The sequence below is a fragment of the Gymnoscopelus microlampas genome (assembly GCF_963454915.1).
Source record: "Gymnoscopelus microlampas genome assembly, chromosome: 16".
Taxonomy (NCBI): domain Eukaryota; kingdom Metazoa; phylum Chordata; class Actinopteri; order Myctophiformes; family Myctophidae; genus Gymnoscopelus; species Gymnoscopelus microlampas.
The window spans coordinates 7,176,133-7,242,172 of record NC_139953.1 but is presented as its reverse complement, the minus strand read 5'-3'; the positions used below and the strand labels follow the sequence as shown (position 1 = coordinate 7,242,172).

The following is a 66,040-nucleotide window of genomic DNA, read 5'->3' as shown; positions in this document are numbered from 1 at the left end:
TGTGATACTTGTATAAATTGGGTTCCCCAAGAATACACAAGTTCGAACAATGAGAGATGAGACATGAATTCCCCCAAACACATTTAGATGTATTAATAAAACACAGAAAAGGTTAACTATCAGGATTTGAGTGACCATTGTACTATTGCTTGTGTCAGGAATACTAAGCTGCCCAAAACCAACGGCCTGACTGTTATCAGGCGCTGCTTTAAACACTTTTCGGAACAAGCCTTCCTTCACGATTTGGCTGCCATTGACTGGTTTCGCATGTCCTTAATCCCATCAATGGATGAGGCCTTTCGGCTCTTTCACGAACAGTTTCTCCATTTGATGAACAAACATGCACCTCTCAAAAAAATCAGAATTAAGAACCGAGCAAATCCCTGGTTTTCAAGGAATCTGGCTGATCTGATACATGAAAGAAATAGGCAATGGTCACTTGCAAGAAAGTCAAAATTGGCTCACGATTGGCTTCTATTTCGTGTCTTGAGAAATAAATGTACGGTCCTCACCAGGAAGTTGAGATCGGAACATTATTTATCTCTCACTAGTGACACCTCCAGTAATCATTGTCAATTCTGGAGAGTAGTTAAAACCCTTCAACAGAAAGGAGTAGCAGGCCCACCGCCTAAAATTCGGGTTGGTGATTCCTTCACTTCGGACAAAAAATGTATGTCTAATACTTTTAACATGCATTTTAAAAGGGCGGGACACATCTTTGATGAGAAAAACGCCAAAGCTCCTCAGAATGAAGCCCAGGAAAATGCTGGCTCATCTGTTGTTTCGGATTTTAGTTTTGATTTCTCTCCCATCCTGGTTTCGGATGTTGTGCATGCCCTGTCCACCCTAGACCCTAAAAAGTCTGCTGGCCCAGATGGCCTTGACCCTTTCTTCTTAAAATTATCATCGGCTGTCATTGCTCAACCTGTTACTGATTTGTTCAACATCTCTCTATCCACCCAAAGTTTACCAGAAGCGTGGAAACAAGCAAATGTTTCCCCTCTTCTCAAGGCTGGTGACCCTTGTGACGTAAACAATTATAGACCTATCTCTAACCTCTCTGCCTTGGCTAAGATCCTAGAAGGTCAAGTATCAAAACAGGTAAAAGGGTTTCTTGATTCACACTCTATCTTAAATCCCATGCAGTCAGGTTTTAGAGCAAAACATAGTACTGTAACGGCGTGCCTTAATGTTATTGACGACATCAGGGCAGCCTTGGGTAAAAAAGCTTTTTGTGCTGCCTTATTCATTGACTTGAGCAAGGCCTTTGACACCGTTGATCCTCATGTACTGCTCAAGGTCCTTTCTAATGCTGGTTTCTGTCACAATGTGCTAGGCTGGTTCAAAAACTACTTAATTGGCCGCACACAGTGTGTTAAATTTGGTGACACTGTTTCAGATTCCATCACCCTTGAGAAGGGAGTCCCTCAAGGTTCCATTCTTGGTCCATTGCTTTTTCTGTTATATGTCAATCATATTTGCAGTCAATCTAAGCATTGTAAGTATCACATGTATGCTGATGACACAGTTCTGTATTCCTGTGCCCCTTCTCCTGACGTGGCAGTGTCAAACTTGGCTTCAGATTTTGTCTCTCTGCAGCATGAATTGGTAAACAGCAAATTGCTACTAAATGGCCAAAAAACAAAGGCCATGCTATTTGCTCCAAATAGCACCGTCTATAGCCCCCCAAACATCACCACTCTCGATGGAGTAACCATCGAATGGGTGGCGCTATATAAATACCTTGGGATTTGGTTGGATAGCAAGCTAAACTTCAATCATCATATTGAAGCCTTGGCAAAGAAGTTGAAGTTCACACTGAGCTTCTTCTATCGAATGAAGTCCTGTTTTTCTTCTGCCTCAAGGAAAAGGCTGGTCACTAGCCTTTTTATGTCGCAACTTGATTATGGAGATGTTGTGTACCGATTCGCCTGTTCCTCAACATTGGGCAGACTTGATCCCCTGTTTCATGCTGCACTGAGGTTTATTACCAGCTCTACCTACAGGACACACCATTGTATTCTGTACTCTTTAGTAGGATGGTCATCCTTAGCATCTCGCAGGTTGCTACATTGGTACACTTTTATCTACAAAGCCATTCTTGGTAATCTCCCTAGTTATATTGGTTCAAAATTTAATTTAGTCCAAAATTCGCTTAACCTCAGATCAAATGCTTGGATGCGCTACGTCATACCAGACACCAAATCTGAGGCAGGGAAAAAGAGCCTTGCATTTTTTGGGCCCTGGTCATGGAATGACCTACAGACCAGACTAAAATTGGCTTCTTTGATCCCCCTAGTGAGTTTTAAGAGGATTGCCATGGGCACATTCTCCAGCCACTGCTCCTGCTTTGACGAGTAGCAAATGCTGTGATCTTAGTTTTGTATTAGTTTAATAGTTTTAAGATGTATTGTTGTTATTAGCCTTTTAATAATTAGTCTGTATTTGGTGCTTTTGGTAGTAGATTTTCGGTATTATGGATGACATGTTTGTCTTTGTTATGTCTTGTTATGTTGTTACTGGCAGAGCTGTGTAACATTTATTTGCCTCTTCTCTTGGCCAGTGCGCACTCGTAAAAGAGACATTGGTCTCAATGTGATTTTACTGGTTAAATAAAGGTTAAAAAAAAAAAAAAAAAAGGTACTGTGCCAGGGACGCAGAGAGCTTTTTGCAACCGAAGCATTTTGGAAATAAATTGGACCCCTTCTTTTCTTCCTTCACAGGTGTTACCAATGATATTAATGAAGGCTCTGTTCCATTCTACACCAGTGGGTCTCAAAGTGTGGTCCAGGGACCCTCATGGTTCCTTGAGGGAGTTCCAAATGGCCCCTTAAAAATGTATAACTCTGAGAGTGTACAAATGGAACCAAATGGTTCCATGTGTACACTCTCAGAGTTATGGGGGTCCTTGAAATGAAAAGGTTTGAGAACCACCACTGTGCTAGGCTAAATGGAACAGAGCCTTAATTAGTATCATTGGTAACACCTGTGAAGGAAGTAAGGAAGACGCCCAATTTATTTCCAATATGGCTGCTGTGCATGGAGCCTATTAGCATGAGACCCAAGTCACAAGACCGACAGCCAGCAACACCAAGCAGCCTACAATGGAAATGTGAGTACTTTGTACATTTTTGGATGTGCTACCTTTTGACCCTTTTGGGATCTTTTTCTTATTTACCAAGCAGCCTATGTTGGTAGACTGCATGGCATTTAAATACTCACACTGTGATAGGCTCTATTCACAGCAGCCATATTTTCACTTCCTTAACAGGTGTTACCAATGATACTAATTGGGCTCTGTTCCATTTAGTGTAGCACAGTGGTTTCCACGACCCCCATAACTCTGAACCAAATGAACCCTTACGGGTCCATTTGGTTCCATTTGTACACTCTCAGAGTTACACACCAGTAAGGGGTCATTTGGAAGCCCATGAGGGTCCCTGGACACCAACTGTAGACCCACTGGTGTTAGTCCATGAGCCAGAGCCCCAAAATTGACAAATGATTACCGAAAGAGTGGGCAAAACCAAACCTATATAAAATTGTTCATAGGGTCAGTATGGGTAAATAAATATATGATAACCTCTCCACAGGAGCAGCTTTTTCATGGTTATCACACATTTTGTGATTTTCCCCATACGTACATGACGGGTGAAAAATGACAACATTTAAAAAAGAGTTATCATAATGAAACTTCCTGAGTTGATTACTTACATGAAGACAATGATTTTTCGTATTACAAGTTTTCTGAGATTGTATATTTAAATATGCAAATTAGGCATTAGGAAAATATGCCCACATTTGCATAACTTTCCAGAATCAACATTGGAACATTGGACAAAGCCAGAGTCAACATACTTATTTCATTTTGTTAAGATGTCGGAGTCAAAGGTTTTTAACGAGGGAATATTCAATATCTGGCTCAATTTTGGGGCTCTGGCTCATGGACTAAATGCATAATTTGCATATTTAAATATACAGTTTCAGAAAACTTGTAATACGAAAAATCATTGTCTTCATTTAAGTAATCAACTCAGGAAGTTTCATTATGATAACTTTTTTTTAAATGTTGTCATTTTTTCACCTGTCATGTACGTATGGGGAAAATCACAAAATGTGTGATAACCATGAAAAAGCTGCTCCTGTGGAGAGGTTATCATATATTTATTTACTCATACTGACCCTATGAACAATTTTATATAGGTTTGGTTTTGCCCACTCTTTCGGTAATGAAATCTTGTCTGGCTCATGGACTATGTAGCAGAGTGTTTCCAGTGGGCCAACATGCACAGTATCAGCACCCTGACTCTGTTTGACCAGAATGGAACAGAGCCTTCATTAGTATCATTGGAAACACCTGTGAATGTCTTCGCAATGTGGCTGCTGTGAATAGCAACCCGATCGCCAGAGGAAACGTTCTCATTGAACGTTTTTCAACGTTTCTCAAAATCCGTGCATAGACTACTGGAAAACCACAAATTCCGTGCATAGCCGCCTCGCATCTCCCCAATTGTGACTAAACCATTTCGGAGGCGCGCAGTCTCAAGGGAATTGTCGCCGTGTGAAGGACCACCGAGCGAGCTAAAGCGAGCGAGTTGCCGTCCTGAACATTGCGACATTCCCTTGAGCCTACTCAGCGCCGTTTGAGTTACGTACCGATAGGCACAGAATCGTAAATTTTGTTGTGGGGACTGCTCTACTTCCTGTTTTTTCCGGGTTGCGACTGGTTACGCCCACCGTGGGACTCCCCGTACATATGCACGGAATTTGGGGGTTTCTAGGCGACTATGCACGGAATGACGTGCACAAATCCGTGCAATGTATACTAATTCTCTGGCGATCAGGCTGGTGAAGAGACTACTGACAATGACAAAGTGACAGTGCAGCCGGTAACCGCCTTCCATTCCGATATCTCACTACTCCGACTAGTGGCTTCCGCGTGCGGTTAGGGTTAGAGTTAGGTGGCCCCTGAGGAGGCTCAACTCTGACTTTACACTTATATACAGTACATCATGAAAACAAAACACACACGTGCGCACGCACGCACACACACACACACACACACACACACACACACACACACACACACACACACACATTTATTGAATCTATTTTTGTCATTAAATCACCAGTTCTCCAGCACGGACTCCTTCTTTCTTTAAGTATAGAAGAAAGGATGAGGATTACACTAAAAAAGGAAGAGGAAGGCGGTTATACTGTATCATTTTAGATTTGAGCTATAATATAGCAACATAGGTTTTTCACAAAAGTCTTAGGATTTAGAACAGTGGTTCTCATAAATAGCAGATCTACAAGCTCACAGCGTGTCACTTCGTGCCACACTGTGAGCTTGTACATCTGCATTTTTTGGGGAAAAATCTTGAAAGTGTTTGAAAATATTTCAATATTTTTTGCATGTTTTAACATAAAGTCCCTGGCACAAAACCTTTTCAGATGTGGGGGGGCCCGCGGCCAAATACATATCATTTTGAGGGTCCTTGGCATGAAAAAGTTTGAGAACTACTGATTTAGAAGGCATTGGTAAATTCAGCGTCAGGTCTTAATGGGTTAAGTCCAGAACAAGCAGCTTTGTAAAGGTTTGTAAAGTGGTTGTGTGTGTGTGTGTGTGTGTGTGTGTGTGTGTGTGTGTGTGTGTGTGTGTGTGTGTGTGTGTGTGTGTGTGTGTGTGTGTGTGTGTGTGTGTGTGTGTGTGTGTGAGTGCACCCTGAATGTATTTAGCTGATGCACTTGATCGAATATCTACTTGTTATTACTGCTCAAGCCGTAATGTGTCAATGTAATATAGACATTTAAAAAAAATCTCTCTATATAGGCTATTATATTATTACAAAATGTTGTATTTTACGCCATAATGTAATTCTAATTTTGTAAACCAAATACTTGCAAATGGCAATACAGCAACATACACACACGCGCACGCACAGACACAGACACGCACAGACACAGACACGCACGCACGCACGCACGCACGCACGCACGCACACACACACACACACACACACACACACACACACACACACACACACACACACACACACACACACACACACGCACACACAGTATCTATCATTTTGGTCTATGAAGAAGACTACATGGAGTGTTTCCCCCTACGACATTTAACTCAACTCTACAGCAAAGACGCCATCTGCTGGCTGTTGGAGAGCACTGACTACGACAGCAAAGTGAGATACTTTAGGATTGTGCACAGAGACTTTAGATCCTACTTATAAATCTGTCAAACAGATGATATTCTTACATGTCCATGCATATCTTATTTATTCATGAAGACATACATGGGTTCCTATATCACAGACATTCTAACAGTTACAGATCTCTTTTAAGTCCAGGCTCAAAGTTCACATTTTAGAATTTGTGCCTGTGTGTGTCTTCTTGTTTATGTTATTTTAGTTACCTGGTACTTGGAGCTTGTTTTAAATGTGCTTCATGAATATATTGTGGACGAATTTTGAGTCATCGAATGCAACTGTTAGTTCTCTGGACTGGTGTCGGAATAGTTCATTTTGATGTCTGTTCTAGGGTCGTTGTTAGCATGCTTGTGTGGTGGTATAAGGTGTTAGTTAAAATATCATAGAGGAGTGTGTGAAAAATTACAAATTTCACTTGACTTGACTACTATGAAAACACAACCAAAGTATGGATTAATTAGGAAATACAAATGCTTTGTTTTATTGTAGCACAAAACGGTATCAGACAGCAATTGATCAGCACTACATTCAATACAAAAAACTGCAGTAATAAATTAAAACAAAACTGAAAACAGTTCATTATATAAAAAAATACCACTGATCGATAAATTATAAACAAGGAAGCAAAGCTTGGTGTTCATCTCAAACAGGGACGGATTAATCCCTATACGGGCCCCTGGGCCGCCAATTTGGGTCCCCCTTATTTTTTGGGCAAAAACGTATTTTGGGGGGCGGGTAGTGAAAGTTACAGGTATGGTGTGTATGATATGAAATCCTTAATCATATTCTATCTATCATATATGGAAGGGCCCCAGGAGCCCTTGTCAGGGCCTCAAACCCAGCGAGAATCACTGCTGTAAATACAGAGGAGGGGCCCACATATTTGATATTTGATTAACCTATACATTTCATTTTAGTAAGTTGGCGATGGCCGCGCGGCCCAGTTCCCCGCGAAGGGCCCCTGCATGAGAGCCAAGGGCCCCGACGGCCCAATGGCTAATTCAGCCCTGATCTCAAAGCATTGTCACAAAACCAACTGCTGGTCTGGAACTTGTTTTTGTAACCAGGTATTAGACAGCCAAGAGTAACCCAGAACCCTGTAACTGTTATCTAGACTCCACAGTGGTGATGGCATTCTGGACCCAGTTCTGAGTTGGGTCGACACAAAACTTGCCACCATTCTTCATTGTGAACCTAGAACAGACAGAGAGAGAGAGAGAGAGAGAGAGAGAGAGAGAGAATATTTTCATCATTAAGATGTTTCATTTGATTTTGAATTCATTGTAGTCACTATGGTGACTTCTGCTTTCCAGTGCTGTCTGCTATGAGAGATTAGAGATGATTACAGGCCTGGACATCCCATTCTCCCCCAGTTTGTTTATTCTGGGGGACCCTGCCACTTTAAGGAATGTATTTTCTCCTTTAGCTGAATGGACCGGAGAAAAGTAATATAGTACCAATCATAAAAAAATAAATAAAAAAACACTTAATACGGTCTGTGCACCAGTAGACTGAAAGAACGAGCTGAATCCATGGTCTTGAAGGGCGGAGCAAAACCCAGCCGCCCGGATTTGTGCGGGGCTTCCTATTGCTTCACCAATCTATGTCCCCAACGCGTCGCGATGCGACGCGTTGGCTCGGTCGCGATCGGCTATTTTCAAATAGCCTATGTATAAAATAGGGCTAAAGTGGTTAATGTATGTTTTATAATGAAATATTTCATATCTGCAAAGTAACTACTAAAGTTTTTTAATCATTCTGGAAGAGTGAAGGTTCCCCCTTTTCTTTAACCAAAGTTGGTCAGCGTTGCATCTATTTATCCCTCCCTCTCTCTATACATCCCCCTCTCCCTTTCACCCCTTTTCTCTCTCTCTCCCTCTCTCTCTATCTCTCTCGCTCTCTCTCTCTCTTTTAATTAGAAAATTCCAATCTTCTGACAAAACACCCATTTTTCGTTTTTGTTAAACCTTTTCTTTCAGCCCCTGATTCTTAGTAATCACGCTGTCCCAAATTCCTGTAAATTTCCATTTGATGGATCATGATATAGTCATTGGAATGCCTTCTGAGGGTATAGCATTACATTTTGGCGCGAGAACCAATGAAGTTGTATGCTGCCCTCAGAAGCCATTCCAATGAGTATAAGTCACATCTGCCTTTTTTACAGTTTAGAGCCTCTGCTGCAACATGCGTTGTGAGGTGCAGCCCTCCTCTTTTGCTTTGTTTTCCTTCAAAACGTACTGTCATCTACATCAGTGGTTTTCAACCCTTTTCATGCTAAGGACCCCTAAATTGATATGTATTTGGCCGCGGACCCCCATCTGAAAATGTTTTGTGCCAGGGACCCCCAGAAGCAGAGATTTGAGTAAAACATGGTCGCTTTAAAAAATATATATATTCAAACATGTGCACACATTTTCAAGATTTTTCAAAAATAGCATACAAGCTCACAGCGCGGCACTCGGTGCCGCGCTTGTAGATCTGCTATTTTTGAATAGCCAAAGCTAGTGGCTAAAATGATTATGACGCTATGTTAACTAATTTCACTGGGGACCCCCTGGTACCCCCTCAAGGACCACTGGTGGTCCCCGGACCACTGGTTGAAAACCACTGATCTACATTAAAGAGATAGTTCACCCAAAAAATTACTTATTTTCCATCAATTACACACCCCATGGAGGCTTGAATTCATGGGGATTTTTTTATTTTTTGTCGCATTCCTAAGCCAATAATTTGATGACCGGCGGAGTCTCCGGCAGTAACTAAGTACATGTACTCAATTACTGTACTTATAGGTAAATTGTTGAGGTATTTTTTACTTTCTTCAGTATTATACTTTTTTTTTAATACTTTTACTTGTTCTACCCCACAACATCTCAGAGGAAAATATTGTGCTTTTACTCCACTAAAATTAGAAATACAGTTTGTGATGCTCTTAGAGAGCACACTATAGGTACTTACACACGGCAAGCAGCCAACGCGCCTATGTAAAAGGCTCTATGCACAGCAGCCATTTTGGAGAGAAATTGGGCCTCTTCTTACTTCCTTCACAGGTGTTACCAATGATACTAATGAAGGCTCTGTTCCATTCTGGTCAGGCCTGGGTGCTGATATCTGCATGTTGGCTCACTAGAAACACTCCATTTTGATTCCCAAATGGCCCCTTATGGTGGGTGTTTAACTCTATGGTGGGTGTTTAACTCCATTTGGTTCCATTTGTATACTCTCAGAGTTATGGGGGTCCTTGAAAATAAGACAACCACTATGCCACACTAAATGGAACAGAGCCTTCATTAGTGTCATTGGTAACACCTGTGAAGGAAGGGGCCCAATTTCTGTCCAATATGGCTGCTGTGCATAGAGCCTATTCACTTTCAATGAGAGGCGGGCGATTATTTAGGATGCGCGGAGAAGTTGAGGGGCGGTGAGGCAGGCGCGGGCCCCGTGAAATTCTCGCGCGCGTGCTCGTTTGTGCACGCGCGCGCGCGGTCTGCAAGAGCTGGATTGTGATGAGCTTTTCTTTTCACCACACCGCGCAGGAGGAAAAAAACTACAATGATCGCGACGCGATCACCGCTGTGCCGTGTGTTACGACCTTTAGTGTGCCTTCCACTTGACCCCGGTATGATCAAGGTGTTGTCAAATTGGCCCGTAAGCCTAAGGAAGGACATTAGCAGGCCAGGATGGCAGTCTGAATCGGGTCTCATGCTGGTTAGCTGCGTTTTCCACTGCATGCATGTTTAGAATGTGCGTTACAGCAGCCTGTCAGCGTCCTGCTCAGGCATCAACAGAACATTGAACCCATTCGTCCCATTTGTGGGGAAATCACTGGCCGAACCGCCAAAGCCACACACACACACACACACACACACACACACACACACACACACACACACACACACACACACACACACACACCTCTGCTCCTCTGCTCTGAATGTCTATGTTAACTGCACAGCACATGTAGCATGTGTAAAAGGTTTACGCAGTGATGTAAAGTAACTAAGTACTTGTACTCAATTACTGTACTTAGGTAAAATGTTGGGGTATTTTTACTTTCTTCAGTATTATCATTTTTTTGGATACTTTTACTTGTTCTACCCCACAACATCTCAGGAAAATATTGTACTTTTACTCAACTAAAATTATATGAAAACTTTAGTTACTCGATTTTCTTTGTAGATTTGTATTATTATTACAAAATGCACTAACCACTCACAATGCGTCGCGATGCATTGTGAGCTTGCAGATCGGCTATTATCAAAATATGTTTTATACATTTGAACTTGTGAAATGGGACATGCTGCACGCAGATGTTTGAATGCTGCCCTCAGAAGGCATTCCAATGACTATAGCCTAAGTCACATCTGCAGAATGCACATTGAGTACTTTTATATTTGGTACTTAAAAGTATATTTTAATGCCGATACTTTTGTACTTTTACCAAAGTACATTTTGAATACAAATTATACTTGTAACAGAGTATACTGTAGCTACATTGCAGTATTGATACTTTTACTTAAGTGAAACATGTGAGTACTTCTTCCATCACTGGGCTTATGTGTAGGTACACTAGTAAATATAGCATAATACTCACACAACACCAAGCATAGAGCACCGATTGTGTGTGCGCTGGAACGTCACCACGTTGTTCTTAGGCAGGCGCTTGGTGCGATACTTGAAGCAGCACTCGGCAGCATCTGGGCAGAATAAGAGAGAAGAATAAGAAAGAGACACAGAGAGAATGTTATGATAATAGTTTAGGCTTGATGTGCTTAACCTGTTATCTATTTGTACTTATTCCACTCCAATCTGCATATCGCTGATTTTTATACGACAAGAAAAACAAATAAGTTTGGTTTTCCAACAGCCTTACTCTGTTCATTACTCTTCAGTTCATTGATGAACTATAGCCTCACATTAAAGCGTTTTCACTTTTTGGAAGAGTGAAGGTTCCCCCTTTTGTTTTTTAAACCAAAGACCACCTTAACTACACTGTTATTTATCTTTCATTGACTTTTAGTGAAAGACACAAGCTACAGCCCTCCTCTTTTGCTTTGTTTTCCTTCAGTACTTACTGTCTTCTTGTGCCAGGACATCCAGAGTTGAGAACAGCAGCATGCAGACCACTAGAATAACTAGTATCTTCTTCATCCCCATCATCATTGTGTTTGATTATGGTTGTAGTCTGTCAGTGTTGCATCTATTTATCCCTCCCTCTCTCTATAGGCTACCTCCCCCTCTCCCTTTCACTCTTTTCCCCTTTCTCTCGCTCTCTCTCCTTCTTTAGAAAATTCCAATCTTCTGACAAAACACCCATTTATTCTTTTTGTTTTGTCGTTTGGCGTTTATAATATACACACGTAGGCTTAACCCTTACCAAACCTTTTCTTTCAGCCCCTGATTCTTGTAAATCACGCTATCCAAAATTCCTGTAAATTTCCATTTGATGGATCATGAAGCTGAAAGACATGCGTTGCGTTTTTGTCATTGTCCACTTTTGCAGGTTAAAGCCTCTGCTGCAACATGTTGCGATGCCATGCGTTGTGAGGTTGTAGATTGTGTGTGTGTGTGTGCGTGCGTGCGTGCGTGCGTGCGTGCGTGCGTGCATGATGCAAGTAAAATAGGCCAGATTGTGCAACTATAATCAATGTGGTTTTCATTACACAACATAATCAAAAGGTATTCAAATTATTCTTCATTCTCAAAGAAGCATAGTACTGTAGGTCAGACAGCATTACAGGCAGATAAATACGCGATGAAACACGATGTCGTCCTGCACACATTATTGAGTCATTTCAAAATAAAATAAAAAACAGCAAACTAAGTTAACAACTCAAATAATGTTCAAAATGTGCAACCAAAAGCCCACGTCCTCCTCCATCGATTATCTAGTACAGCAGACAACCGGGCTTGCACTTGACAATGTCTATAATTGACTCTAATCGGAAATACAGTTTGTGATGCTCTTAGAGAGCACACTATGTGTGCCTTCCACTTGACCCCAGTATGATCAAGGTGTTGTCAAATTGGCCCGTAAGCCTAAGGAAGGACATTAGCAGGCCAGGATGGCAGTCTGAATCGGGTCTTATGCTCTGCCTCTGGCTGCCCCCCAGCGGCGGACTGGCCATTTTGCGTACCGGGAAAATGCCCAGTGGGCCGCTGGGCCAGTGGGCCATATTTTCGCTCCCGTTTTAGGATTATTACGGTAATTTCCGGGTCGCGCGGCCCAATTATTAGTTACGTTAATGTTTGAGCTGGGATGCTTTCCAGCAAGGGCCTCAGTGCGGCTGCAGAGTTCATGTGCAGGGCTGGGCTGAAACAGTGAAACAAAAGCCCCCCCCCCCGTTGACAAAACGGTCCGGGGGCTGGTGGGCCGGTTCGGACCAAAATGCCAGGGCTGAATTTTGGTCCCAGTCCGGCCCCCCCTCCCTTGCAAAGTGGCTTTAAAGAAAGGAAATAGTGTACCTGCAATGCGTAGGCCTACTGTCCAGAAGTCAACCTTCAGTACGCATTGCAGCTACACATTATCATTTTGATAAATGTTATTTGTTGAATTCTAGTCCAATATAAAAAAAAAAAGTTTATTAAAGAGCTGGAGAGACAGGGAGTCCCCTTCTGAACAAACATGCTATAGCAATTATTAGGCTTTAACCTTTCAAACAAAAACATATCCATCTCTACTGTTACCCCACTGTGTCCCCAGCGTATATGGACCTCAATCATGCAGACAGGGGGAAAGGGGGGTGCATGCAGTGAAAGCACTCTTTTGGTAAAAAAAGATATAAGGTGGGTTTTCATACCGAAATACTTATAGTATACAGTTATAAAACAAAAGACGTTTTTGTCTCCATTATAGCCTACATATTATGTGTAGTATGTGCATTGTTGTGTGCCATATTGTTCCATTGTGTAAATGGCTTTTTCAATCTACGTTCAAATTGTGCAATTTTCAGGTCATAACACAGCTCAATAATTTTGAAATACTGAATAACAGACCACCATTGAAAAACATTTAACAAAATTGGTTAATTCAAATGAAATGGATAAGTGAGACACTGCAGTCTGCTTTCTAATTTATATTGTGAAAGGATACAGATATATAATTCAAGACATATGATTATAAGATCAAATTGTGTACACCTTTATTGAAAGGGAAATTCAACAAAGTTCAAATATGGAGACAAGAGGTTTCTGCCAGACAGCAACGATATCCCCCCTGGAGAAAAATGACCATGCAGCCAACACTGGTGTGGTTACGTTAAAGGTAGGGTAAGTGATTTACTTTGGTTAAAATAAGTGTTAAATAGTTCTATATTCTGATAGTACTCATTGCTATCAGTAAAAGGAGTCTCCCATGTCTCACCAGCTCTTTATTAAACAGAAAATGCATTTTCAGTGCTCTCTCCTGATTGGCTTAAATGCTGTCACCTACTTGAAAATGTACTATATTGTGTTTACTAAAGAGCTGGAGAGACCCCTGTGACCAAACAAACGCTCTGTAGCAATGATTACTATCAGAATATTGCACTTTAACCTTTTCACTAAAAACATATATACACCAAAAAAATCACACCCAGTGTGAAGTGGGCGGTGTGTGGTCATCACAACATGACTCACTTAAAAAAAAGTATAAATGACTTTTTTTTAAGTCCATACTGCTATTCACATTTCAGCTAAAGCAATTTTTGGATTCTTCTTTACGTCTCCCACAAAGCTTCGTCTCTTCCATTGTTGGATTATATAGGCCACTGTATTTTTAGAAATCTTAAATTCAGCTGAAATTTCTCTGGAACCTTGACCAGATCTTTGCTTTGTCACAATTCTGTGTTTAAGCTCTTGTGATATACACTTGGGTCTCACAAGGCCAGTTCTAGGAAGACTTGCCATTGTCTTTGTTTCGGTTGTTACTTTCCTCATTTTAACCATAGTGATTTTGCGATTCTTTTTCACTGATCTCATGAAATACACAACATCTCAGTTAAATATACTACTCTCACATCAAAATGGTTTTAGATTAGCCAATCACAGGATGTGAAATTGGAGCACTATGTGTTGTGACACCCAAGTAGGTGGTGTGTGGTCATCACGACATGACTCACTTTAAAAAAAGGATAATTACTTTTTTTAAAGTCCTTACTGCTATTTATAGGGCTGCACATGTGTCATGTACACTTAAAGGGTTTTTTTTCCGCTGGTATGATTCCTCATAAGTCCAAGTCATTTCCTGGTATAATAATCCACAGGTGTGTTCAGGAAGAGCCCTGCAGCCAGCTGGGCAGTACCGCCTATTGTCAGGCTGCTGGAAAGGGGCTCATGCTTCATTCAGCATTCTGACAGCAGCCGGGTTAAAACTATTCCAGAACCTGGTGGTGGAACTCTTGATACTGCGATAGGTCCCCTTGCCCGGTCGCGGTCGTTGTAGGGTTCTGAACAGTCTGTGACTAGGGTGGTACTTGTCCTTGATGATGCGCTTGGCTTTGACCACGCACCGCTTCTTGTACAGATCCTGAAGCGCTGGGAGGTCGCTTCCCATTATCCGCTCTGCCGATCGCACTACTCGCTGTAGGTTGATCTTCTCTCGGGCAGTGCAGTTCCCGTACCAGGCCGTGATGCAGCCTGTTAGGACGCCTTCAACCGAACTGTTGTAGTACAGCTTGAGGATGCGCTGTCCTACTCCAAGCTTATTCAGGCGGCGGAGCCAGTACAGTCTCTGCTGAGCCTTTTTCTTCACGTGTGTGGTGTGCGTCTCCCACTTAAGGTCCTCCTCGATGTGTACTCCGAGGAACTTGAACTCGCTGACCCTTTCCACTGCAGCACCGTCGATGAGGATGGGCGCATGGTCTCTCCGCGGCCTCCTGAAGTCCACGATCAGTTCTTTGGTCTTGTCGACGTTGAGAGCGAGGTTGTTCTCCCGGCACCAGAGCGCCAGTGAGTTGATCTCGTCTCTGTAGTCAGACTCGTCGTTGTTTACGATTCGGCCTATCACTGTCGTGTCGTCCGCGTACTTTATGATGGTGTTGGAGACATGTGTGGCTATGCAGTCATACGTGTACAGGGAGTAGAGGAGAGGGCTCAGCACGCATCCCTGGGGTGCTCCGGTGTTGAGGGTCAGGGGGTCAGATGTGATGCTTCCCATTCTCACCACCTGATGTCGGTTGGACAGGAAGTCCTGTATCCAGTCGCACATGCTTGGGTGTAGCCCTAGGTCTCTGAGCTTTTTGTCAAGTATTGCTGGGACAATGGTGTTGAATGCTGAGCTGTAGTCCACGAACAGCATACGTACATATTTGTCCTTCAGCAGCTTGTTGTCCATGTGCGAGAGGACGGTGTGGAGAGCCATGGCAATAGCGTCGTCGGTGGATCTGTTTTTGCGGTATGCATACTGCCACGGATCCAGCGAGGCAGGTAGCGTGGAGCTGATGTATTCCCTCACCAGTTTCTCGAAGCACTTGCTGACGATCGGGGTGAGAGCGACAGGTCTCCAGTCATTCAGGCATGTCACTCTGGCCTTTTTGGGAATGGGCACAATGGTTGACATTTTGAACCCTGCAGGGACCACAGCCTGGGAGAGGGAGAGGTTAAAGATGTCAGCGAAGACACCCGCCAGCTGGTCTGCACATGCCTTAAGGACCCGGCCTGGGATTCCATCAGGTCCGGCTGCCTTGTGGATGTTGACCCGTGCAAAGGCTGTACGCACTTCTCTCTCCGAGATGATTAGAGGGTTCTCCTCTGCTGGTGTTGCTGATGCCCCCGCTTGGCTGCCGCGGTTGGAGCTGATCTCAAACCGGCCATAGAAAGTGTTCAGTTCGTTGGGGAGGGAGGCAGGCGGGTTCACCTCGCTTCTGGTTCTTGTTTTGCAGTCTGTCAAGGTGTGTACCGCCTGCCACGTGCTCCTGATGTTGCCATTGCTGAGTTGGTCTTGCATCTTTTCAGTGTAGGCCTTTTTCGCTTTCCTGATGGCGCTGTTTAGGGCCGCGCGCGTCGTGTTACGCGTTTCCACGTCGCCAGATTTGAAACCAGCATCCCGTGCGTGCATGTGTACACGTACTTCGCTGTTCATCCATGGTTTCTGATTGGGATAGATCCGAACTGTCTTTTTTGGGACTATGTCGTCTATGCACTTACTGATAAAGCCAGTGACTGAGTCTGAGAGTTCGTTGATGTTATTCCCAGCGGCGTTCTTAAACATCCCCCAGTCAGTCTGGTAGAAACAGGATTGTAGCATAGCGTCTGTGTCCTCGGACCAGATTCGGATTTCCTTCTCAACGACCGGCTCCCTTTTTAGCCTCTGTTTGTAGGCAGGTAGCAGCTGGATGGCGTGGTGGTCAGAGCTTCCTAGCGGTGGGCGGCGGAGGGCTTTGTATCCATCCTTGAAGGGCGTGTAGCAGTGGTCAAGAATATTGTCACCTCGGGTACTGCAGGTGACGTGCTGGTGGAAAAAATGGAACAAAACAAAACTATACTTTTCAATGTTTTTGTTAAGGGCTTAAAAAAAATGTTCCCTATACATTCTGTAACCATTGGTTCTCGAAGTGGGGTCCAGGGACCACCATGGGTCTTGAGGGCGTTCCAGGGGGTCCCCAGCTAAATGATAGGATGGGTCTGTAAGTAAAAGTGTATAGACATGGAACCAAATGGACCTGTGAAACGTGTATGTTGTACGTGTTTCAGAGTTAAATTAACAATGATTTGAATTAAAGATAAAGATGAATTTGGGTCCCAAAGATAGAAATGCCATTGGACTGGGGTCCAATGGCCTATAAAAAAAGTTTTTTTTTTTTGCCATTTTCCCCCCTAAACCTGAAGCCATTTGTAATCGTGTATATTAATGTTATTTAGTGTTCAAAACAAAATAAGGTGACCTCAGTAATAATACTGATAATAGTACTACTGAATAATTCCAAGGATTAATTGCTCCTCAGTTGTTGTTTTTTTTAGCTTTGTTGTTTTTATTATTCTTATTCTGTTGCTATTTTATTTATTCCTTGCATTGTTAATTCTAATTTAGAGTTGATGTATTTGCTTATTTAAAACAAAATCTATATAATGAAGTGTCTTGTTATTATTATCAATATCATTATTATTATTATTATTATTATTATTATTATTATTATTATTATCAAGTAGTATAATCAGGGGTGCACATAACTTTTTAGGTCTGGTACGCAGAAGAGCACCTGGACATGTGACTTGGTGCGCATGGCGCCCGTCCCGTTTTGTCAACGGGGGGGGGGGGGGGGGGGGGGGGGGTTCAGCCCGGACAGTTTTGTCAACGGGGGGGGGGGGGGGGGGGGGGGTTCAGCACGGTGCCCACCGGACAGTTTTGTCAACGGGGGGGGGGGGCGAGAAAAAAAGGACGCCCTGCTTCTAAATTCCGCCGATTTTCGCCGTTTTTTTTTCTCACGCTGTTAGATAAAGCCCCCAAGGTTGGTGCCCTGTGCTGCTGCGCTGATTTTATCCGCCAGATTGGGACGTTCACGGCATATTTTGCACCATTACGGTGCGTTCATCATCGGTGACGAGTGCCATAACAGCCGCTGCTGGCTGCGTGCATGCAGCGAGGCAATGCGAGGCGATGCGAGTCATATCTCTACCCCTGTGCCTAATGGCTGTACATGGGGCCGACGGGTGCTTTAGAGTGATTGTGTGAGTGTGGCTTCAGGAAGGAAATTCCTAGCCTCGATCTCCAGGCTTTTATTTTTTAGTTTTGCTAAAAAATAAAAGCTTGGAAATTCCTGTCCCAGCTGTTGGTGCGCAAAAGCGCCTCGCGTCGCCTGATGTGGTGCGCATTTTTTATTTTGGGTGCGCATGCGCACCTGCGCACCAGTTATGTGCACCCCTGAGTATAATTCATTATTAGCACTAAACATGCTTTATTTAGGCCTTACAGGGACTCAATATACTCCAGTTCAGTAGGTGGCGGTATACACCGGATATACGCAACGGATGCTTACATCAAATGACTGACCAGAGTGTTGCCATATTTTGCGAGAGAAATAAGCAGCCAGGTCTATGAAAACAAGCCCAAAACTGTGTATTGGCTATAGTCATGTGGCGACTAATAGGCCACATGGCCTATATACATATACATATATATATATATATATATATATATATATATATATATATATATATATATATATATATATATATTGAAAATAGCCGATTTACAAGCTCACAAAGCGTCTTCAAACAAACCCAAAGTCGCTTATAATAAGCAGACATGGCAACACTGTCCATTCCGTGAGCAACGATAGGACATCCGGTTGCTACCAAGCCAGCACCCTGACCCTTCTCTCGACGGAGGGAAAAATCACAGCTGATATATCGATCATTTTCCTCCGGGGAAATGTAATTTAAAGGTTAGTATATTAACCTACTATTATTTTGTATCTGTGTGGATGTATGCCTGCTGTGTGTAGTCTAAATATGTCGTTTTAGAAATGTTTGACATGTTTGTTTACATGTTAGCGTGCTAGCTTGGCTAGCCTACTGTAGCTAACTGACTAGACTTTTCTTGGTTGCTACCCACATTACTTTTAATCACGTCACAGAGTTATGATACTAACTGTTGATCGATGGATTGGTAGGCAAATCTGTGTTATGGATACTTGTACTTATTTTATTTATATAGATCGCCGAGCTCATGTTAGCTGAAGGCTAGAATAAGGCTGAAAATAGCCAATCTACAATCTTATGCCACAGCCGAAATCTTAAATGTATTTTTCCCTCTCTTTTCTTTCTCTCTATACAGCATAACCTCCAGGTTAGCATCATGGAACCCAGCTGTACCATTTTTGACAACAGGAGTTCTCCTCAGGTATGAAGGCAACGTTTATATATTTTCATTGTGTAGTTCTGATGTTGCTGAGCCTTTACATAAAATAAAACAACAAACATGACTTTATTAAACACTGGTTAGCAGCTAAATGCAGGCCCCAGAAAATATTAAGACCCTGCATTGATATTAGTATGTTACTGTTTGTAGTTTTTTCCTGACTAGTTTTCCCCCTAACAAAGAAAATAAATTCACCATGGGACAATGGCGCTTGGATCGTCAACACATTTCTATAGCTACAGTAATGCTAAAACTGGGCCGTTCACGCCTTATCTGCATGACACACAGACTCGATGCAACTCGATGCAAAACATCTCGGATAGAATTGCCACTAAATTAGGGCTTAAATGCATAACTGGGTGTCTGACATTAAAATGACAACATCACAGTCATGCTTAGAATATTACTTTTATTGACTGTCTAATATATCTCCCTTCTCTCTCTCAGGTGGCGTTCTGGGTTGCTGCTGTGCTTATAATTGTAACTGTCCAACCCTCCCTGTGGAGTATGAGAACACTTTGTGTGTCCAAATTCTCTCTACCAGGTATTAACTAGTCTAATCCATCTGTTTTGTACCAATCTACAAGCAGTTGTGCGATGGAGCATGATACTTTGATTGTGTCTAACCCTTCTCCTTTTCTTTTTAATTTTCTTTCTTTCTCAGATGTTTCTGCTTGTCATTTCCTGCGTCACAGCAGTGGGGATGAAGAGATCGAGGAGCGTCTGTGATGACCAAGCTTATAAAACCATGGTAGGTTTAACATGAGTCTAGAAGTAATGTACAGCATAACAGTATAAAGTAGAGCCTGACTAAAAAAAAAACGGTTCGATTACTTACACACTCTCCCTGTGTCTGTATGTTCCAGACGCAGCGCTGTTTGACCTGGTGAGGGCAGTGACCACATTCAAGAACCTCTTGGACCTCACGTTTTGCAAGGTAAGGGTGTGACTACACAAAATAGCCAATCTACAAGCTCACAGCACGTCACATTTATTTTACCACAAATCCCTGAACCCTCTTGTAATCTCTGTCATGATAGTTGAACATTATGTGAAAATTACAAGTTACATTGTAGGCCTGGTGTTGGTGTGGAAATTTAGTGAGGCATTAGAAGAGGGGAACTGATCAATGTATCAAGGGTTTCTACACACTGAGTTAAATTAACATACATTTCACTATATAAATTGGGGTCTCAGAGATAGACATGCCATTAACAGGGTCTGTAGACCTAATGCATGTTAAATTGGGGGTCCTTATTAAAGTACCAACTCCACCGTTGTCTAATTTATTTCCTTTCTCTCCCTCTCAGTTGGCGTTCGTTGGGTGGCTCACGTGACGCGTTCCACATGAAGGAACTCCATTGGCTTTGGAAGAAGAGGACTAGAAGAGGCGGGCGACAGACACCAGCACACGGAACCCAAAATTGAATTAAATGAACAGTGGCCCATTTTGTATTCATTCCAGTAGCTTTGATATGGCTCTGAGTGTGTGGCATGTTAACTAGAAACACATACACCAGGACAAACTACAGCGGTAACACACGGAACCAAATGGACCCTTACAGGTCTGCAACTCTGAGTGTACAAATGGACCATAGATCTCCTATTTTTTAATATTCTTATGCATTTTTTACTTGACATTCTGCTCAATGGGTATGTTTACTTGTTTTGTTACTTTAAGTAGGCTATTGATTACCAGTCTGACTTCACACATATTATTACAGCATTGATACTTTTATGTGGAATACTTTTCTCACTGTCTGCCATTTTAAAGTGATACATTTGTATTTTAGGATTATTATTTCTGTGCCTTCCTTTTCTAATAAATACCATAACAATGGAGTTAATGTCTGTGCTGCATTATTTCATGTAGGCCATGTATTTTCTGCATTATGTCATGTTCTTAGACAGATACTTAGAGATACAGGGGAACTGTGTGATGGGGACCTTATTCTGTATTGGGGGGCACCACCCCCCAGATCCCTAGGAGGGGGGTCACCTTGTGAGCCCCCCCCCCCCCCCCCCACACAATGTGACCCCCAAAATAAGGGAGGGATGCCCACCTACGTCACAGCCAATCATAGGTGGCTTATTGCACATGCTCAGTAGCATTGCTCGAGATAGGGAGGAGGGAGGGGGGGATCTCCCCCCTCCCAAATTGTGGAAATCCAGGTTAGGGCTGAAGGTGTGATTTTCTGGCAGCAACCCCAGCAGGGGGTCACGCATACTTAATTTGGTACCATACAGGAGTTTACCGACTCACAAAACTTTGAGTTTTCCGAGTGGAAAACTCTTGTAAATTCTTGTAAATTCTCTGAATTTACATCTCATATTCATCGGTTTTCATAGCCGGAAACCTTGTTTTTTTTGCATTGTGTGTGCACTGGCAGTGTGTGGCGTGCTGGCCATGGTGTTACACACTGTCCATGAAGAAGGTGCTCAGGAGATGTTTGGTCTAAATGTAGTGTCCAAAAGTTTGGCAACACCACATTCTTGACGTGCACCCTCCTTGAATTATTGAACCCGCACATGTCCTGTTTTTGTACGTCTTTGTACGTTTGTGAAATGTTGAACTTGCTAAGAGGACATGTTAAAATGAAGAGTTTCGGGGCAGCCTTCGGCTGACTGATTGTTAGATTACTTGTTAAGCAGTTTGATTTGATTCCTCCACAATACCACTCTGTTGTGATTTTTGCCTATAGACCAGCGCCAGTTTCTTGTACAAAGCCAACTTTTGATATAGTTTAGATTTAGAGTAGTTAGAATAGAGTTCTCTTGTAATTTTAATTTGGTGTAGATAAGGTTGGTAAGAGGTTTAAAAGTACGTATAGGTTTAGCTTGGTTTATTTGGTTATTGCTTTGCGCCGGGGCTTATTTTCTGTGTATGTCTAAGGTTAAATTTGTGTCTTGAAACGTGTCTATTTGTAAATTCATTGTATGTAAAACTTCAGTTCAAACCTAAAAAGAAACCAAAAGGTCATTCAATAAAACCACATTTCACTTGCCAACCTTATGTCACGGTCCTTCATTCCCTAGACCAAAGGATCGTAACACCAGCACGTACTAGTTTGTTCAGTTGACTGTGTATTGATGGGGTCCGCGTCAATATGCCGACGGCCCATTGTTCCGACGGTCCATTATGCCGACGGTTCATTGTACCGACGGTTCATTGTTCCGAAGGTTCATTGTTCCGATGCGCGGGACACCCGCAGCCTGGACAGACTGGTCATGATTTCAAACGAGTGGGTGCAGGCAGAGCGTGCACCCTCTCTCTCTCTCTCTCTCTCTCTCTCTCTCTCTCTCTCTCTCTCTCTCTCTCTCTCTCTCTCTCTCTCTCTCTCTCTCTCTCCCTTTCTCCCTCTCTCTCTCTCTCTCTCTCTCTCTCTCTCTCTCTCTCTCTCTATATATATATATATATATATCTATATCTATATCTATATCTATATATGTGTGTTGAAAATAGCAGATTGTGTCGTGACCAGGTTAGTGATGCGCGGGACGCCTGCAGCCCGCGGACGGACTGGTCGTGATTTCAAACGCAATTATCGTGGGTGCAGGCAGAGCGGAGAAAAACAAGAAACACACGTCTCTCTCTCTCTCTCTCTCTCTCTCTCTCTCTCTCTCTCTCTCTCTCTCTCTCTCTCTCTCTCTCTGTGTCGTGAGCTTGTAGATAATGCTATTTTCAAATGGCCAAAATGTATAAAGGACTGAAGTGATTAATGTATGTTTTGTAATAATAATCAAAACAAAGTAACTAGTAACTAAAGTTTTCAAATAATTGAAGTGGAGTAAAAGTATAATAGGCTATATGCCTCTGAGATGTAATGGAGTAGAAGTAATGTTCTCTCATGTAGCTTACTACACAAGTATAAAGGACAGGAAACAACAACATAAGAATTGTCTATCCTGCGCTAAACCGAAAGGATGGTTTGCTCCCGTCAGTGCGTTACATTACATGAACCACTTTCATTCAAAAAATAATCAAAGACGCACACACACACACACACACACACACACACACACACACACACACACACACACACACACACACACAGAGGGGGGAGAGGGAGAGAGAGAGTCAACCAGAGTCTCTCTTTGTTTACTCATAATCGCAGAGATTGCATTGATCAGTCATATTTATTTTTCAGCGTCACATAAGCATAATGAACAAAGAGGTTGTGGTCAAGACACGCTTCCCCTTCTCACTGTCATCCACTCTATCAACCAATTGGCTCTATGCACAGCAGCCATATTGGAAAGAAATTGGGCCTCTTCTTACTTCCTTCACAGGTGTTACCAATGATACTAATGAAGGCTCTGTTCCATTCTGGTCAGGGTGCTGATATTGTGCATGTTGGCTCACTAGAAACGCTCCATTTTGGTTCCCAAATGGCCCCTTATGGTGGGTGTGTAACTCTGAGAGTGTACAAATGGAACGGGTCCATTTGGTTCCATTTGTACACTCTCAGAGTTATGGGGGTCCTTGAAAATAAGACAACCACTATGCCACACTAAATGGAACAGAGCCTTAATTAGTATCATTGGTAACACCTGTGAAGGAAGTAAGGAAGGGGCCCAATTCATTCCCAATATGGCTGCTGTGCATAGAGCCTATTAACAGTCAGCTGGCTGGTGTCATGATCGTTAGCCCCCCGCTGGGAAAATAAATACGTTGATGGCCCAGTAATTCGTGGACTTCAAAGACATTTAAGTTGTCTTTTGTATGAATGGAAGGTTTGTCGAGGGTGAGTAGAGAGAGAGAGAGAGAGAGAGAGAGAGAGAGAGAGAGAGAGAGAGAGAGAGAGAGAGAGCACCGCCCGCACCCACGATAGTTGCGTTTGAAATCATGACCCGTCCGCACGCAGGCTGCGGATCGGCCCTCTATTTTCGGTGAAGAGGTTTGGTGTAGAGTAGAAACAAACAAACAAACAAACAAACAATATAGGCTATTTTCTATAGCATATATATCCTCTCTCTCTCTCTCTCTCTCTCTCTCTCTCTCTCTCTCTCTCTCTCTCTCTCTCTCTCTCTCTCTCTCTCTCAGCCAACAGCAAAGCCGACACTTTCGACAGTGAACCGTTGTAATATTTAAAGTCACCTCAACACCCTTAGGGGGTCCTCGGCGGAGTTTCTGATCTACAAGCTCACGTGAGCTTGTAGATCGGCAATTGTTTTGCAAAGAGTTATAGGTGTGTAGAGGGAAAAAAGAGCAGCAACAGTGTATCTGAATGTTATACAATATAATAGAGGGGGTCCCTGCTTCATCATGAAAACGTTGAAGACCCCTGCCCCACAAGGGGAAGTGGTGATGATGATTTTCCTTTCTAAATGATAGAATTTAGCTTGTTGGTGTGTGTGTGTGTGTGTGTGTGTGTGTGTGTGTGTGTGTGTGTGTGTGTGTGTGTGTGTGTGTGTGTGTGTGTGTGTGTGTGTGTGTGTGTGCGTGCGTGCGTGCGTGTGTGTGCGTGTGCGTGTGCGTCTTTGATTATTTTTTGAAGGAAAGTGGTTCATGTAATGTAACGCAGACTGACGGGAGCAAACCGTTGACCATCCATTCGGTTTAGCGCAGGATAGACAATTCTTATGTTGTTGTTTCCTGTCCTTTATACTTGTGTAGTAAGCTACATGAGAGAACATTACTTCTACTCCATTACATCTCAGAGGCATATAGCCTATTATACTTTTACTCCACTTCAATTATTTGAAAACTTTAGTTACTAGTTACTTTGTTTTGATTATTATTACAAAACATACATTAATCACTTCAGTCCTTTATACATTTTGGCCATTTGAAAATAGCATATCTACAAGCTCACGACACAGAGAGAGAGAGAGAGAGAGAGAGAGAGAGAGAGAGAGAGAGAGAGAGAGAGAGAGACTGAGGGAGAGACTGAGGGAGAGGGAGAGGGGGAGAGAGGGGGAGAGAGAGAAACGTGTGTTTCTTGTTTTTCTCCGCTCTGCCTGCACCCACGATAATTGCGTTTGAAATCATGACCAGTCCGTCCGCGGGCTGCAGGTGTCCCGCGCATCGGAACAATGAACCTTCGGACCAATGGACCTTATGGGCCATCGGAACAATGAACCGTCGGTACAATGAACCGTCGGCATAATGGACCGTCGGCATTATGGGTGGACCCCGTATTGATGTTGGGCCTTTTTTCACCACCTTTGTTTGCGATTTTATCCAAACTCCTTAGCTTTCTGTGCCTCAGATTGACAATTGACACGCCACGCCTGCTCTGCCAGGCTGCAGTGCTTTGTTGTTTTGCCAAAACAAACTATTCAACTCATTCAGAATGTTTGTTCACACTATAACGTTCTGCTGCTTAGACCTTAGTGGAAATTCTTATTTTGGATTCGGGGCAACAATGTCAACGACATTGCGGCTGCGGGCCTGTGCCAAATATGTTTATGCATGTACTGTACTTGTCCATTGTCTGACATTAACTTTAGAAAACTGCATTTTCTGCTTGCATAGCGAAACTCTGTGTGTGTGCTATCTCCCAGTTCCCGGCCGATGCATTGAGACAGTAGATGCTCAGACTGTTATCTGTAGGGAAGATGTGCATTCCACAGGTGGAGTTTGTAGAATTGTGAGTTTCAGGTGCTACAACCTTTGAATTAACATCATGACATTTCATAGAACAAGGAAGATTTAAGGAAATACTCTACCTTTTTTTCTAGCATTTTCTCATTCTTTACAAATGCACCCTTCTCCCACTCTTCAACCTGTCATGACACTCTTTCTCTTTCCATATGACACATCTACAGTAGGCTATGACATTGCATGCCATGTCCATTATTACCAGCAGTAACAGTAAGTAACAGTTTTGTGTGTGTGTGTGTGTGTGTGTGTGTGTGTGTGTGTGTGTGTGTGTGTGTGTGTGTGTGTGTGTGTGTGTGTGTGTGCAGGGGCGGACTGGCCATTTGGCGTACCGTGCAAATGCCCGCTGGGCCCCCCCCCCAAAAAAAGGATTAGGATTATTACGGTCATTTCCGGGTCGCGCGTCCCAATTATTAGTTACGTTAATGTTTGGGCTGGGATGCTTTCCAGCAGGGGCCTCAGTGCGGCTGATGAGTTCATGTGCAGGGCTGGGCTGAAACAGTGAAACGCCATTCCACAGGTGGCTGTACTCAACCCGTGGGATCCAAGGTCATGATTCAGCTCGCAAATCAGCACAGGGATGGGGCCATCTGCCCGCCCTGATGAAGAACTATGGTGGACCAACAGCGACTTATATTGACAACTTTTTATAGTCTCCGCCAGGCCGAAAGACGCCAGGCCGAAAGGCATGGCGAGAGAGTATGTTTTGCCGTCCGTCCGTTCGTGTGTCCGTGTGTCCGTCCGTCCGTCTGTTAACAGCTAATCTCCACCACCGTTGGCCCAGTCGCTGTGAAACTGCACACACACACTCCCTGGATGCCACAGCAGAACCTCTGCCCCACATTTTTCAGATCAGCATGTCATAGCGCCACCATGAGGCCGACTTTAGCAAAACACATTTTTGGATATTACTCCTACAGATTTTGTCCAAACAACACACACCTCAGTACTAAGTATCTCTATAGTCATGTGATCAACACGGATCTGTCCGATTTTCCATATTCCATCCTGATTGGCTAAGATTGGGTTCCAAAGTTTGCAGGATTGGTTTGTTTTGAACAAAATGCCTCAAATCAGCAGCATGCGATTTCCGTGAAATTATCCACGTAGATTCCCACTTGGCCCTGGAAGAAATGCCACTTGAAAACGTTCACATCAGCCTCATGGTGGCGCTATAACCGATTCACGTTTTTACCTATAACTGCACCGATCTGCGTGAAACTTTGCACGCACACTCCCAGGCCAAGGAAAAACCTTTGCCCTGCATTTTTCACATCTGCCTGTTAGTTTTGTAAAACAAATGTTTTCCTCTTACTCCTTCAGATTCTGTCCAAAAAACACGCAAATCGGTACACAGTGTCTCTATAGTCATGTGATCAAGATGGATTTGTCCGATATTTCATATTCCACCCTACTTGCCTAACATTGGCTTTCAAAGTTTGCAGAATAGGTCTGTTTTGAAAAAAATCCTCAAATCATGAACGCAGTGTGCGATTTCCGTGAAATTGTGTACGCACATTCCCACTAGGCCGAGGAAGAAATGCCCCCCTTTTCACATTGGCCCGTTATAGCGCCACCAGCAGGTCTAATTTAGCAAACCACATTTTTGGAACAAAATCATGAATGCAGTGTCCGATTGCTGTGAAAGGCCTAAGAAGAAATGGCACCCTTTTCACATTGGCCTATTACAGCGCCACCAGGAGGCCATAATAACCTACCTGACCTGGCAGAGGCTTGTGCTCCGCGGAGCACTTTTTCTAGTTATAACATATATAGGACATATATATATATATAGGCTCCAGGGAGAGGTAGCGGGGCTCAGACCTGATGAACTGAACTCGAAGCAACTTGTTGTTGTTAAGGCCAGTTAATGGGAGCCCAGAGATCTCTGTTAAGTACATTTCTATATTCAATCTGTAATTATTTTAACTTACTGCTTACTTAATAAATACACTTAATTTTAACAGTCTTGTCTGCTCTTAATTTCACCAATTCAACGGACGCGCGTCTCTGCGCGTCTGTTGAATTGGTGAAATCCCTGTGCTGATTTGCGAGCTGAATCATGACCTTGAATCCCACGGGTTGAGTCCAGCCACCAGTGGAATGCACATCTAATTTTAAGAATATCACACTAACAGAGCTATAATTATTTCATAGGGTAATGTCTTTTCTTTGGGTGTATATATGAACAGCAATGAAACAACAGTATTTAGGACACACATAGACCCCTTAACAGACGACGTCATACTGGCTGCGTGCAGCCAGTATGCGCGCAACGAAACCCATTATATCAGGTCTCGTTAGGACGCGTCTCACTAGCCAACACACACAAGAGGGGGTTGGGGTGTGCTGAAACCAGTGCACCCCGAAACAGGTTGGGAATTGATTGCGTGAAACAATCACCTGTGCGTCCAGGCTCAATGTTAGTAAACAAATAATTGGTCTATATGCTCGTAGTCTAATACCAACTACTAATAGGCCCCTGCAGGCTCTGGAATATGTTGCCCCCTCCCCATTAGAGCTGCCCAGTTGATTGGGAACCTTACTAAAAACTCACTACTTCTCTATTGTTTTAGTTGTATTTAGGTCTCCTGTTCTGTCTTAACTCTGCATTGTTTTGTTTTTTCTTTGTTGTCCTGTGCTGTGTCAATACTTATTATTTGTTGATGCATCTGAATTACCTTGTTTTAACCATGTTCAGGCACTTTAGTCGGCTTTGGGCTGTTGTAAATGTGCTATACAAATAAAGTTTGATTTGAAAGACAGATTGGCTTTCTGAGTTCTGCTTTTGGGTCCAAAGCACTACTCTTAATAACTGAGTCAAAAGTGACATCTGGTGGAAATGCATGGGCATTGGCACATGTAGTGCTTTAAACATGTATTTGACAGCTCATACAATTTGTAATACTGAATAACAGACCACCATTGAGAAACATTTAACACAATTGGTTAATTCAAATGAAATGGATTTTAGGGTGCGTTCGGAAATACAGCACTGAGCACAATGGCCAATACAAACTAATAGGCGAGTCACAAGTGCGCTCCGGTACGCAATTTCCAAACACACCCTAAAGTTTGACACTGCAGTCTGCTTTTTAATTTATATTGTGAAAGGATACAAATATATAATTCAAGACATATACTTATAAGATACAATTGTGTACACCTTTATTGACCCCCTGAAGAAAAAATGCACCATGCAGCCTCCACTGGTGTGGTTAAGTTAAGGATCACGGGGGGTTTAGTGAGCAGTTAGAATGAGATTGTGTGACCTCACACAGACTTGGAGTTTGTAGAATTGTGAGTTTCAGGTGCTACAACCTTTGAATTAACATCATGACATTTCATAGAACAAGGAAAATTTAAGGAAATACTCTGCCTTTTTTTCTTGCTTTTTCTCTGTTCTATGTGTAGCCGGCTGGAGTTTGAGGCTTAGGGGCCACCGTAGAGACGGTGGCACGCTCCATTCCCGTATGCGTTAGCCGGTTAGAGTGAGCCTCAGGGGCCACCATAGAGGCGGCCGTGCGTTACACTTCCGCATTAACAATCTAGTGTTTTATTATTTAAATGCTCAGCCCGCAGCCAAACGTTAAGCTGCTCTGTGGTTTCGGCTGCGGGTTTTGCGACCCGGGTCTTTTGTTGTTCTTGCTTTGTCCTTGCCTGGGTGAGTAGCATGTTGCATGTCCGTTTTAATGTGTTGTACTGTGTTTTTATGTTTTAAAGCAGCATTTTAATCTTTGTTTGTTACCACCCAGGTTATGGTGTTTGGGTCCAGACGTGACTATCACAGTGACGAGAGCCAGGGGGATAATGCGCAGGAATAATTACATTTAAGCAGTGATGAGCTGTGGATTTTTGAACTAAGGGTACTGTATTTTATGACGTCACGTGCGCGCGCACGTGCGCAGGCATGTGCACATAGCCACTTACTAATACTGTATTCAACATGTGATTATTAATGTATTTATATTTCTTATTATTTTGTTGCATTGTTAATTTGTTTCAATTAATCAATTATTTTATTTTCCTTTTAGTTTTATATAAAAGCCCTTTACATAGACTCACCCACACATAAGCAGTTAAAATAATCAGACAACTTGTCTTTGTCTTGTCTCAGAGAACTGGGTGGGTGCTCTGCTAAGCAATCCCCTTCACACTCTGCAGTGCACATTCAATTCAAGTCCATGGCTTTTCTCCAGTAGCCCAATGTTATGCAAAGCAGCCAGGTAGACGCTATTGAGAATGTCTCGCCACTGACGGCGCGAACCTTCAGAGGCTATTGTTTAAACTTTAAGGTGTTAACGACCGCCGCTGACGGTGAGTGCATGTGGAGCACGCGCGAGCCCCCAGCCCCCACAGTCTCAGAACTTAGGGTACGCCGTACCCGCCCGTACCCCCTAGAGCTCAACCCTGCATTTAAGGTATACAAACTGTTAATTTAAGTTATGTTTATTTGATTGTTTGATTTGGTTATATACTAAATGTTGTTGTTTCCACCCCCCTGTAGATCTCACCACTGCTGTTTTGTTTACCTTGAGTTATTGTTTTGTTTTGTTTTGAGTTAGAGTTTGTTTTCATTTGTTTTATTGAGCTATTTCTTTCTTGCTTTTCTGTTGTACTAATATATGTTTTTGTTTGTCTCTCCCCCAAACACGGTGCTGAGCGTGCTGCTGTCCGGGGCCAACGGGAGCCAGGGGGGTATTAGCCGACCAGCCTCAAGGGTTCACCTAAGAGCACCATAGCCCACGACCTTAAGGTTTGATTTGTTGTGAATGCGAACACCTCGTTGCACGGTGTCGCGTTGTTTTTTTACTCTTGTTTGCCGTGTGTTTAACTTTTGCTGAGTGTGCATGTTTAGCCTTAGCCTTGTGTAGTCTTGGTGACGGTTAGCTTAGCTGCTTTTAGCTTAGTTCCCCTTATATATGGTCGACTTTTGCCTGCCTGCCCCCCCGATTGAACCCGGATGTAGCACCTTTGTTCCATGTTGTGAGTAATTGATTGCTTGGGATTTACAACATATTATTATATAGTATGGCTTTTTATGATTGATTGTATTCTCACTGAGTTACCTTGCCTTTTAGTAATAAAAGAATTGTACTTGAACTGAAATGTTTATGTGCTAAAGTTAATAAAAACCTCCTTTGTGTTTGGGGGAACCAAAGCTCTTGTCTCATGCCTCATTAACGAACACTTGCATAGTTGGGGAGCCTGATTTAAAGGTTTTATTTCATTATTATAATTTCCCTGATATAACATCTTCAGGGTGGCGTAGTCATACAAATCCTTAATTCCTTAGTCGACACTCCGTTACATTCGTCTCATTCTTTACAAATGCACCCTTCTCCCTCTCTTCAACCTGTCATGACACTCTTTCTCTTTCCATATGATACTGTGACAAATGCACATTATATTTATTATATTTATCTGCTTGATCTATGGGTGTTATTTTATACGTGTGATATATAACATCTGCCTGACTTATGCACGTTATTATATCTGATTGATATGTGACATGCTGGACACTGTGAGATATATGTGGACATTTCCTATTCATGTGAGGGGTAATGGGTCTGATCAGTGGGTGATTGAATGATTTGTGCCACCCGACGTTACTAATAGAGGGTGTGACACGGGGGGAGGGGGAATCAAACAAACAAACCGTGTACCAGTGAGGACGGGTGGAGAGCGGAGATCTTCGAGGCGCCAGTTACACCGTTTAGTAAACAAAGTATAAACGCAAACTGCGGCCAACAACAAAGAACATTCGAGCCCATTGGACCTGCCGTTGTTGCCGTGCCGTGGGACTCGAGCGTCGCGGTTCTGGGATCGAGACGCCGGTCGGGATTGGAGTTGTGAGGAGCAGAGGCCGGTGAGACCAAACCGAACGTCATATTTCTTTGTGGATTACAAATTATAGGGGTACCCTGAAACCTAGTTATTGTTTGCACCGCGGTGCGCGGAAGATACTTTTCGTTTGGATTAAGGAACACGGAAGCGCGGCCAGAAGAGGACCGTCACGGGGGCTATTTATTATTTAATTAAGTAGCGTTGGTGCCGTAGTCTTCTGAATACTGTGTGTGCGTGTCTGTTTATTGGTTATATTTGAACTGTGATCCGCGGAGTTACAAAAGACAGTGGGTTTATTTGGGTTGGGGAAAGAGTACATGAAATAATTGTTGATTGTTGATTTGTCTGTTTATTTATTTTGTTTGTTAGGGACAGAGGTAGGGACAGTAGTTAAAACCAAGAGGTGTATTGTTATTATTTGCCTTTGATTCGAGAATTATTATTTTTGTGGCTTAGAGTAAATAAAGTACTCAAGTAAAAGCCTGCCGATCCTGTTGTAATTCCCTTTAGTTAATAATTTCCCCTTCACAGTAAAAAGGCGATTGTTACAATACAGCTACAGGCTATGACATTGCATGTCATGTCCATTATTACCAGCTGTCTACAACAAGTAAAGTGTCCACTCACAGTTTTACTCTCACATTACCATGATGATCAACCCAAAAAGATGTGCTCTATCATACTGATGTTATGGGTTGGCTGTTGTTTTCCTAGCTCCATTAAGAACCTCTCACTCTGCTATACAGCTCCGAGATGAGTTTCTATGTGTCATTCAGAATCGGTGGAACGTCCGCCAAGGCTCCGCTGTTTACCCTTTTGTATACATCGTATCCCAAAACTAATGGTAGATTCCAAACCTCACGGATGTTTAAGGTTCGGTCCGGGTCATAATATTTTAGGTCCGAAGCGAAACTACCCGTTTAAATCGCTTATTTAGTCAGCCTGTGGCAATGTTTCCCATTCAACCCAGAAAACCCCCCTACGTCCACTGCCAGTACTGCTCCCGGTTTGGCTACAATGGGAAACATCAGTGCCATCTATTAGAGAGTTACGCCAACTCCGTTCACTTCTTCGGGCCAGGTCTTCTACATACACATACATTGGCGAATAGTGACAAATCCCTGAACCGGAAGTTCATGGAATGCATTGAAGTCGACGGCTCCTTGTCACTATTTCCAGCTACATGAACCACGTGACCGACGCTGTTTCTGACCCCTCATTGGCGCAACTCTCTAATAGAAGGCTCTGGGAAACATGCTCGAGTAATTACCTGCACACCTGTGGTTCATCTCCTCATCAAGCCCAGCAGTTAAAAGGCCTGATTCTTCACTCCAGCCCGTACTAGTTTGTTCAGTTGACTGTGTATTGATGTTGGGCCAGATCCATGCCCAGTGACATGTCATGCCTGCCCTGCCAGAATGCAGTGCTTTGTTTTCTTTTGCCAAAACAAACTATTCAACTCATTCAGAACGTGTGCTCACACTACAACGTTCTGCTGCTTAGACCTTAGTGGAAATTCTTATTTTGGATTCAGGTCACCAATGTCAAAGACAGATTGGCTTTCTGAGTTCTACTTTTGTTCAAAAAACAACTACTCTTAATTGAGTCAAAAGTGACATCTGGTGGAACTGCATGAGTATTGGGCGGGCACATGTAGTGCTCTAAACATGTATTTGACTGCTCAATTGCTGAAATTGATTTCTGATACAATAAACAAGATTTGTACATCCAAAATAATTCATACTTTGGCTGTGTTTGCGTTAAGCCTATAAGAAAGAAATATTGTTTATAGCCATTGCTTCGTGGTAGAGAGGCTGTCTGGTAATCAGAAGGTCAACAGTTTGCCTCCCAGGGTCTGGGGATCTTAGTATAATTTGTATGTTCTATTTGAACCAAACATAGAAAAAAACAGACCCCCAGGCCTACCAGTATAGTGTCACTGGTGCAAGATGGGTGAAGCTGATATTGAATTTCTCCCGCAGGATTAATACAGATCTACCTTACTGTATATACAGTATATGGATTATATAATATATAATCCATATACTTTGGTTGTGTTTACATTATAAATGCAAATCACAATTCACAAATCTATAGAAAACAAAACAAAACAAAAAAAAGTTATTCAGGTGTTAGGCATCAGGCCACTTCCTATACAGATGTTTTCTGGGATACTAAGACCAGTATAGTGAATGAAAAGAAAGAGAGAATGACTGTGTTTTCCCTTTCAATGTGAAATTCTCTGTTTGCAGAATTTTATATACCACGGTGTAGTTCCAAGACTATTGTGGCGATGCAAACATGTAATACCTCATTTTATAGCTCTGATTCTGTTCTTTCATATTATTATATAAAAATAATAATGATAATTACTCGGTTGGGTTCTGTCACATACAATCTTTTAATAACATTGATTAAATTAGGCAGATCCAAGAGAGAGAGAGAGAGAGATAGAGATAGATAGATTAAATTACATTTATCATAAAAGATACATATCGTCGGTGTCCAGCCGGGACCAGCTAACTCCATTTTCAGTTTTTTTTTTTTTTCATAAATCGACGCTATTGAACATCCTTCACATCTGTGTAAAAAATCTAAACATTTGAACTAATGAAAAGTATTAAAAAGCGCCTCAGACGAAAACTCCCAACTCCATTGGATCCTCCAACTGTCCGTCAAAAACAAACAACTCCCCCCTCTCCTCTACACAGTGCTACAGCACAGCATTAGCAGTGCGCGGTGCGCAGTGAACGAAGAGGAACAACACGTAAACAGACTCCCCGTAGTCTGTTAAAACTATGCAGTGTACCTGTTTATCAAACAGCACTGACGCTAATGTTATGAAAACAAGTAATTATATTTCTAAAATCTATGAAGTGTTTAATGAGGAGAGCATTGTGATAAGAAGAAAGACATTCATAGCATTTCTGTCGCGCTAGTGTTCTACTACCTCTTAGCAGAAGTTATTGTAATATTTAAAGTCCTGTTTATTGTTGTAGGCCTATATAATAAGTGTCATGAAGCATCAGGGCATTAATTCACACGTTGTTGTGATGCATTGTGAGCTTGGAGATCCATTGTTAGCTTTTGGGAATCTGTACCCTTTTGAAATCTCTCTCATCAGCGAGTGGAGCTACTGTTGTTTGGACACCTAACTCCATTTCAGCTTGATTTCTGCTCGTCTGAAACTTCTAACTCCACTCGCGCTGGGTAAAGTGTTGATTTACCCGCGATTTGGGTAAAGTGTTGATAATATAATGACACATGCAAGTATCTCACAATATATACAGTCACTATACCAACTTTGACGAGGTAGTATTGCTTTGTTTTAAAAATATAAGGTTTTCTTCATTTTCTGAAAAACGTATATTTTGTTTTTTCGTTTCCTGAACAATGAGCGTTTTGGAGTTAGTTTCGGGCTGGACAGCAGAGATATATAGTTTGAAAGTTAGACTAAAAACACAGTGTGTGGTATTCATTTATTTTGTTTATAATTTTGGTGTCAGCATGTTGGCATTGGAAAAACTGTGTTCTTTAAATTGCGTCTGAATAATCCCGCAAGGGATGGGCTGTGAAAGGCAGCCAGACACGAAAATAAAATCATTCATTCATTCATTCATACACGCAGTAATGTAATATAGACGTCTTTTAACACATTCACTGCCAGACTTTTTTCAGATTTTTTGCAGTTTTATGCCAAGAGATTTTTCATTGAAGAAAAAAAAAAGTACGCAGGAGCCGAAATACAGATTTTTTAAGTTTTAAGTTAACAAGGAAGTGGATAGGAGTCTAAATCTTCGAAAAAACATATCTCCTTGGTCTTTGGGTCAAAATATATATATATTTATTTATTCATTTTTTGCTAAAATCGAGTTAATTCGATCTAGGCAAGCAAGTGATGGATTCTAAAATCGAGTTAACTCGATATACTGTAGGCAATCAACGTGTTAAGTAAGACTATCCTACAACAATGGAAATTACTCTTACTGAGCTCAGGACCCAATCAATACAATCACAGAAAACCTTCATGATATTACCTCAATAAAAGTTAACCTCTGAAAATGTCACCATAAAGCAGAAGCCTCCATTCCATACCTGTTGACGTCGGGACATAGTTTAGCTAACTATGCTGTCTAATTTCAAAATAAAATTCAGACGGCTGCAAAAAACACAGATAATTTTCCAGGATATGTATTTTCGAGCTGCGCTTTCACTGGTGCGCGCAGCAGCTGCACTCTCAGCTGCCCTCTGACAAAAACAAACCCACAAGAAGTCAAGAAACACACACATCACACTAAAAAGTACTTGTAATTTTATTAAACGTAACTCCAAATATTAGGTAGCTATTATACCCTGTATTATACCCTGTGTGTGTGTGTGTGTGTGTGTGTGTGTGTGTGTGTGTGTGTGTGTGTGTGTGTGTGTGTGTGTGTGTGTGTGTGTGCGTGTGCGTGTGGGCACACTCGAAGCAGGGAGGAAAACATAACTTCCATAGTTTTTAGGTGCTATGCATCGTCGAGAGAAAAAAATGATATATACTGTATATATATATATATATATATATATATATATATATATATATATATATATATATATATATATATACATGCCATGCAGTGTAACAAAAACAACAAAACCTTGATCATCGTAAAAAGGATTGAAACCAAGATGGACAAGTTAATACTTACTGTCTCGTTGTGCCAGGACATCCAGAGTTGAGAACAGCAGCATGCAGACCACCAGAATAAATGGTATCTTCATCCCCATGGTCCTCATTATGATTGTAGTCTTTCAGTCTACACCGTCAAGTTGTATATATCTGTTTCACTACTAGTCTCTCTCTCTCTCTCTCTCTCTCTCTCTCATCTACATGTTGCAGGGGCGTGCTGCAGCATGTAGGGAAAACATACAGGGAAAAGATTCAGGAGGGGATTTCAGGAAAAGATTCAGGAGGGAGGCCAACCAGCTGATTAGCAACAGAACAGCTATTAGTCCAGGGGCCAGCACTGATATTCAACACAAATTGGTACCATCTAAGGTGACCGTAAAGTTTTTGTATTTTTGTCTTCCTACATGTCTCTAGTTTATATTTTGGTATGATAACCCTTCCAATCTTGTAGCTTAATGGCAGTTATCACTACCTACCGGCTAATGTATCCGGTAGGAGACACAAAGTAGAATCTTTGTGTCTCCTACCCCGGGCATCAAATTATTGCGACAAAAAACAAATATATCCATGTATTCAAGGCTTCATGGGGTGTGCAATTGATAGAAAATAAATATTTTTTTGGGTGAACTCCTCCTTTAAGTTTTTCAGGGGGACTCTCTACCCATTCAGCTATGACCACCCCAGACCGAAGGAGGGTCAACTTTTACAAGCTTATGGAAAGCAGTCTTTTTGCAAACACCAAAAATCTGAGAAGTTATCAATTGCACACCCCATGAAGCCTTGAATACATGGATATATTTTGTTTTTTGTCGCAATAATTTGATGCCGGGGGTAGGAGACACAAAGATTCTACTTTGTGTCTCCTACCGGATACATTAGCCGGTAGGTAGTGATAACTGCCATTAAGCTACAAGATTGGAAGGGTTATCATACCAAAATATAAACTAGAGACATGTAGGAAGACAAAAATACAAAAACTTTACGGTCACCTTAGGTGGTACCAAAATATGTCTTGGCCCCTGGACTATATAGCTTCTTTCTTTTTTACACGTAAAAAAAAAAAAAAAAAAAAAAACAGTGCTAAAACATAGCACTGGCCTACTTTGTAGGGAGAACATCAGTGCCCTTTTTGCTTGGGTCGGTCCCACCCAAAAAAATATCAAAGTGCCGCACTGGACTACTCATTGAACAGAAGAAGACAAGTACACAATCTGTGTACAATAGTGACACCATGCAAGATCCCCCACAATGGACAGTGAGTTCAAGTTCAGTTCTGAGTATCTGCTGTGGGTCCTCCGCCTCCCCTTCTCGCTGGAGCGTGCTTGAGGTGGTCTGCGGCATGCTGCTTTATGAGGTCCTCTGTGGCTTCAGGATCGAATTTCATGACTGCATCTGCATAGTATAGAAAAAGACAATAAAACATGTGCAAAGGCAACATATGCTGTCCTAGTCCCCATCTGACAAATATACAGATCCACGTGTCAGGAAGGCCATGACCATAGAGATGGACTCCTCCCATCCTTCCCATTATCTCGTTGAACTCCTGCCATCCGGTAGGGGTTCAAGAGCTTAGGGGGAAGCACCAGCAGGTCGTCCAACAGAACCCTGAATGCTTGCCATATAATGCCCCCAAAACTAAGACGGCTAGCACTTTGAATAGTGCTGTATCTATATTGCACTTTGAATGCATCAGCACTTATTTTTTTGACCAATGGTGCATACTGTCTGCTCTCTACTTTTTAATGTTTTTTAACGGCCCTTGCCTCTTTTAATGTGTCTATCATTTTTAAATTTGAAGCACCATGAGGGAGAACAGGATTTTGCTATTTTGCCTAGTGTGTATCATGGAAGTGACAATACAACTGAGTCCCAATATTGAAAAATGTGTTGCTTGTATACATCCACTACTAGTTTAATACAGAGCCATCTCCCTTCTACACCTAACCACCACAGTTATTTAAAATGTATATAACTGTAGACAGTTGGCATTGTATGTTTTAATATCAACAGGGAAGGACATGTTTTACCCAATTTAATTTACAGATTGGCGGGTGCCACTTTTCTGGTCAACATGAAATATGGGCTTACCTTGTATTGCTCTAAAAGTCGTAGTCTTCTCCAAGGCCGTCTTCTCTTTTTTTCCTTTCATGTTGAACAGTGCCATCAGGCTGTTACTGAAGCCTGCAGAAAATGACATTTATGTTAATAATGTAGTAGGAAAGTTGCAGCACCTGTTGGAATAAGTCCATGAAAACATTCACTGACATACCCCAGAGGAACATAAATAGTGTGCGAGTGTATCGCGAGTTATGCTGTCCATTACTTCCAGACTCTTGTAAAGCCTACCAGGGTATTAAAAGCTTGGACATCACTGAGGAGTTGCTCCTCTCTCTGGAAGTCCTCCATGTTCTCCATTCTCTCAACATGACTGGCCGCTGAAGGGGCAGGTTGAGCTCTGCCAATGCGTCTCACCTCATTGCGGATGTCTATTAATATGGTTAGGACTTTCCTCTGGTATACTAGGGGGAAAAAATGTTTATATTAACACAAATAAATGTTATCATCTTACATTATAGACACCACCCTACAATGATACAGAACACTGCTATTATTAAAGAGCAGTTTGTCTCCTGATAGGAGAGGAGACAAGGACAGAGAACAGTATAAACGAACGAAAGGAGAGATAGGGCAGAAGAGAGAAGGGTTGCAAATAAAAAGTGTCCCCCAGTTTTCTTGGCCAGTGTCCTGTCTTCATTGAAATAGATCAGAACTAATTACCTGGTGTTGGCAACGGGAATGTCCATGTGGGCCTCTCAGTCACTGCATCAGCGCCTGTAATGAGAAAAAAAGTATGTTTTAGATATTACAAAGTGATATCTTTGCATTAAAACTTTCCAAGACAGATGACTATAAATTAGATGAGAAGTAATAAATCTGTCATATTGTAACAATTAGGGGTGCACCGATACTACTTGTCGAATTATAAAGGTTTTGATTACTTGGGGCCTTTGGACAACTCACCATGCCTGACGGTGTCCCTGGATCTGTCATGTCTGGACCTGACCGTGTCCCTCGACCCATCACTGCGGCGGGACCTGTCATCATGTCATGGCCAGACGTTAAAATATTGAACTCCATATTGACGTCTAAAAGGGGTCATATTTAGACGCCTAATATTGGATCTGTTTTGCACGTCGCACAGACGTCTAGAAATGGTCTTGGACGGACGGACTGTAGATCGGCTATACAAACTATTTTAAAATGTTTTTTAAGAAAGAAAGAGAGAGGGGGCAGACGAGAGCAGAATCAAAGAGAAACAAAGACAGCCAGATGAGGAAATAAGTGACAGTGACCCCTATACTTGCCTTTTACTTTTGACACTATAAAACCTATATGTATCACAAGTATCACATCACATTGAGACAGTTGAGTTGTGATGCCCTGTGAGCTTGTAGATCAGCGATTTTTTCCGCTACTTTTGAACACTACGCAGACCTCACACCTACGTCGCACCGCCGATCTGACCAACATTCCCATATATGGAGATCGCCCATATATGGGCATATACTTTTGTGCCCATATGTGGAGCCGCCTGATTTGTTTGCACCTGCTGCCATGACGACGCATTGAGGCTATAGACAACACACTCCATATTTGGGCGTAGCTGCATTGGGAACTCCTTATCCTGTATGGTTATGGCTGATTCATAGTGACCGGCCCCCCCCGGTTAGTCTTAAGCCAATTTTAATATAGGATTTTGCTTAAATGTGATACATTTGCGTATATTTGATATACAATACATGCTGAAATGCCCCTGTGGCCGTGCCTATGTGGGTCAAACTAGCAGGACCCTAAAGACTGTAGTATCAGTGAACACAGATCCAACCTGAAGGGGAAAAAACTAAAAGCTGCATATCTCAATACAATGTGACATTGTTGCTTCATTGAAATAATTGGAGATACATGTAGAGGCGTGCTAGAGCGAGACGTTAGCCAAGAAAGTGTCCATGATGAGTTGTGCAAAGCCCGCTTCTGCACATCGCTAGGGTGTGAATCATTCCGTCATTGTCAACATATTACACTAAAGGATCCTGGTCAAGCATTAAAATATCCCAGGACATCCAGAGATGAGAAGGACATCCAGAGTAGCATGCAGCATGCAGACCACTAGATTAGAATAACTGGCATCTTCTTCATCCTTATAGTCATCATCATTATGATTATGGTTGTAGTCTATCAAGTTGTATCTCTATCTATATCTATATCTATATCTATATCTATATCTATATCTATATCCATATCTATGACCCTGACAGCTCGTTGCGGGCTGAAGTCCTGAGCCCGACGGCCTCGGCTGCATGTCATTCCCTGTGTCTCTCCCTATACTATCCAATAAAGGCAGAACAAGCCAAAAGTAAAATCCCAAGTAAGTAATGCTTCACAACGCATCACCATGCACATGTTGTGAGCTGATCAGCTGTTTTTGTCGAACGTTCACCTACTGTTTTATGACATGCAGAGTAGAGATGAGGGTTCTTGTGGTAAAACTCCAACCATGCTTTCCAGTAAAACCACGCTGAGAGTGACGACATTAAGAAACCAATTCTCATAACATACTCAGTTTCACTGTAACTCCCTTCTCACATACTGTCAGCAAGTCATATCTGTCACATATTTCCGTTTGTTAAAGATAATAATATTATAATTACCATGAATTAAGTGATGAGTTTGTCTGTTGATGATAAAATCTTGTATATTCATAGTCAGACTTGTCCCCAGATGATAGTTGTCATTTACCTGAACTGTTTAACAGGTCTGACTCTGACCCCAAATAATGTTTCGTCCTTTTATTCCTTGGTGTACCACACCCTATGTTAAACTATAATATGTCAAATTAATAAAAACCTCACTTAACATGTACGTATAAAACATGTTGTAATATTTCTTTTTTCTTTTAAAGTTTATCTTAAGTTTCTTTTTTCTTTTCTTTTTTTCATGGTAGCATACTGTAGCTGGAAGTGGAGTCTGGAAGCAATAAAATATATATTTACATAAATGTACCAATTACATAATGTTTTTGTCAGGTGGTCGCCTATTGTAGCATTGCCCTAGCCTTGACAACCTTGCAGGATTATGCAATGGCTAAAATGTAACTTAGATAGCATGTTATGTAGACAGATGCCAGGTCATTGTTGGCTTGGCATCCTATAGTGTATAGTTTCAATGTAGGCTGATGATAGGTTCTTGGTTTACGTATGTATTAGTTATTATTAGATTATTGGTTTACTTAGGAATTCCTTTTTTCTTAGATTACTATGTTTATGCATTTAATGTATTATGTGTATTATGATGTTTTATGATGTATTATCTTGTGTCCTTGTGAGGTGTCTGAAACCACAGACTTCACTATATTTGGTAAAGGTTCTACTGCACTTTTAGTTGCCAACAACGCCATATTGTAATTAGTTTGATGTTCCAGAGGTGTGTATGAAGGGTTGTAGAATGAATTGAGGCGTCACACCAGTCAGTGAGGTTACTTGCTTCCGATTTATTTCATAGTACAAACAGAGTACAAACAGCTTTCCTATGGAGCCTCAGCTCCCCCCATTGGCCCCTCGGCCTCTGAGTGACACACAACACTAAGCTTACATTTTAGTCACTCTTTATAGCAGTGGCCACATTTAGAAAAAGAGGAGGTACATGGGTGGGTGAGTCAGCCTTGAAAGGTGAGACCCCACCTAGACAAACAATAGATCACACTTTGAGTCCCTGATTCGATTTGCAACTGTATGGGCCAGGAAGGGGGGATGGAGACACAGGCCTAGACCTTCTGTCTCCCAGGTAAAACAAAAGGCAATGTAAAACGTACTCCACACCTAGCCAGACTACACTCTCCTGTCTGTACAGGCCAAAGTAGACTTGTAATCCTAGTAATTCTAACAGATGACTTAGATGTGTATGCTATATTATGAAATATACAACACTTGCTTACTGTAAGTCGCTCTGGATTAAGAGTGTCTGCTAAATGCCTAAACTGTAAACTGTAAACTGTATTGGTTACAGGGACTGTCCTGTTGCAGTCTAAGGCATAAACACAATCATTATGCTAATTATGTAGCTAGAAAGAAGGAAACAAACTGTGGTCAGTGTTTAGGCAGAATCAAAGTTTGGTGTGACCGCACACTATAACTCCACAAGGTGGAGTTACTATCATTACTTTTACCGACAGTTTGAGGATCCAATGAAGTTAGGACGTTTAGTCAAAAGCATTTTTTTAAATACTTTTCATTGGTTCAATATTTGTAAAACCCACACAAAGACGTAAAGGGTGTTCAATAGCACTACTGATTTATATATATATATTCTAAAGTTGAAAAATGGAGATAGCTGGTTAATGCCCGACAGCGATGATTTTACTGCACGTGCTGCTTGCACATGCTGTAATGTTTCAATGTAGACATTCTTATTTGTATTATTATAATCATACTTATTTGTATTATTTTCCTGTATGCCCTCTTTTTACTCTTATATCTGAGAGCTCCACACTCTATTTCTAATGTATGTTTTCTAAATACTTACAAATGACAACAAAACACTCACACACTCACGCACATGTCATAATAACTAGTGTTAAAATTTTTATTTCATTTAACTTTATTTTTTTATCATTTTCAGTTAGTTTTAATCCGTTTTTAAAGTGGATTTGCTGGAGTTTAGTTTATTTAATATTTAAAAAAATATTTTAAGTTGACTTTTCATTAGTTTTAGTGTTAGCTTAATTGTATACAGGGTATTTGTCAGGGGTGAGATTCAAACATTTTAGAACAATAGTAAAAAGCTGATTTACAAGCTCACAACTTGTCGACGCGTTGCGAGCATGACACACGCACGCACGCACGCACGCACGCACGCACGCACGCACGCACGCACGCACGCACGCACGCACACACACACACACACACACACACACACACACACACACACACACACACACACACACACACACACACACACACACACACACACACACACACACACACACACATCTCTGGTCCCTGGCCCCTATCATGCTGGGTCCCATTCGTATGAAGTAAGAAAGACTACAAGTAGGGCTTCACCCCATTTAACTCAACCTTAAATGAAAAGACACCATCTGCTGGTCGTGGGGCTGCACTGACTATGACTGCAACGTGAGAGACTAATGAGTGTGGATTCATGCAGACACTTTAGAGATCGTATGTTTAACTCTGTCATAGATATAATATGTTCTCACACATTCTCCTATCCCGGGAGCAGTGTGGGTTAGCGCCCCCGGCTGTGTCTTCCGTGAGGAAGAAGCCCAACAAACCCACGGTGAGGCCTTTCGGAGGGCCATTCAAGCAATAGGCTCTATTCACAGCAGCCATAATATGAAGACATTCACAGGTGTTACCAATGATACTAATGAAGGCTCTGTTCCATTCCGGTCAAACAGAGTCGGTGCTGATATTGTGCATATCTACAGTTGGGGTCCAGGGACCCTCATGGGCTTCCAAATGGCCCCTTACAGGTGTGTAACTCTGAGAGTGTACAAATGTAACCAAATGGACCCGTAAGGGTCCATTTGGTTCCATTTGTACACTCTCAGAGTTATGGGGGTCGTGGAAATCACTGTGCTAGACTAAATGGAACAGAGCCTTCATTAGTATCATTGGTAACACCTGTGAAGGAAGTGATAATATGGCTGCTGTGCATAGAGCCTAAATGCTTCTTTTTTTCATTGGGGAAAAATTTACTCTATCCTGGCCTTTACAGCACTTCATAAACGTGGCTTGTTTTAAAATGTGCTTTATAAATACATTAGGCTTGACTTAGGCTTCTGCGCAAATAAAAAATGCTTGTTTTATTGCATCAGCAAACTCATTAAAAAATATCATAAAAAATATCCAAATCATTAAAATACATGTTTACAGCACTATATTCAACACCTGATTAAACATTAAACCAAATCTGCACTAAAGCAAAACTGAAAGAATGACAAATCACTAAAGATACCAAAACACAAAACACATTTCTGCTTTTTAATTTGTTGTTTGAAGCATGCTATTTCCGGGGGGGGGGGGGGGGGGGGGAAGAGAGAGAGAGATTAAAGGACACGACCACTTTAGTAGAGGTTTGGGTTGTGTAGTTACCTTGCCATGATGTAACTCCAAAGGTTGACAAGAAATCTAAAATAATTGCTCCATTGATTAGCTTGATAATTCAAAATATGCTCCATTGGTAAAACAGCCCTCAAAGTCACTCTTTTAGCACATAAGCGAAGCGAAAGTAAAGTAGTGCTGTTAGTTTTTTTTAAATCAAAATGTTAACTTCCTGTTAATTTAGCTATTTTTATTAAGAGTTAAACCCAGACTGGATCCACGGATCCGGATCTTCAAATATTAAAATCAGCAGAAAGTTGTTTTTTTTAATAAAGAAAATTAAAAAATAGCGCTGGGTTTGGTGATGTTCTATATTGTCTGAATCAGCTTTATTTGCATTTGTTTATGTGCTAAAAGAGTGGCTTTGAGATGTCAATGAGGAGTATATTTTTAATTATCAATTTTCTAATCAATGAAGCAATTATTTTTGATTCCTTGTCCACTTTTGGAGTTACATCATGGTAAAGTGCTCTTGCCCTTTAACTAACTTCCAGTGTGTCCTTTTCCATTTGTCATAAAGCAAAGCTTTCAGTGTTGTCAACAACTTTTTAGGCAACCCTGAGTCCCCCAGAACCCTCTACTTTGGTTCATTAGGTTGCTGCTCTGGCCTCCACATGGGAGATGGCTTTCTGGACCCAGTCCTGAGTTCGGTCAACACAGAGCTTGGCACCATTCTTCATTGTGAACCTAGAATACACATAGATATCGAAATTAATTCCATCATTAAGATGTTTGATTTTACATTGTATTCATATTATTCATATTTCATAGTCACTAACCAGTCAAATGGTACAATGTGTTGACACTCTTTCACACCTTAATCCATTAAAACCGGAAAAGGATATGTGTCATTTTAGATTTCAGCTATACTTGTATAGCAACATATGCTTTTTCAGAAAACTCTTAGGATTTAGAACAGTGGAATTAGAACAGTGGTTCTCAAAAATAGCAGATATACAAGCTGACAGCGCATCACAGCAAGTCATTTTTGAACAGTTTTTTGAAAAATCGTGAAAGTGTTTGAACATTTTTGAATAATTTAGATTTTTTTTAACACAAATCTTCTCTTGAGGGGATCCCTGGCACAAAACATTTTCCGATGGGGGTCCACGGCCAAATATATATATATAATTTTGGGGGTCCTTGGCACTAAAACGTTTGATAACTACTGATTTGTAGAATCGGCCTCAGGTCTTAATGGGTTAATGTCTAATCTCATGTACCTACCTACTGCTATGTGGACCTACTGAAGTGTCTAACACTATGCACCTTATGTCTGACGTCATGTATACTGCATGCTGATTTATGCTATGTTGTATACAGCTCCCTGGCATGTTTTTCTTTACTGATTTATTTCCCTCCTTACACTCCCTGCCCCTCCCCCCCTTTATTTTTTCTCTCTCTTTGTGAAAATAACAAAGAAAAACTAATTTCACCCACTTTACATCTGTAAGGGTCGGTCAGTCGGTCACACTGAACTTTAAACCTGCCAATGCGGTGGATTCTGCCAATGCTTTTCAATGATTTTGCAGAAATCTGTGAATGGCAACAAACCGCTCCGTTCCCATTGAAAAGCATTGGCAGAGTGATTGGTAAAGTTGGTAAAGTTCGGTGTGACCGCACCCTAAACCTGTGATGTGAAGAAAAAAAAGTCTGATTCTGAAATGGTCAATCAGAGTAATGGAGCAAGTCATTCATTCAGTAAATGTAATTAAACAATCTCAGTAGAGGTATTTTACATTTTGTTCCATCATTCCTCACTGGGTCACAAGACACAAACAGTTTTATTTATCATGATGGATATATCATTTTAGTATTGATTAGCTGTCTCTTGAAGCATGTTAGCAGGGATCAACATTATAAATGGCCCGCTGAGTACAATTTAAATCCTCCAGGCCAACAGAACACAACTTGCACTTGCGCCGCTCGGGCCAGTAAAAATAATGCCTTTAAAATAATAATAAAAAAAAACATTAATGTCTCATTCACTTTATTTCCCTGTAGTGCTGGTGTTTTGTAATAATCTTTGTGAAATTGCCATAATGGTCTAAAAGTATCCGAAATTGGTATACTTCTTACAGTTTAAGACTCAGACAGTGTTGGGGTTAAGGTGTGTACCATATTTAGGCTCTGATGCAGCCTGACAGCGAGGCGCAGGTTAGATTCCCGAGCCCGGCGGACTTTTGCTGCGTGTCACTCCCCCGACAGTCTATCTGTGTTCTGTCAATCTCTACTGCACAATCAAATACATGTATAGAATAGCCCTAAAAATATCAAATTTTAAAAAGACTCAGAGAGTGTGATTTCCCTTATTTTTTTGCTGCATAGAAAAATACATTATGCTATTCTTGGCCAATATAAATGCATAATATTATATTCATCCTCCCAACCCCTCGCTATCATCCAGATCAAGATTTACGCATTTAGGTGCAATACAATAGTAAGTATAACGCAACACTCACACAACACCATCCCTAGCACAGTGAGTGCCTGTGCGTTGGAATATCACCACGTTGTCCTTAGGAACGCGTTTGGTGTAGTAGCTGAAACAGCACTGAGATGGAGCAAAGCTCTCTGGGAGAGTGAGGCAGAGTGAGAAATTGTCAGAGACAAACAACAACAACCGAAACACTTTCATCGTCCTAAATCGCCATGATTAAAACCATGGCAGACAGGAGAATAGACTTACCCTCTGCTGCAGCCAGAGCTGAGAAGAGCAGCATGCAGGCCGCTAGAATTACTGGTATCTTCTTCATCATTGTAGTCTGTCAGTCTTTACCTCTCTCGCTCTGCAGTCAACAATCCTGAATGTTTTAATGTGCGTGTTGTGTTGCACATGTGTCTCTATATGTGTCTAGTTGGCACATATTAGTGTAGGTGGGATTAACCTTTTGGTGATGGGGGGTGGGGGTATCTAGAATTAAGGAAACAAACTGTGGTTAAAGTTTATTTTGAGAACAGAAAGCAGAGAGGTGTTACACTAATACACTTATCATAACTCACTGAGTGCATCCTGAATGCACTGAGAAGATGCATAGACGTGCACTTTATCAAATAGCAATGCTACACATGCTGCAGTGCTTGTGCATGTTGTAATGTTTCAATGTAAATTGTCCTGTCTATGAAAGCTCCACACTCAAATTCCAATGTAGGCCTACTGTATGTGTTTTAAATACATACAAATGGTATAGCATCCAACAACACTCAAAATGTATTGAAATTCCAATATTTCCCTATAGTGTATATGGGGGACAGGAAGTATAACAGCCTAAGAAGAGGAGAGGAGAGGAGAGGAGAGGAGAGGAGAGGAGAGGAATTGTGCATTGTTTTGTTACACTGATCAAAGGAAAGTAATCAAAAGGAGAGAACTGTAAATAAATAATTATTTTTAAATCTTGAACAGTCCTCATCTGCCGAATCAAAAAGCTCCAGTATTAAAGTAGCTAGCCTATATAAACCTATTGATGAAATTCTAATGGAGAGTCTGTGTGCGTGTCGTTGCAACGCTCAAACCACAGCAGCAGAAGCAAGAGCTCAAAACTGCAATGCAACGCACGCACGCAGGCAGGCAGGCAGGCAGGCAGGCAGGCAGGCAGGCAGGCAGGCAGGCAGGCAGGCAGGCAGGCACGCAGGCACGCACGCACGCACGCACACACACACACACACACTTTGTCAAATAGCTAGCCTACTAGTACAGTACTTGAACCTGGGGTGACAGGGCCTTCTCGGTGGCCCTGCCCCCTCACTGTGGAACTCACTCAGAGCTGCCCCCACCATCACCACGTCTAAAACCACACTCAAAACCCACCTTTTCAGACTTGCATTTATTGATTGATTGATTGATTGATTGATTGATTGATTGATTGATTGATTGATTGATTGATTGATTGATTATCTTTTTGTTCTGGCTGCCTGTAGCTTTGGTTCAGAATTGATTTTAAGACTATGCTGTGTATTTATAAAGCCCTAAAAGGACTTCTCCCTCCTATATCTAAGAAATTTTAACCCCTTAGTCTACCTCCAGGCCACTCAGGTCAGTTGACCTGGGCCTTCTGTCTGTTCTGCGATCTAAACTTAAATTCAGGGAACCGTACCTTTGCTGTCACAGCACCTAATAGACTGTAGAACAACAACTTCTCCCTATCACTTCCGACCCTAAATTGACTCTTTTAATTGCAGGCCCAAAAGTTGCATTTAACAATTAATGGATCATCCTGGTGTGACTGATGTTTTGGCTTGTGCCTCTATGTATTTTTTAATTGTACCTGTAATAAGCTGTGTGTGTTCCTTAGTTCAATTTCTTGTATTTGAGATTTTGTACAGTACTTTGTTCAATGTTGGTTGTTTTCAAATGTGCTTTATAAATACCTTTACTTGACTTTGGCTACTATACAAGTGTCACAGTCCGCTCCTCGGGCCTTGGACTTTGTCTTTATTGTTTAGCCCTTGTCTGCCCTTATTTGGTATTGGACCCTTCTTAGGCCTGTGTACAGTAGGTCATTCTTCTGTTGTGTCGTTCCATTTGTATGTTCTGTTATTCTGAGGTACTGTTGCAGTCCTTGTTTCCTTGTTAGGTTTTGCTTTACATTCCTGTACATTATTTTGTAGTATCGCTCCTTTGTTTCCTGTTCTCTTTGTAGCTGTTGCCTGTCTTGTCTTTCCTACCCTTTGATTAGTCATGTTCTCCTCCTGTGTCCTCCTAGTCCCCCAGCCTATCCCAGTACTTGATTGTCTGTTGAGTTCGCCTGTGTCTTATTATTTCCCTGTCTATATAAACCCTGTGTTAGCATGTCTACAGTGCTGGTTTATTATCTGCTGTTGCGTGTAGTATGTCTTGGTTTTCAGTTCCGGTTTGTAGTCCTACCTTATGAGTTAATAAACCCTTTAAACCGACCTGTTCAGCCTGTGTCTCTCCTGCGCTTGGGTCCTACATTCCGTCCGGACTCAGACCATGATGAAGCACAACAGAAATATGTAGAAATAATGTGTTTTTTTATTTTATCAGAAAGCAATATCATCAATATATCATTAAAATACATACCAAAAAAAAAGCCTGCACTAATAAATGAAAACAAAACTGTAAAAAAACAATATTGTAGAAAGAAAAAACAAACAAAACTAGGTAGATTAACTAGTTAATAGTTTACCACTAGTTAACTGGGTGACTTGTTGCATTTGTCATGAAGCAAAGCTTGGTGTTCATCTCAAAGCATTGTCATAAAATCAACTGGTCTGGAACGTTGTTGTATTAGACAGGTATTACAGTAGGCAGTCCTGAAATGTGTCTTGTTCTCTCTGCCAGGCAAAAGGCTGGGAGGCAGAGATTATGGGTTCTGTGGTCTGGACTCCACGTAGGAGATGATATCCTGGACCCATTGCTGAGTTGGGTCAGTACAGAATTTGCGACCATTCGTCAATGTGAACCTAGAGCAGACAGAGATGAGAATATGTTCACACACACACACACACACACACACACACACACACACACACACACACACACACACACACACACACACACACACACACACACACACACACACACACACAGGAGGATAAACTTTAAATTGTCATTGCGAAAGTTTCTTGCATTTTGACGGAGCAGGTTCATTTATTATTATTGAGCAGAGTGGAGTGTGTCTTTACTGTCTTCTGCTGCACTCTGCACAGAGAAGCCAGCGCTCGTACACTCATGCGCGTAAACGCACGCATGCACGCACGCACGCACGCACACCGGAGCACTGTTTTTAGCGGTGCCAACCGCTCTACGTTTGACTCTGTCTGCGTGTCCGTTTGTTTGAGCACGGGCCGTTTGTTTGAGCACGGGATGAGCACGGCAAAGAAGCAAACAGCTATAACTTCAGTTTGCAGCAAGCCACCAAGTCCAAATTTGGTATGTGGACTTAGACCACCAATAGGGACGAGCATGAATTGATGACGTTATCAAAGAGGGGTCCAGGGACCCCCAGCGCCCGTATGAGCACGGGATGAGCACGGGATTTTAAACAGCTATAACTCCAGTTTGCAGCATGCCACCAAGTCCACATTTGGTATGTGGACTTAGACCACCAATAGGGACCAGCATGAATTGCTGAAGCCCCGCCCCCTCTGTCTTCCCATTGGCTGGCCTTCAAACAGCCATAACTCAAGTTCGCAGCATGCTATGGAGTACAAATTTTGTACATGGACTAAAGCCAGCAATAGGGACTAACTGTCATTACTTAAGCCCCGCCCCCTCTGTCTGCCCATTGGCTGGGCTTTAAACAGCCATCATTCCAGTTTGCAGCATGCTACCAAGTACAAATTTGGTAAGTGGACTCAGACCACCAATAGGGACGAACTGAAATGAGTTAAGGCCCGCCCCAAAGGCACCGCTTCCTTCACACAGGGTGTGATTTTTTGTTCAAAGTAAGTACTCATGAATCATGATACTTCACAGCGCATCACAACGCAACACATCGTGAGCTTGTAGATCAGCTGTTATCGCCGAATGTTCACCTACTGTATTATGACATGCAGAGTAGAGATGATGGGGTTCTTGTGGTGAAACTCCAACCATGCTTTCCAGTCAAACCACGCTGAGGGTGACGACATTAATAAACCACTTCTCATAACATACTCAGTTTCACTGTAACTCCCTTCTCACATACTGTCATCACAAATCCTATCTGTCTTTGGTGTTCCACAAGCTATGTTAAACTACAATATGTCAATAAAACCTAATACATTTATTTGTAAAAATGTGATGTATTATTTATTGTTCCTTATTGTTCTGGTAGCATAGCTTTAAGTGGAGTCTGGATGCAATATTACAGAAATGTACCAATTACAGAAAGTCAGGCTGGACTATTGGTTACAGAGACTGTCATGTTCACTATCATAAACACAATCATCACACTCACAATCATAATGCTAATCCAGTATTGTTCAGAAGAATCAGATTTGGTGGGTTCCAGCGTGACTCGGAGAGGGGTGGGAGGGGGTAGTAATGAATCCATCCGTCTAAATTTGTACTGAGTCACACTGGTATGGCTTGAGGGTATTCGTTCAAATTTGGCTCAAACGTCCACTTGGACGCAAGGATGAACTGATTACATTTTGGTAGTCAAAGGTCAAAGGTCAAGGCCACTGTGACCTAAGAAAACACATTTCATCCATGTCGAAATAGTGATACCATATGTAATGTATTTACCGGTATTATTTGTAATACAATTAAATACACCTATTGCTTCAAAATCCTCATTTATGAATGGTTATAGACATGAATGTAAACTGCAAATAGTTGGCGAAGACATACAACCACAATGCGGTATTTCTATTTTTTAAATATATATATATTTTTTGGTAGCCGCTTAATAAGAAACTCCAACCTGTGATATAGGGATTATATATTCATCATGCAATTCACTGTAAGTGTGAATCTGTCTCTGTGCCACATATTAGAGAAGGTTGGTGGAAACTTGTTTGCTGTGTGTGTGTGTGTGTGTGTGTGTGTGTGTGTGTGTGTGTGTGTGTGTGTGTGTGTGTGTGTGTGTGTGTGTGTGTGTGTGTGTGTGGAGGCGGGGGGAGTACTTAGAATTAAGGAAATAAACTGTGGTCAATGTCTATTTTGAGAACAGAAAGCTGATAGTTGTTAATACACTTATCACTTATCAACACCGTGTGTGCATCCTGAATGCACTGATGCATAGATGTGCACTTGCAAAGGTGGGGTGTTTCAATGTAGTATACTTTAGATACTACTGTACATTGTGTGTAGTATCTAAAGTATGTGTGTGTGTGTGTGTGTGTGTGTGTGTGTGTGTGTGTGTGTGTGTGTGTGTGTGTGTGTGTGTGTGCGTGTGCGTGTGTTATTGGCACCTATTAGTGTAGTTGGGGGGAGGGAATTACTTCGAATTAAGGAAACAAACTGTGGTCAGTGTTTGTGGTGTACTCAGCTTTCTGTTGCACGAAAAAAAGAAAACAAACCACACACACACACACACACACACACACACACACACACACACACACACACACACACACACACACACACACACACACACACACACACACACACACACACACACACACATACACACACCAGTGACGGCTCCAGAGAATTCTGACAGGGGGGGCTATGTGGGGGCTGACTTTTTTCCAGCGGGGGCTTGACGCATCATGTGTCCCGTGCGCGCGCGCGTTTTTTTTGCGGGTCTGGGTCGAAAAATGTGCGGGTTTGGGTGGGTTTTGGTACTTTTTTTCCTTTACTTTATTTCGGTTTTAGGTTTAGGGTTAGGGTTAGGTTAGGGTTACTGTTGTATATTTTCGATCCCAAGAGCGGGCTATTAATACCAGTTTCCTGGAAAAGAAGCTTTAAAGTATAGGAGTCCAGAGGTCCAAGGATTTAGTCAGAGCATCTTTTATTTCAGCCTGACTGGCCGTCTGCCAGGGTGGTCCGATCAGGCAGCGCGCCCAGTCACATACAAAGCACATTATTTTATACACTGTTTACCTCCTGCCAACAAAGGAGGGGTCAGGTAGTTTAAGCCCACCCCCACACATCATGTATTCTGACAGGGACGTTGTCGGGCCGAGTCCCCGCCCCTAAAACATTAGCTGTTCGAAATACAATGTAACAATCTTGTACTAATTCTATTTATCAAACTTTACGTTTACACAAAGGCTGGTATAGTAATTCTTGTCCAACATCTCTTCAGCTTTAAAATGATTCCATACACTTTATACTTCATGGTTTCAAACAGCAGTTAGACATACATCAATAAAGACAGCATTTACTCCAGACTGAATATTTCCCTTAAATGGCATTTCTCTTGGTTAACAGCACAGGTCATAGTTATTAAGCTTTATTCGTTTCGACCATAGCATATGTTTTCACACTGTGTTACTTAATACAAAATAAGCTTTTACCAAGAAATAACAATCTGACTCTAACTTCATCTCTGTCCCATGTCCTAGAGACAGAGGGAATTAACAGATGTTCCACTTTGACCATCACCCTTGCATAAAGACAATAGTCCTGAAATCAGCCTCTTGGTCACAAAAGAACTTGGCTCTGTGATTTGTTTTGGGTTCACACTTAAACTGGGAACTTATGTTTCAGGACAAAAGGCAGGAACTTCAAGGTGTGACTGATTAAATCAGACCTCAAATCTCTTCCTGCTCTCTGTACTTTCCAAGCCCCCCACGCACCTGGGCTGCTAACTTCAACAATGGCCAGAACTTTGGGAGTGCTTGGGAATGCAAATTGATGATCGCATCCCCCCAGATGGAACACAACTGCAGAACTCAAGAATCACCCAGTACAATATTAGACCTTCCAGTGTTTACCAATTTAGATGGAATATTGTGGTTATATCATGTTGCCATGTTTGAAAGTTTACTTCATTACTTTATTTAATTTTCGTTCTCATAAATAAATCCCGTCCCTGGGCCCACCCATGGCTGCACACCTGATACACATGATGAAAACAGAGCTATATTGTCCAACTTGACCATACTGTACAATAAGTACATTTTCAAAAAGCCAAAGTTTAAATGGGGCTGAAGCGGTTTATGTTTTTGCGGGTTCGGGTCGAAAAATGTGCGGGTTTGGGTGGGTTTTGGTACTTTTTTTCCTTTACTTTATTTCGGTTTTAGGTTTAGGGTTAGGGTTAGGTTAGGGTTACTTTATTTAATTTTCGTTCTCATAAATAAATCCCGTCCCTGGGCCCACCCATGGCTGCACCCCTGATACACATGATGAAAACAGAGCTATATTGTCCAACTTGACCATACTGTACAATAAGTACATTTTCAAAAAGCCAAAGTTTAAATGGGGCTGAAGCGGTTTATGTATGTTTTGTCATAATAATTAAAATCCACAAAGTAACTAGTAGTATTAAACTAAAGTTTTCAAATAATTGAGGTGGAGTAAAAGTATAATATTTGCCTATGAGATGTATTGGAATAGAAATACAAATATTGCAAATTGGAAATACTCCAGTCAAGTAAAATTACCTTAAAATTATACTGAAGTACAGTATTTGAGTACATGTACTTAGTTACTTTCCACCACTATCAGCATTAGATAAGATGAATTACTCACCTTCTGAAAAGATGAAAGAAAACACACTTTTGTTCCATAGCCCCACATTGTCTTGGTTTCAGAGATCATGGTTAATATGTCGAACTTTTGCCACAAAGTCTTTATATTTCATAATGTCCCATGACCCACGTCCGTGTTATTTACATTTTGACGATGCACGTTAGTCAAGTGGAGCTATGTTCCGTGAGCAGAAAGCTGTCAAGTGGCCTCCAGAAAATAAATCTGGTTTCCTTTCAAAACGATGTGCATTTCAGAATAAGAGGTTTTTTAAAACTCTATCCTTGTAATGTTACAATTCAACACACGTTTTATTTTGAAATCATACTACTGGAAGTAGAAGTACCCAGGTAGCCTAGTTGAAATTACTTAACTTCACGCGAAAGCAGCTGTTTATGCGGAACGGGGGGAGAAAACAAAAAAAGAAGTCAGGGGAAATCACGGATCTGTGAGAGTGTCCCGTCGTACGCACAAATTATAGCCGATCTACAATCTCACAACTTTTCAGATAGCAACGTGTTTCTGAGAGTCCGGAGGTGGCTGGTTCGATCCCTGTCCCCGACAATGTGTCGAGGCGATCGTGATTTGGCATTCGTAGGCTTACGCGTAGTATTTCTTGAGGTTAGGGGTAGGCATAGTTTTACTGAGGTTAGGGTTAGTGAGGGTTTAAAATGCTCATTTGTTAATTGCATGGTCTTCTTTCTCTCAAGTTCGGTCTTCTATGTTTCTATGGCTTATTGTGCATATTACTTATCATTGCTTCTTTCTTTCTTTCTTCTCTCTGCAATCCCTGGCCCCGTATTATCGCTGCTTGCAGCTATATTTACGGGGCCAGAGCTCTGCTCTGGAACCGTATTGTTATTGGCAGTATTCTGTCACTTCTTCTTCTGCCACTTTTCGCAGTTCTGGCTGAACCGTGCAGTCGCTTTTTACGAAACTCGGCCATATGGTAGATGGTCATGAAAAACGATCAAAAAATAATTCTCACAATCTTTCATCAAAAGGTGGCGCTATAGCACTCAATTGAAAATGCCAACTTTGAACAGGTACAACTCATGCCCTGTTTGACCTAGAGCCATGAAACTTGGATACACATATGCGTCTCCTCATGCTGAACAACTTTCACCCTCTGACTTTTGACCTCTGACCTTTAGATCTCCCACCATTTTGACTTATATGAAAAACAGTCATTGGCTCCTAACTTCTGCATTTTTTCACTTATGGAAAATCCGTTGGAAATTTTTGTAGGCAGAGGTCCAAAGTTCAAGTGTGAAACGTTTCGTGCAGATTGCTCAAAAATCCCAGGAGGAGATAGATTTTAACTATTACAGTTTTATGAACATTATTCATCTGTGCCTAAAACATACATGCAGACTCACATTTCTTTGAAACTTTGCAGAAATGTACAGGGTCATTCCAAATATCACTGAAACCAATCTTACTCCAATTGGCCAAAAGGGGGCGCTATAGCAATTTTTTTAAAAGGCAGACTTTAAACAGGCATAAGTCATGCCTCGTTTGGCCGAAAGTCGTGAAACTTGCTTACACATGTGCCTTGACTCATGAGGAACACACGTATCGATTTGACCATTAAGCTCCGCCCTTAGATTTTCCGCAATTTTGAGCAGTTTGAAAAATACTTGTTTTTGCCAGTTCTGGCTTAACCGTGCATGCGCTTTTTACGAAACTCGGCCATATGGTAGATGCTCATGAAAAACTACCAAGAAATAATTCTCACACTCATTCGTCAAAGGGTGGCGCTATAGCACTCAATTGAAAGTGCCAACTTTGAACAGGTACAACTCATGCCCTGTTTGACCTACAACCATGAAACTTCGATACACACATGCGTCTCTTCATGCCCGACAACTTTCGTGGTCTGACTTTTGACCTCTGACCTTTAGATCGCCCACCATTTTGAATTATATGAAAAACAGCCATTGGCTCATAACTTCTGCATTTTTTCACTTATGGAAAATCCGTTGGAAATTTTTGTAGGCAGAGGTCCAAAGTTCAAGTTTTAAACGTTTCGTGCAGATTGCTCAAAAATCCCAGGAGGAGATAGATTTTAACTATTACAGTTTTATGAAAATTATTCATCTGTGCCTAAAACATACATGCAGACTCACATTTCTTTGAAACTTTGCAGAAATGTACAGGGTCATTCCAAATATCACTGAAACCAATCTTACTCCAATTGGCCAAAAGGCGGCGCTATAGCAATTTTTTGAAAAGGCAGACTTTAAACAGGCATAAGTCATGCCTCGTTTGGCCGAAAGTCGTGAAACTTGCTTACACATGTGCCTTGACTCATGAGGAACACATCTATCGCTTTGACCAGTAAGCTCCGCCCGTAGATTGTCCGCAATTTTGAGCAGTTTGAAAAACACTTAAACCCAGGATTTTTCAGCTATTTGCGTGAAACTGTATCATCTGTGTAATCTCCTTTTTCATAGTTCCTTGTCTGTTGGTCCAATGGCGTCTCCCTTAAATGAGTGCCTCACAATCTCAAGGTCGCCAGTTCAAGCCTCACTTGATGCAGACTTAATTTAAGTTGAATTGCAAACAACATGACTGTATCAATGAATACATGTGCAAATGGTAAAGATAACCTGAAATGCTTATTTGAGAGTACGATTTCTCAATGTATGACATACTTCATTCTGAAAATAGCCGATCTACAATCTCAAAACTTTTCAGATAGCAACGTGTTTCTGAGCTTGTAGATCGGCTGCTTTCACTGTTTTCGGTAGCGAGGAGACATACAATTTCTCTATTGGTAAATGGTTTGTGAACGAGTGATCTTAGTGTTGGCTTGGTTCATGACAGAAGGCAAGAGTTTATGATCTTCAACAGACAACATCAGCCTGGACAAAGCTATAGCACTATAGGTAGTGTTGCAGCCTATTAGCCTATCATGGGGCGGCCATAGCTGGGTGGTTAGTGAGCACGCCTAGGGAACCAGAGGCCCTGGTTGCCCCAGGTTCGATTCCAGGCCATCCCAGCATATGCGTCGATGAAATGAAATTTGTCCCTGAGCAAGACTCTTAACCCCTAATTGCTCACAGGTTCTCATTGGAAACAAGACCACAAGGACTTTCATGAACGACCTGTTAAAAGGAATTATCCTTATCCTAGTCCGAAGGTTGAGAGTTCGATTCCTGTTAATGGCAATAGGTTGAGATGTCCAATCTATCCATTCTTTTTCCATCTCTCTCTCTCTCATCAATCTATTCCGTTTCCATGTCTCTCTTCAATCTATTCCGTTTCCATGGCTCTCTCTCTCTCTCTCTCTCTCTCTCTCTCTCTCTCTCTCTCTCTCTCCAGTTTCCATCTCTCTCTCTCTCTCTCTCTCTCCAGTTTCCATGTCTGTCTGTCTGTCTCTCTCTCACTGGCCCCGTATTATCGCTGCTTGCAGCTATATTTTTGAATTGGAATTCAGATTTTTTTTTGTGCTATTTACGGGGCCAGAGCTCAGCTCTGGACCTGTTTTATCATTGGCAGTATTTTAGTTCTTCTTCTGCCACTTTTCGCAGTTCTGGCTGAACCGTGCTGTCGCTTTTTACGAAACTCGGCCATATGGTAGATGGTCATTGTTATGACCCTAGGGTCATATTATGTATTTTCCTGTGTGTTCCCCCTCATTGGTGTGTTTGTGAATGAGTGGTGAGGAGTGAGTGATTTGTATACAGCTGGAGTGAATGGTGACTGAGTGAGTGGTGGCTGAGTGTCTGGCTGATTAATAGGTGGAGCCTGCTGATGATTGGCTCCTGTGACTAGGCTGGGGACTATAAAGATGGCTGTCCCCAGTCACTCTTCCTTCGAACCAGCCTTCAACCACACCAGTCATGTGTTTGATAGTGATTTTAGCTCTGTTAAGTGTGTTTTAGAGTTGCTAGTTTTAACATGGGTTAGTTTACAGCTTTTAGGTATTGTAGGGGTGGGTGGCCTTTCTTTTGTTTATGTTTGTGTGAAGTTGGGTAAGAACTATGTATTTCTGTTTGGTACAGGTAAGCATAGGTTTTTTGATCTGAGTTTGATTTGATGTACAAGGGCCCACCCTGAGGTAATTTATCCATGTTTTAATTGTCGTTTAATAAATCACTGTCCTTTGGACATTTAAACTTGTGTTGACTGGTTGTGTTTGGAGACTGGGAAGGAGGGAGTCCATTATGTGTTGCGGCCATAGGCTCCCCTAGGCCGGGTCGTAACAGATTGGGGCCTCGTCTAAACTTTCCTCCCTTGTTTTTGGTAAGTTCACGGTCTTGTATTTCTGGTTGGCATTATTGTTTTTGTAGTGAAATAGATTTTTGATTTGGAACTTTGTAATATGCAAGTGTTGAGTAGTAAAATTAAGAGCGCTCATGATCAAGAAGCTGAGGGGAGAGGGGTTTGTTGTATTTTCTCACAACCGAGGAAGGGAAGGGGGCAAACGCTGAGGTGGAGCACATTGCCTGCCCTGCTTTAGTGCCTGGTGCATCCACTCCCAAAATAGTCCTCAATACACCATGGGATGTTGGCTGACCGTCAGGGTCAGGGAAATGGAGATGGGAGATGGGGGCCTTGCACTAGTGACAGCTTGAGCGCTGATATGCCACCCTAATGTTGCTCTGCAGTGATTGCAAGTGACACACAAACCCAGCATGATCCCCATGAGAACTTCTAGTGAGCAAACAAATTATAGTCATTAAGGTTAAGAATACTGTTTATATGAGTGTGCCAACCAGCAATATGGAGATTGTGAAATTATGTAATAGTTTTAGAGTTTTGGTGTGTAAATTAAGAACTTTAATAGTTGGGGTGTTTGTAGACACCAGTGATTTCATGTGTTTTGTAGAAGGTGTGATTTGTTTTGAGAAGATTCAGTGATTTTGTGGTTCTGTGTTGCATGTTAATTCAGCTATTGGGAAGAAGTCTAAGCGACATTAGGAGTGAGGGCAACTCATGCCCTGTTTGACCTACAACCATGAAACTTTTGACCTCTGACCTTTAGATCGCCCACCATTTTGAATTATATGAAAAACAGCCATTGGCTCATAACTTCTGCATTTTTTCACTTATGGAAAATCCGCCGCTTTTGTTTTGTCGGCAAAGGTCCTATAAGTTCTAAATGTGTAAAATGTTTCGTGCAGATTACTCAAAAATCCCAGGAGGAAATAGATTTTAACTATTGCAGTTTTATGAAAATTATTCATCTACCCCTAACACATACATGCAAGACTCACATTTCTTTGTAACGTTGCAGTAATGTAGAGAGTCATTCCAAATATCACTGAAACCAATCTCACTCCAATTGGCCAAAGGGCGCTATAACAATTTTTTGAAAATGCAAACTTTAAACAGGCAAAAGTCATGCCTCGTTTGGCCGAAAGTCGTGAAACTTGCTTACACTTGTGCCTTGACTCATGAGGAACACATCTATCGCTTTGACCAGTAAGCTCCGCCCTTAGATTGTCCGCAATTTTGAGCAGTTTGAAAAACACTTAAACCCAGGATTTTTCAGCTATTTGTGTGAAACTGTATCATCTGTGTGATCTCCTTTTTCACAGTAACTTGTCTGTTGGTCCAATGGCGTCTCCCTTAAATGAGTGCCGCACAATCTCAAGGTCACCAGTTCAAGCTTCACTTGATGCAGACTTCATTTAAGTTGAATTGCAAACAACATGACTGTATCAATGAATACATGTGCAAATGGTAAAGATAACCTGAAATGCTTATTTGAGAGTAAGTTTTTTCAATGTATGACATACTTCATTCTGAAAATAGCCGATCTACAATCTCAAAACTTTTCAGATAGCAACGTGTTTCTGAGCTTGTAGATCGGCTGCTTTCACTGTTTTCTGTTGCGAGGAGACATACAATTTCTCTATTGGTAAATGGTTTGTGAACGAGTGATCTTAGTGTTGGCTTGGTTCATGACAGAAGGCAAGAGTTTATGATCTTCAACAGACAACATCAGCCTGGACAAAGCGATAGCACTATAGGTAGTGTTGCAGCTTATTAGTCCAAAGGTTGAGAGTTCGATTCCTGTTAATGGCAATAGGTTGAGATGTCCAACCTGCAAATGGTAAAGATAACCTGAAATGCTTATTTGAGAGTACTTTTTTTCAATGTATGACGTACTTCATTGTGAAAGTAGCCGATCTACAATCTCACAACTTTTCAGATAGCAACGTTTTGTGAGCTTGTAGATCGGCCGCTTTCACTGGTTTTGGTTTCGAGGAGATATACAATTTCTCTATTGGTAAATGGTTTGTGAACGAGTGATCTTAGTGTTAGTGAAACAGGGGCTTGGTTCATGACAGAAGGCAAGATTTCATGATCTTCAACAGACGAAATCAGCCTGGACAAAGCTGTAGCAGTATAGGTAGTGTTGCAGCCTCTCAGTCTGAAGGTTGAGAGTTTGATTCCTGTTACGAGCAGTAGGATGTGATGTCCAATAAATCCATTATGTTTCCATCTCTCTCTCAAATCTATTCCATTTCCATGTCTCTCTCTCTTCAATCCATTCCGTTTCCATGTCTCTCTCTCTCCAATCTATTCTGTTTCCATGGCTCTCTTGCTCTCTCTCAAATTCAATTCTCTCTCTCTCTCTCTCTCTCTCTCTCTCTCTCTCTTTCTTTCCCTGTGTGCCCATGTATGGAGTCACTCGTAACGTTGCCAAAGACATTAGTGCTGAATTGTCAGATGTCATGGAAGCTGTGAAGAACACCCTGCTCTACTTCACCATTTTGAGGTTCACATGGAACAGTGTTCTGACGCATGTTGAAGTACTATGTGTCTAGACAGGAGTTTTTACTTCTCCAAAACTGCACAGAGCTGGCTGACAATTTCAATGACGATGTCTGGGTTGTGAGCTGAATATAATTTTACAGTAAAGTTCTATGCAAGGCCACAATACACACGCCATTCACGTTTCTGTATGACAGAATGGAAAGCATTCTAAAACATAAGAATACACAATATGGGGTCCTTCTTCATCTCTCTACCATCTACATAAAAGCGGAAATTCTCTCTCTCTCTCTCTCCTCTCTCTCTCTCTCTCTCTCTCTCTCTCTCTCTCTCTCTCTCTCTCTCTCTCTCTCTCTCTTTCCCTGTGTGCCCATGTATGGAGTCACTCGTAACGTTGCCAAAGACATTAGTGCTGAATTGTCAGATGTCATGGAAGCTGTGAAGAACACCCTGCTCTACTTCACCATTTTGAGGTTCACACGGAACAGTGTTCTGACGCATGTTGAAGTACTATGTGTCTAGACAGGAGTTTTTACTTCTCCAAAACTGCACAGAGCTGGCTGACAATTTCAATGACGATGTCTGGGTTGTGAGCTGAATATAATTTTACAGTAAAGTTCTATGCAAGGCCACAATACACACGCCATTCACGTTTCTGTATGACAGAATGGAAAGCATTCTAAAACATAAGAATACACAATATGGGGTCCTTCTTCATCTCTCTACCATCTACATAAAAGCGGAAATACGTCATCCAGGCGCACAAATCTATACCCAACTATACCCCCAACCCATGTTGGTGTGAAGGACAGTAGCAATTTAGGCAACATAAGTTAAACCAGTCTAGCAAAAGTGTACATACTTCATATAATTACAGATATGAACGATAATGATTCATAGATAAGCCCTAATAAAAAGCCCGTTAACAGAACCTACTGTAGCAAGTTCACACGTTTGAGTGTTACTTGCATAGTAGTGATGAGCGGCCGCGGTTTGACCCGCGGGTCATGAAAAAACCCGACCCGCCCGTCACTATTGCATAGTCTAAATGTAAACCACACTTAACACCCACATATGTCTGAGAAACGTTTACATTTCCTTCTTCGGCTGTGTGTTTATAAAAGTTTTGCATAGCGAGTGCTGACAACTTAATTTGCTATTTCCTTTTATACTTGTAGACTGCCATGCTCAACTAAAACGTTTTCAGCGTTTTCAAACAAAGCGACCTAACCTAGGCTACATTGTATTGAATGAGAGCAGGGTGGAGAGCAACTGTGGTTCAGCAAGACCGATATTTAAATAAGAGAAGGGCAATTGCTCCTGTGAAAGCAAACAGGCAGGTGCTCACGCACTGGTTGGATCCTATGTGTGCACAGGTTACAGGTTAAACGGCATGCTACACAGGTTACAGGTTAAACTGCATGCTACACAGGTTACAGGTTAAACTGCATGCTACACAGGTTACAGGTTAAACTGCATGCTACACATATGTGTAGCATGCAGTTTAACCTGTAACCTGTGTAGCATACAGTTTAACCTGTAACATATGTTACAGGTTAAACTGTATGCTACACAGGTTACAGGTTAAACTGCATGCTACACAGGTTACAGGTTAAACTGTATGCTACACAGGTTACAGGTTAAACTGTATGCTACACAGGTTGGTTAAACTGCATGCTACACAGGTTACATGCTAAACTGCATGCTACACAGGTCACGTTAAACTGAATGCTACACAGGTTACAGGTTAAACTGTATGCTACACAGGTTACATGTTAAACTGTATGCTACACAGGTCACGTTAAACTGTATGCTACACAGGTTACATGTTAAACTGCATGCTACACAGGTCACGTTAAACAACAGGTTACAGGTTAAACTGTATGCTACACAGGTTACATGTTAAACTGCATGCTACACAGGTCACGTTAAACAACAGGTTACAGGTTAAACTGTATGCTACACAGGTTACAGGTTAAACTGCATGCTACACAGGTTACATGTTAAACTGCAAAAAAATAGGAATTAGGGGCCCAGCACGTCCCTGCCTGCATTTTTTTCTGCACTATTGTTGAAGTTGCATAAAATGTCTAGTTTTCTCAAGTTTGGGACATTTAATACATTTTAGGGACTTCTACTCAAGTGAATTTGTTAATACTTTTCCACCCTTTGATAAGTGAATTGAAAATAGAGCTAATCTGTGTGATACTGTAGATTTCATTAGGACTGTTTCATGATTTGCCCATTTGGGACACCATATACGTTTAGTGACATAACTCCATGAGTATTAAAGCTACTTTTGGTATTTGGTATTGCTGGATTCAGTAGAACCACACCTTTCCAACAAGACATCATATGTCTTGCTATGACAATCCATGTCAGAGTCACTACAAAGTAAAGAGCAACATTCTACATATTTACATTTTCGCCTATTGTAGGTATGTGTTCAAATGACTGTATCTCCTATTTACATTCAGATATTGACATTCAGTCTTTTCTAGAATGTAGAGGGATGTCCTGACTTCAAGTATGCCAAGTTTTAAACCTATCAGAGCTTCCATTGGGAATCTAAATGATTTTATATGCCTCAACCCCCAGACGGCCAGGCTTTATTTTTAGTTTGGGGTGTATAACTTTATATATCAATTTCACCACTTTTGCAGTAAAATATTTTTATACAACAATCCATTTCATAGAGATGAGGAAAAACAATGTTGTGTTTTGTCCTAACTCCGGGAGGGGTATCTCGAAAACTAAAGCCCTTTTTGGCTGTTTGTCACAGGCCTAGGGGTCCAGGGGCCTGCAAGTCAGAGGGGGCTTCTAGAGAAATAACTGTCTGAGACCCCCTGTTCCAGAGCCTGAATTTCAGAAGTGATCTAGGCTGTTTTACAACTTGTGTGTGACACTGTAGTATGACAAAGTAGGGCATTAATTTACACGAAAAATATGGAGATGGGAGGTTTCTGCGTGACAGCAACTATAGCCTATAGGACACCTCCCACAGGGTGCTATAAGGTGACGTGAGATCCTCACAGACCACAGTTTGAACAAGACACTTCTTTGGCTGACGTCTCTTCAACACTTTGAAACGGGTAGCTTTTCTTTTCTTTTCTCTCTTTATATAGACAGTCACAAAAAAAAGTCCTGCACACTGTCTTCTCTTACAGCAGTAGTTCATTGCAACGTTGCGGTCTAGACCAAAACGTTGTGATAAACTGCTGCTGTAAGTGAAGACAGTGTGCAGGATTTTTTTTCATGACACGCAAATATGAAATGATCCTACACACAGTCATTTTCTTTTTTTTTAATATATATATATATATATATATAGTGATAAATATTGTATTCTGGACTTATCACGAAAACATTATATTGTGAGTTTTTGTTAGCGTTACATAACCAGTTTTTAAAGGTAGGGTAAGTGATTTTCTTTGGTTTAAATAAGTGTTAAATAGCTCTATGTTCTGATAGTACTCATTGCTATAGAGTGTTTGTTCAGTAAAAGGAGTCTCCTCGTCTCTCCAGCTCTTTATAAAACAGAAAATGCATTTTTGTTTCAGTTCAGTTTCATTTCCAATTGTATCCAATCAGAATAGAGAACTCAATCAGGATATAGATTAAACAAGTGAAATTGGAAGTGATGACACTAAGAAAAAATGAGCAGGCAAAATTGGAACTGGAACACTATAAAAATGAAGCTTAAAAATGGGTACTTTCTCCTGATTGACTGAGATTTTGACACCTACCGGAAAATGTATTTTCTGTTTATGAAAGAGCTGGAGAGACAGGGAGACTCCTGTTACTGAACAAACACTCTAGCAACGATTACTATCAGAATATAGTGCTTTAACCTTTTAACAAAACACTTTTTGTTTTAACCCAAAAACATTACTTACCCTACCTGATAATTACCCTACCTGTAATTATACATGGTAATAGTCTTATTTACCTAGAGGATAATAATACATGTAGGTAGAAATTAAGAAATGGTGTAATAAAACAAAGCATGTACCTTTTTTCTTTTTAGGACAATTGAGATTATTACATGGATTTGTCTGGTCGAAACGTCTCTTTGGGGCAGGACGATGAGGAGTATTATGCTGATTATTCTGATTATGATATAAAAAAAAAGGATGAACAACTAAAAAAATCTGTCAAGATCGTGTGCCTCGTCATTTACAGCCTGGTCTTTGTGCTTGGCATGTTGGGGAACGGAGTTGTCATCTGGGTGACGGGCTTCAAAATGAAGAAAACCATCAACACTGTTTGGTACCTCAACCTCGCTGTGGCTGACTTCCTCTTCACAGCACTCCTGCCCCTGAGAATCACAGAAAGCGCTCTGGACGGCTTCTGGCCTTTTGGTAAATTCATGTGCAAACTGGACAGCACCGTTATCTTCCTGATCATGTATGCCAGCATCTACATTCTGATGGTCATCAGTGTTGACAGATATGTATGTGTGGTGTGGCCAGTGTGGGCCAGGAACCACCGCAGCGTCAGAAAGGCGTCTTGTGTGAGTTTGGGTGTCTGGGTACAGGCCTTGGCGCTCAGCTCCCCTTACTTCATCTTTATGGACACACGCGCCACCATTTTTGACGACACCATTATGTGCCGCACCAACTTTGCACTCACCGATAATATCGTCCCTACATCCACAGAGATACCGTTGTTGAAGTTTCGACGTGGGGCCATGATCATCACTCGCTTCCTCATGGGATTCGTGGTCCCTTTCACCGTCATCGTCTCCTGCTATTCTGTCATCATCCACCGGATCAGGAGGAATCGCTTGCTGGCCAGCCAATCAGGTCGTCCCTTCAAAATTATAGCAGCTGTTATCGGCGCATTTTTCCTGTGCTGGG

General features: G+C 41.7%; 3 protein-coding genes and 1 long non-coding RNA gene across 5 annotated transcripts in view; 2 read left to right on the top strand and 2 right to left on the bottom strand.

The window, feature by feature from the left end:
• Window positions 1-6,694: 6,694 nt before the first annotated feature.
• LOC311062538 (C-C motif chemokine 24-like) lies at window positions 6,695-11,394 on the bottom strand. The gene is made up of 3 exons (XM_084081654.1): window positions 11,303-11,394; window positions 10,822-10,924; window positions 6,695-7,421 (listed from the first exon to the last, which is right to left on the bottom strand). Exons 1-3 carry the CDS (start codon window positions 11,388-11,390, stop codon window positions 7,334-7,336), a joined length of 279 nt encoding a protein of 92 aa, XP_083937780.1. The 5' UTR covers window positions 11,391-11,394; the 3' UTR covers window positions 6,695-7,333.
• An 8,351-nt stretch (window positions 11,395-19,745) lies between these two features.
• Window positions 19,746-20,866, top strand: LOC311063532. Its single transcript, XR_014602605.1, has 3 exons — window positions 19,746-19,816; window positions 19,932-20,002; window positions 20,376-20,866. It is a non-coding gene; the product is annotated as an uncharacterized lncRNA (long non-coding RNA).
• A 23,201-nt stretch (window positions 20,867-44,067) lies between these two features.
• The window catches only part of LOC311062531 (C-C motif chemokine 4-like), a 405,685-nt gene continuing 383,712 nt past the window's right edge, over window positions 44,068-66,040 (bottom strand). The window contains exons 1-3 of one of the 2 annotated variants that reach the window (XM_084081646.1): window positions 47,055-47,204; window positions 46,828-46,939; window positions 44,073-45,052 (exon numbers count right to left, since the gene is read on the bottom strand). In XM_084081646.1, the coding sequence (XP_083937772.1) occupies window positions 44,956-45,052; window positions 46,828-46,939; window positions 47,055-47,124 (279 nt within the window). In that variant the 5' untranslated portion in view covers window positions 47,125-47,204 and the 3' untranslated portion in view covers window positions 44,073-44,955. Of the gene's footprint in view, window positions 45,053-46,827; window positions 46,940-47,054; window positions 47,205-66,040 lie in introns of those variants that run through there. The other variant, XM_084081642.1, reaches the window with a different exon arrangement.
• LOC311063791 (formyl peptide receptor 2-like) overlaps window positions 65,227-66,040 on the top strand; it is a gene marked incomplete at both ends in the record, with an annotated part of 1,095 nt that continues 281 nt past the window's right edge. Inside the window, one exon of the mRNA XM_084083391.1 lies at window positions 65,227-66,040. This exon is cut by the window's right edge and continues 281 nt beyond it. Within this exon, the coding sequence (XP_083939517.1) occupies window positions 65,227-66,040 (814 nt within the window).

Coding starts and splice junctions, on each gene's coding strand:
- LOC311062538 (XM_084081654.1), bottom strand. CDS start 11,390: ATGATGATGGGGATGAAGAAGATACTAGTTATTCTAGTGGTCTGCATG. Junction 10,925..11,302: donor TGTCCTGGCACAAGAAGACA/GTAAGTACTGAA, acceptor TATTCTGCCCAG/ATGCTGCCGAGTGCTGCTTC. Junction 7,422..10,821: donor TGCTCTATGCTTGGTGTTGT/GTGAGTATTATG, acceptor TGTCTGTTCTAG/GTTCACAATGAAGAATGGTG.